We start from the raw sequence: 72089 nt of genomic DNA on the forward strand, positions 1-72089 counted from the left end.
GCCGAAACATAGAAATACCCAAATCATAGAAAAACAAACATAGACTGCCCACCCAACTCACGCCCTGACCATACTAAATAAATACAAAACAAAGGAAATAAAGGTCAGAACGTGACAATAAGTTAATGTTTCTGTTCTATACGGTACCAGGGAGACATGGCTCCAGATAGGAGTTGGGGGGCCTGACACTGGTCTCTACACAATGAAAACTGTTGACACAGCAGACACAAATCTTATTCTTGTGACCCATTCCATACATCTGTTGTGTGTTATGTAGACTGAAGGAGGATGGACTGTGCTATAAAATGCTGTGGCTCAAACCAGCTCTTTGAGTTGTCAGTGATCACCTCCAGGGGTGATTACCAACCAGCTCCATTACTGCAGTAATTAAATAATATGTCTCTCCTTTTGATTACAATAATTCCACCACATGGGCCACTCAAGGACATTCAGAGACTTGTCCCGAAGCCACTCCTGCGTTGTCTTGGCCGTGTGCTTAGGGTCCTTGTCCTGTTGGAAGGTGAACCTTCGCCCCAGTCTGAGGTCCTGAGCTCTCTTGAGCAGGTTTTTAACATGTTAATCTTTCCTTCGATCTTGACTAGTCTCCCAGTTCTTACCTCTGAAAACATCCCCACAGCATGATGCTGCCACCACCATGCTTCACCGTAGGGATGGTGCCACCACCATGCTTCACCGTAGGGATGGTGCCAGGTTTCCTCCAAATGTCACGCTTGGCATTCAGGCCAAAAAGTTCAATCTTGGATTCATCTGATCAGAAAATCTTGTTTCTCATGGTCGGAGAGACCTCTGTGACTTTTACTGAGTAGTAGCTTCTGTCTAGCCTCTCTACCATAAAGGTCTGATTGGTGGAGTGCTGCAGAGATGGTTGTCCTTCTGGAAGGTTCTCCCATCTCCACAGAAGGACACTAGAGCTCTGTCAGAGTGATCATCGGTTTCTTGACCAAGGCCCTTCTCCCCCTATTGCTCAATTTGGCCAGGCGCGGCCAGCTCTAGGAAGAGTCTTGGTGGTCGCAAACTTCTTCAATTTATGAATGATGGAGGCCACTGTGTTCTTGGGAACCTTCAATGCAGCATAAATGTTTTGGTACCCTTCCCCAGATCTGTGCCACGACACAATTCTATCTTGGAGCTCTACAGACAATTCCTTTCTCCTCGTGGCATAGTTTTTGCTCTGACATGCACTGTGAACTGTGGGACCTTATACAGACAGGTGTGTGCCTTTCCAAATCATGTCCAATCAATTGATTTTAACAAAGGTGGACTCCAATCAAGTTGTAGAAACAGGATGCACCTGAGCTCAATGTCCAGTCTAATAGCAAAGGGTCTAAATACTTGTGTAAATAATGTATCTGTTCTGTTCTGTTTTTTATTTGTAATACATTTGCAAACATTTCTAAACACCTGTTTTCGCTTTCTCATTATAGGGTATTGTGTGTAGGCTGATGAGGAAAAACATTTTTTAAAACAATTTTAGAGTATGGCTGGGGGTCTGAATACTTTCTGAATGCACTATATGTTAATGTAGTCTATATTTAGCACCTTTCCGAGATGGTTTATTGTTTTCATTGCTTTACTGGGAAGCTTAGCAGAAGTAGATATGCTAATTATGTTAGTGCAGGGTGAGCTGCACACAGTGGACTTCCTACTAGGGCACACAGCCTCAGTGCTAGCAGTATAACTCTGGTTCATAGGCACATGATTACTGCAGACAATAGCTGTAGGATCAGTAGAGGCATTCAGGTCAGTTAGAGGGACATAAATTAGGTTACTTACATTGTGTGTTCCAACGCCCCTGGGATAATGTACATTTGCTGAAGCATTATGACAACTCAGTGACACAGTGGTAGGGATTAACTGAGCTGGGCATGGGTCATTAATAAGTCATTGTTTCAACGCAGCCTGATAATGCTATGAAAGGATCCAGGAACCCAAATGATTTGGATAGAATGATCCAGGAACTCAAATCATTTGGGTGGATCCCATCCTCCTCACACAACAAACTTTGTTGTATATTTGAAGTTACCAAAATGGCCAATAAATGTTACACCCACAGAGCTGCAACAGTTGGGGCGGCAGGTAGCCTAGTGGTTAGTGTTGGACTAGTGACTGAAAGGTTGCAAGATCGAGTCCCCGAGCTGACAAGGTAAAAATCTGAACAAGGCCGTTGTTATGGCTGACTTGCTTAAACAAATGTGGTTTCTACTGACAATTGAGATGTACAAACTATGGCATAAGGGAATGATGAGCGGATAAGAGGCAATCCTTCATTTTGAGTGAGCTAAGAAGGACATAGTCAATATAACTATTTATTCAACACTTTTGAAATGTACAGCTTCAGAATTCAGAACATGGGCCGTTTTCCCTGTACACCAAGTCAGAACCGTATGATAAATAAAGGGGGCATATAAGCAGACAATGAAAGCTCTTATAATATTCAATGATGACATTTCTCTAAAACAGGCTATAGGCTACATGTGCTCCACCAATTCAGAAAAGTAGGCTGTTATGAGGTGAAAAGGGACCAAATTATTAGGGTGAGGCACATGGGCTACTAACAGCTTACTACACAACATACACTTAGTATTACTATATTAGCTACAGTATACATATCTCCCGAGCATATAACATAATTTATGCAGCAGCATACAAGTCATTTTTTTGATTCACCTTGTTGTGCTGTGGTCACTTGAACAGGAAGGTGGCGCAGCCATCCTTCTTGTGGGCAAATTTTGTCATCAAACTTGATCAAAGTCTGGCATTCTCTGGATTTATGGTGCTTTCAAGACAATAGGGAACTAAAAAGGTTGAATCATGATGTCAGTGATCTTCAGATCGGAGCTCTAGAAAGAGGCCAGAGTTTCCGACTTGGAATTCCGAGTTGGATGAACGTTCAAAATGTATTTTCACAGTCAGAGCTCGTTTTTTCCCCAAATTCCCAGTTGCCTTGAACTCACTGAAGCTAGAAGATTGTCACCTTGATTCATGATGATGACTGCTTATCTTATCAAAACTCAGGATAAGACTCAGATGCGGACAGTTCAAATCACAGATGTTTATTAACAAAACAGGGGGCAGGCAGACAACAGGTCAGGGGCAGGGAGAGATCATGAAATCCAGGGCAGAGTCAGTAAGGTACAGAATGGCAGGCAGGGTCAGGGCAGGCAGAGTAATCAAAACCAGAAAAACAGGTGCAAGAGAGAAACAGAAGTACGGGAAAAACACGGTGGTAGGCTTGAATAGACAACACAAACTGGCAACAGACAAACAGAAAACACAGGTATAAATGCACAGGAGATAATGTGGAAAATGGGCAACACCTGTAGGGAGGTGGAGACAAGCACAAGACAGGTGAAACAGATCAGGGTGTGACATATCTAGCTTGCTAGCAAAGATTTTGAAAGTATGATGTTGACATGTTCAGTCCAATCAAAGCTGCCTGTTATACTTAGGCCCAGAAGCCAGGATATGCATATAATTGGTGGCATTGGATAGAGAAAACTTTGAAGTTTGTAGAAATGTTCAAATAATGTATGAGACTATAACAATTGATATGGTAGGAGAAAATCCAAAGACAAACTAACCAGAATCTAACTAACGAAAATAAAAATAAAATGTAGGTCCCAGGCTTATAATGGAAGGCTATGGGTCCTATGCATTTGGGGCGGCAGGGTAGCCTAGTGGTTAGAGCGTTGGACTAGTAACTGGAAGGTTTCAAGTTCAAATCCCTGAGCTGACAAGGTACAAATCTGTTGTTCTGCCCCTGAATAGGCAGTTAACCCACTGTTCCTAGGCCATCATTGAAAATAAGAATTTGTTCTTAACTGACTTGCCTAGTTAAATAAATATATTTTTAAATGATAGTTCCCAGATTGCAATTCCTATGGCTTCCACTATATGTCAACAGTCTTTTTTCAAGGTTTCAGGCTTGTTTCTTTCAAAACGAGGAAGAGTTTTGAGTTTTAGTACAAAGAGTCGCATCGGAAAATCATTTTGTTCACACGCCTGCTAATTTTACTTTTCTATTGAACATACTTCTTTCCGTATTAAATATTAGAGCTTATTTTCATTTTAGGATACCTGAGGATTAAATAGAAATGTAGTTTGACTTGTTTGAACAAAGTTTAGTGGTAACTTTTTGGGATTTATTTTGTCTGCATGTTGAACGAGTGGATTACTGAAATCGATGGCACCAACTAAACTGACTTTTTGGGATATAAAGAAGGATTTCATCTACCAAAACGACCATTCATGTTGTAGCTGGGCCCTTGGGATTACAAACAGAGGAATAATTTCAAAAGTAAGTGATTTATTTAATCGCTATTTGGGATTTTATGAAGCCTGTGTTGGTTGAAAAATATGTTGATGTGGGGCGCCGTCCTCAAACAAACGAATGGTATGCTTTCGCTGTAAAGCCTATTGTAAAATCGGACAATGCAGTTAGATTAACAAGAATTTAAGCTTTAAACGATATAAGATACTTGTTCATAAATGTTTCATATTACGATTATTTAGTTGAATTGCGCCCTCCAATTTCACCAAATGTTGTCGATAGGTGTCCCACTGACGGGATTTGGTGATTTAGTGGGTAAGTATTAGAATAAGCCGCCTTATTATTACATCAATACATCAATATTACATCTTCCGCTGTTGTAGGAAAGATGCATCATTAATACACTCATAAGCCTAAGTTCCATCGCTATCAGGAAAACCGGGTCCAAATGTTTCATATTTTCACAATATTTACAAATGCTTTGTGCTTTCATACAAATCTGACCGTTATTATACAATAGAAAAGGCAAATCACAGAAACAGAATACTGTACAGAAAACCAAATATACAGTTGAAGTCGGAAGTTTACATACACCTTAGCCAAATATATTTAAACTCAGTTTTTCACAATTCCTGAAATGTAATCCTAGTAAAAATTCCCTGTCTTAGGTCAGTTAGGATCACCACTTAATTTTAAGAATGTGAAATGATTTATTTTAGCTTTTATTTATTTCATCATATTCCCAGTGGGTCAGAAGTTTACATACACTCAATTAGTATTTGGTAGCATTGCCTTTAAATCGTTTAACTTGGGTCAAACATTTCGGGTAGCCTTCCACAAGCTTCCCACAATAAGTTGGGTGAATTTTGGCCCATTCCTCCTGACAGAGCAGGTGTAACCAAGTCAGGTTTGTAGGCCTCCTTGCTCGCACACGCTTTTTCAGTTCTGCCCACACATTTTCTATAGGATTGAGGTCAGGGCTTTGTGATGGCCACTCCAATACCTTGACTTTGTTCTTAAGCCATTTTGCCACAACTTTGGAAGTATGCTTCGGGTCATTGTCCATTTGGAAGACCCACTTGCGACCAAGCTTTAACTGATGTCTTGAGATGTCGCTTCAATATATCCATGTACATTTGCATCCTCATGACGCCATCCATTTTGTGAATTGCACCAGTCCCTCCTGCAGCAAAGCACCCCCACAACAAGATGCTGCCACCCCCGTGCTTCACGGTTGGGATGGTGTACTTCGGCTTGCAAACGTCCCCATTTTTCCTCCAAACATAACGATGGTCATTATGGCCAAACAGTTATATTTTTGTTTCATCAGACCAGAGAACATTTCTTCAAAAAGTACAATCTTTGTCCCCATGTGCAGTTGCAAACCGTAGTCTGGCTTTTTAATGGCGTTTTTGGAGCAGTGGCTTCTTCCTTGCTGAGCGGCATTTCAGGTTATGTCGATATAGGACTCGTTTTACAGATACTTTTGTACCTGTTTCCGCCAGCATCTTCACAAGGTCCTTTGTTGTTGTTCTGGGATTGATTTGCACTTTTCGCACCAAGGTACGTTCATCTCTAGGACAGAAAGCGTCTCCTTCCTGAGCGGTATGACAGCTGCGTGGTCCCATGGTGTTTATACTTGCATACTATTCTTAGTACAGATGAACGTGGTACCTTCAGGCGTTTGGAAGTTGCTCCCAAGGATGAACCAGACTTGAGGGCTACAATTTTTTTCTGAGGTCTTGGCTGATTTCTTTTGATATGCCCATGATGTCAAGCAAATAGGCACTACGTTTGAAGGTAGGCCTTGAAATACATCCACAGGTGAACCTCCAATGGACTCAAAATATGTCAATTAGCCTATCAGTAGCTTCTAAAGCCATGACATCATTTTTGGGAATTTTCCAAGCTGTTTAAAGGCACAGTCAACTTAGTATATGTAAACTTCTGACCCACTGGAATTGTGATACAGTGAAATAATCTGTCTGTAAACAATTTTTGGAAAAATGTCTTGTGTCATGCAGAAAGTATATGTCCTAACCGACTTGCCAAAACTATAGTTTGTTAACAAGAAATTTGTGGAGTGGTGGAAAACGAGTTTTAATGACTCCAAACAAAGTGTATGTAAACTTCTGACTTCAACGGTAAGATGTGACAAGACAATCAGGCAAAATAACAGGTGAATCAGATCACAGTCCCCATTAACTTTGGTTTAATACAGTGAACTTCTGTTCTGACAAGTGCACAATTGATTAGTCAAAATTAAAGTGTTAGTGCATTTGCAGTGCATTTTATCAACGGTGGTGAGGATATCTGCACGCTCCAGTTCTGGTGGGTAACATGCATCCATGGTATTTCATCTGAGTGCAGTGGATGTTGAACATACAGTAGCTCCCAGATCAGTGCATCTTCAGTAACTTTGCAGTGTTCTCGTGACAGATCTCATAAAATGTACAAAATAAAAAATAACAATTGAGTAGCTGACTTTGGTTCTGACAAAACAAAGGAGATGATCGTTGTTATGGGATTGTTTTATGAATAATGACTAAATGAGGTATACGGCACTATAACTGGCAAGAATTCTACCCTGTCTTTCTTGTAGTGTTAAATAATGTTTGATCATTAGGAAGGGGTTATATGGCATGGACCTAGGAAGAAAGGAATATATGTGGGGGTAGAAAGAGAACGGAGAGGGGCATTAACCTATGTTGGAACCGACCTGGATGTATATCTGTGGAGATAAGAGAGGACAGGGAGAGCTTCTACAGAGCTCTAGCATCTGGGGGAGCCTGGAACTGTCAGCTGAGTGGTTATAAACTGTGGTGAGACTCATGAGAAAATCCCTATGTTGGTGTGTATGTAGGTTAGGATGGTATAAAAGGAATGTATTTGTGAAAACTTGAGAGCTCTCGCAAATAAATCGGGATCTGATCAGTTGTGTGCTGGGAATTCTGTCTGTTTTATTTAAGACCAGAACTTTACAACCTCTGGGTATCAGACAGATAAAGATAATTGGAATCTATGAACATTGATTACAAAATTACTTAACAATCGTGGACTTCAGGAAACAGCGGAGGGAGCACCCCCATATCCACATCGACGGGACCGCAGTGTTGAAGGTGGACAGCTTCAAGTTCCTCAGTGTGCACATCACTGACAAATTGAAATGGTACACCCACACAGACTGTGGTGAAGAAGGCGCAACAGCACCTCTTCAACCTCGGGAGGCTGAAGAAATTTGGCTTGGCATCTAAAACCCTCAGACTTTTACGGGATGCACAATTGAGAGCATCCTGTCGGACTGTAACACCGCCTGGTATGGCAACTGCTCTGCCCACAACTGCAGGGCTCTCCAGAGGGTGGTGCGGTCTGCACAACGCTTCACCGGGTGCAAACTATCTGGCCTCCAGGACGCCTACAGCACCCGATGTCACAGGAAGGCCAAAAAGATCATCAAGAACAAATACCACCTGAGCCACTGCCTGTTCACCCTGCTATCATCCAGAAGGCGAGGTCAGTACAGGTGCATCAAAGCTGGAACCGAGAGACTGAAAAAACAGCTTTATCTCAAGGCCATCGGACTGTTAAATAACCATCACTAGCACATTAGAGGCTGCTGTGTATATACATAGACTTGAAATCACTGGCCACTTTAATAAATGGAACACTAATCAACTTAATAATGTCTACATATCCTGCATTACCCATCTCATCTATACATATTGTATCCTATACTATTATACTGTATATTTTTATGTTCTTAATTCCATTCCTTTCTAGATTTGAAAATACGTCAACGTAGGTGACATATACAAAATACTTCAACATCGTTAAATAACCATCACTAGCACATTAGAGGCTGCTGTGTATATACATAGACTTGAAATCACTGGCCACTTTAATAAATGGAACACTAATCACTTGAATAATGCAAAACATTTCAACATTATTAATCTCATATGTATATACTGTATTCTATTCTACTGTGTCTTAGTCTATGCGGCTCTGACATTGCTTGTCCATATATTTATATATTCTTAATACCATTCCTTTACTTAGATTTGTGTGTATTGAGTATATGTTGTGAAATTGTTTGATATTACTGTAATAGAGACACTGAGTCGAGAAGCAGGCGCAGATGAAATGTTTAATAAAATAACAAACATGGAATGAGACAACATAACAGTAGTGTCTACGTATAAACACAGGAACAATACTGACTGGGGAAAGAACCTAAGGTTGTGCCAGATATAGGGGAGGTAATAAGTGAGGTAATGGAGTCCAGGTGTGCTTCATGACGACGTGTAAGTGCGTGCAATGATAAATGCCAGGTGTGCGTAATGATGAATGCAGGTGTGCATAATGGTGGACCCCAGGACCGGTGGTTGGTATACCGGCAACGTCAAACGCCAGAGGGGAGGAGCGGGAGTGGACTTGACAATTACTTGTTAGATATTACTGCACTGTCGGAGCTAGAAACACAAGCATTTTGCTACACCCGCAATGACATCTGCTAAACACGTACAGTGGGGCAAAAAAGTATTTAGTCAGCCACCAATTGTGCAAGTTCTCCAACTTAAATAGATGAGAGAGGCCTGTAATTTTCATCATAGGTACACTTCAACTATGACAGACAAAACGAGAAAAAAATCCAGAAAATCACATTGTAGGATTTTTAATGAATTTATTTGCAAATTATGGTGGAAAATAAGTATTTGGTCAATAACAAAAGTTTATCTCAATACTTTGTTATATACCCTTTGTTGGCAATGACAGAGGTCAAACGTTTTCTGTAAGTCTTCACAAGGTTTTCACGCACTGTTGCTGGTATTTTGGCCCATTCCTCCATGCAGATCTCCTCTAGAGCAGTGATGTTTTGGGGCTGTTGCTGGTCAACACGGACTTTCAACTCCCTCCAAAGATTTTCTATGGGGTTGAGATCTGAAGACTGGCTTGGCCACTCCAGGACCTTGAAATGCTTCTTACGAAGCCACTCCTTCATTGCCCGGGCGGTGTGTTTGGGATCATTGTCATGCTGAAAGACCCAGCCACGTTTCATCTTCAATGCCCTTGCTGATGGAAGGAGGTTTTCACTCAAAATCTCACGATACATAGCCCCATTCATTCTTTCCTTTACACGGATCAGTCGTCCTGGTCCCTTTGCAGAAAAACAGCCCCAAAGCGTGATGTTTCCACCCCCATGCTTCACAGTAGGTATGGTGTTCTTTGGATGCAACTCAGCATTCTTTGTCCTCCAAACACGACGAGTTGAGTTTTTACCAAAAAGTTACATTTTGGTTTCATCTGACCATATGACATTCTCCCAATCTTCTTCTGGATCATCCAAATGCTCTCTAGCAAACTTTAGACGGGCCTGGACATGTACTGGCTTAAGCAGGGGGACACGTCTGGCACTTCAGGATTTGAGTCCCTGGCGGCGTAGTGTGTTACTGATGGTAGGCTTTGTTACTTTGGTCCCAGTTCTCTGCAGGTCATTCTCTAGGTCCCCCTGTGTGGTTCTGGGATTTTTGCTCACCGTTCTTGTGATCATTTTGACCCCACGGGGTGAGATCTTGCGTGGAGCCCCAGATCGAGGGAGATTATCAGTGGTCTTGTATGTCTTCCATTTCCTAATAATTGCTCCCACAGTTGATTTCTTCAAACCAAGCTGCTTACCTATTGCAGATTCAGTCTTCCCAGCCTGGTGCAGGTCTACAATTTTGTTTCTGGTGTCCTTTGACAGCTCTTTGGTCTTGGCCATAGTGGAGTTTGACTGTTTGAGGTTGTGGACAGGTGTCTTTTATACTGATAACAAGTTCAAACAGGTGCCATTAATAATATGACTTTATCGACCTTTATATGACCTTTATCGAACAAAACATACATGTATTGTGTAACACGAAGTCGTATGAGTGCCATCTGATGAAGATCATCAAAGGTTAGTGATTCATTTTATCTCTATTTCTGCTTTTTGTGACTCCTCTCTTTGGCTGGAAAATGGCTGTATGTTCTTTTGTGACTAGGCGCTGACCTAACATATTCATATGGTGTGCTTTCATTGTAAAGCCTTTTTGAAATCGGACACGATGGCTAGATTAACAAGAAGTTATGCTTCAATTTGGTGTATTGCACTTGTGAATGTATGAAAGTTAAATATTTCCCCAAAATATTTTTGAATTTCGCGCGCTGCCGTTTCAGCGGATGTTGTCGAGGGGTTCCCCTATCCTTAAGAAGTTTTAACAGCTTAGGAAGAATTTTTACACTTCTCTCATTGATTTCTTGAACCATAAACCCCATCCTGGGATTCATTGGCTAGTTTCACCACCATGGCGCCAACCGGCGAGTGAGAGAGGAAATAGCAACTGAGCTTGAATCTGAAGGTGCAGTGTGACAATTAATGCAAAATAGGTCAATCAAAGAATGGCACAAAATGAGGAAAAGTTAGAATTAGAAAACAAGGACCGCTCCAATAATGCATTTCTTATTGGACTTATCGAAGTTAATTGTATTGATGAAGAACAGAAGAAGCATGCACTGGATCTGACAACAACAACAAAAAGAAGTAACATGTATTGATCTTCGGAGCAGGGCGCCTGCCAAAGGAGTTACAGCTGGAGTCTCGTTGGATACAGATGATGAGTACCTTAGTCACAAATCCCAGGAGTGGTCAGTGTGCGTCACCTGACCCGTATGAAATGGGAGAAAGGAGAAAAGTTTGAGGAGACTCTACCTGAATATGTGAAGCTTAGATATGTGAGGTAGGCTGTGAGAGCATTTGAGTCCAAACCATTACAATATGGGAATTGTAAAGGATATGGTCACGTGTCAAATGTTTGTAGATGGGAGAAGTATAGTAATGAAGAATCTGTCAATGGAAAATGTTGCAACTGTGGTGAGGTTCATACTCCGAACTTGAGTGCCCTATTAGGATGAAGGCGGTCGAGGTGTGAAGGATCAGGGCTGTGCAGCAGATCTCCTATGTGGATGCGGTGAAGAGAGTCGAAGGGGGAAGAGGCAGCAGTGTTGAAGATATGGCGGTGGATACATTTCAACCAGCTGCTAGTGTTTTTTAAAGGAGTCTTTTGATCCCAACACAGGCTCCTGATTAGAATTGTTTTTATACCGAAAAGCCGGTTTATTTTGTTTAGTTCATTTGTTTTTTCCTTATTATTCACCCGCACAGTAGGTGGCGGAATGCACATCAAATTGCTGCGAATGCCATTATACCTATCAAGGTACAAGGCGAGACCCAGATGGTTGGAGTCTTACAATGTTTATTAATCCAAAGGGGTAGGCAAGAGAATGGTTGTGGACAGGCAAAAAGGTCAAAACCAGATCAGAGTCCAGGAGGTACAGAGTGGCAGACAGGGGTAAATACACTGGGGAAAATAAGCGACACCAGGAGGAGGTGGAGTCAATCACAAGGACAGATGAAATTGATCAAGGCGTGACAATACAGAATCAAGACCTCTACAAATACTCAGTCCTGCCACTTCCATGCGGCCAGATGGTAACCTCTGCTCAGGCAGTCTGCGGTTTTAGCCATTTGTTCCTGCATAGACCCTCTTTTCGTGTTGTGCCTGTTTTCCCTTGCCTGACACTGCCTACCCTTACCCACATTGTAAGTGTAGGCAACAACACATCTGCCACGCTGATCCTCAACACGGGGATCCCTCAGGGGTGTGTGCTTAATCCCCTGATGTATTCCTTGTTCACCCATGCATGGCCAAGCATGACTGCAACACCATCATTAAGTTTGCTGACGACACAATGGTGGTAGGCCTGATCACCGACAATGATGAGACAGCCTATAGGGAGGTCAGAGACCTGGAAGTGTGGTGCCAGAAAAACAACCTCTCCCTCAATGTGATCAAGACAAAGGAGATGAATGTGGACTACAGGAAAAGGAGGGCCCGAGCACACCCCCATTCTCATCGACGGGGCTGTAGTAGAGCAGGTTGAGAGCTTAAAGTTCCTTAGAGTCCACATCACCGACAAACTATTATGGTCCAAACCTACCAAGACAGTCCTGAAGAGGGCACGACAACGCCTAATCCCCCTTAGTGAGACTGAAAAGATTTCGCATGGGTCCTCAGATCCTCAAAAAGTTCTACAGCTGCACCATCGACAGCATCCTGACTGGTTGCATCACTACTTGGTATGGCAACTACTCTGCCTCCGACCGCAAGGTGCTACAGAAGGTAGTGCGTACGGCCCAGTACTTCCTGCCAAGCTTCCTGCCATCCTGAACCTCTATACCAGGCGGTGTCAGAGGAAGGCCCTAAAAATGTTCTCTGCTACCTCACGGCAAGCGATACCGAGTGCAAGCGCCAAGTCCGTCACTTTACCCCTATCTACTAATCTGTATCCCCGCACATTGACTAGGTACTGGTATCCCCTGTATATAGCCTCGCCATTGTTATTTTATTGTTGCTCTTTTAATTTTTACTTTAGTTTATTCAGTAATTTATTTGTTTAGAGAATGCCAAGAGTGTGCAAAGCTGTCATCAAGTCAAAGGGTGGCTACTTTGAAGAATCTCATATATAAAATATATTTTGATTGATTTAATACCTTTTTGGTTACTACATGATTCCATATGTGTTTTTTCATAGTTTTGATGTCTTCACTATTATTCTACAATGTAAAAAATGGTCAAACTAAAGATAACCCCTGGAATGAGTAGGTGTGTCCAAACCTTTGACTGGTACTGAGGATGATATTGATTTTAGTGCAAATTCGGCCACGAAATCTGAACCTATAGGGGAGAGTCTGGGTGGGCATTTACCGCGGTGGACCCCACTCCACCATAGTCTTGGCCCACTTATGTGGCACCTTAGGAGTGGCGACCCTCGCCACCGACCCCGGATTGGGGACCCTAGCAATGGGTCCCGAATGGATGGGAGATCCGGCAGCACTGGACAGGCGGGAGACTCCGGCAGTTCCGGAGTGAAAGGCGATTCCGGCAGCGCCGGAGTGACGGGAGATTCCGGAAGCTCCGGAGTAACGGGCGACTCCGGCAGCTCAGGACAGACGGGCGACTCCGGCAGGTCAGGACAGACGGGCGACTCCGGCAGATCAGGACAGACGGGAGACTCCGGCAGCTCAAGGGCGGACGGGAGAATCCGGCAGCTCAGGACAAACGGGAGACTCCGGCAGCTCAGGACAGACGGGAGACTCCGGCAGCTCAGGACAGACGGGAGACTCCGGCAGCGCTGGACAGGAGGGAGACTCTGGCAGCGCTGGACAGGAGGGAGACTCCGGCAGCGCTGGACAGGAGGGAGACTCTGGCAGCGCTGGACAGGAGGGAGACTCCGGCAGCACTGGACAGGAGGGAGACTCTGGCAGCGCTGGACAGGCGGGAGCACCTGTAGGGAGGAGTGTGAGAGACAGCCTGGTGCGGGGGGCTGCCACCGGAGGGCTGGTGCGTGGAGGAGGCACCAGATCGACCGGTGGTTGGTTCTGTAACGGATTTCCTCTTCTTCATAGGAGGAGGAGTAGCAAAGATCAGACCAATGTGCAGCGTGGTAAGTGTCCATAATGATATATTTAATAAATCAACAGAACACTGAACAAAATAACAAAAGTACAAACAAACAACCGAAACAGTCCCGTATGGTGAAAACACTAAAACAGGATACAACCACCCACAAAACACAATGGAAAACAGGCTACCTACATTTACATTTACATTTAAGTCATTTAGCAGACGCTCTTATCCAGAGCGACTTACAAATTGGTGCTTTCACCTTATGACATCCAGTGGAACAGCCACTTTACAATAGTGCATCTAGGTCTTTTAAGGGGGGGAGGGGGAGAAGGATTACTTTATCCTATCCTAGGTATTCCTTAAAGAGGTGGGGTTTCAGGTGTCTCCGGAAGGTGGTGATTGACTCCGCTGTCCTGGCGTCGTGAGGGAGTTTGTTCCACCATTGGGGGGCCAGAGCAGCGAACAGTTTTGACTGGGCTGAGCGGGAACTGTACTTCCTCAGTGGTAGGGAGGCGAGCAGGCCAGAGGTGGATGAACGCAGTGCCCTTGTTTGGGTGTAGGGCCTGATCAGAGCCTGGAGGTAGTGAGGTGCCGTTCCCCTCACAGCTCCGTAGGCAAGCACCATGGTCTTGTAGCGGATGCGAGCTTCAACTGGAAGCCAGTGGAGAGAGCGGAGGAGCGGGGTGACGTGAGAGAACTTGGGAAGGTTGAACACCAGACGGGCTGCGGCGTTCTGGATGAGTTGTAGGGGTTTAATGGCACAGGCAGGGAGCCCAGCCAACAGCGAGTTGCAGTAATCCAGACGGGAGATGACAAGTGCCTGGATTAGGACCTGCGCCGCTTCCTGTGTGAGGCAGGGTCGTACTCTGCGGATGTTGTAGAGCATGAACCTACAGGAACGGGCCACCGCCTTGATGTTATTTGAGAACGACAGGGTGTTGTCCAGGATCACGCCAAGGTTCTTAGCGCTCTGGGACGAGGACACAATGGAGTTGTCAACCGTGATGGCGAGATCATGGAACGGGCAGTCCTTCCCGGGAGGAAGAGCAGCTCCGTCTTGCCGAGGTTCAGCTTGAGGTGATGATCCGTCATCCACACTGATATGTCTGCCAGACATGCAGAGATGCGATTCGCCACCTGGTCGTCAGAAGGGGGAAAGGAGAAGATTAATTGTGTGTCGTCTGCATAGCAATGATAGGAGAGACCATGTGAGGTTATGACAGAGCCAAGTGACTTGGTGTATAGCGAGAATAGGAGAGGGCCTAGAACAGAGCCCTGGGGACACCAGTGGTGAGAGCACGTGGTGAGGAGACGGTTCTCGCCACGCCACCTGGTAGGAGCGACCTGTCAGGTAGGACGCAATCCAAGCGTGGGCCGCGCCGGAGATGCCCAACTCGGAGAGGGTGGAGAGGAGGATCTGATGGTTCACAGTATCGAAGGCAGCCGATAGGTCTAGAAGGATGAGAGCAGAGGAGAGAGAGTTAGCTTTAGCAGTGCGGAGCGCCTCCGTGATACAGAGAAGAGCAGTCTCAGTTGAATGACTAGTCTTGAAACCTGACTGATTTGGATCAAGAAGGTCATTCTGAGAGAGATAGCGGGAGAGCTGGCCAAGGACGGCACGTTCAAGAGTTTTGGAGAGAAAAGAAAGAAGGGATACTGGTCTGTAGTTGTTGACATCGGAGGGATCGAGTGTAGGTTTTTTCAGAAGGGGTGCAACTCTCGCTCTCTTGAAGACGGAAGGGACGTAGCCAGCGGTCAGGGATGAGTTGATGAGCGAGGTGAGGTAAGGGAGAAGGTCTCCGGAAATGGTCTGGAGAAGAGAGGAGGGGATAGGGTCAAGCGGGCAGGTTGTTGGGCGGCCGGCCGTCACAAGACGCGAGATTTCATCTGGAGAGAGAGGGGAGAAAGAGGTCAGAGCACAGGGTAGGGCAGTGTGAGCAGAACCAGCGGTGTCGTTTGACTTAGCAAACGAGGATCGGATGTCGTCGACCTTCTTTTCAAAATGGTTGACGAAGTCATCTGCAGAGAGGGAGGAGGGGGAGGGGGAGGAGGATTCAAGAGGGAGGAGAAGGTGGCAAAGAGCTTCCTAGGGTTAGAGGCAGATGCTTGGAATTTAGAGTGGTAGAAAGTGGCTTTAGCAGCAGAGACAGAGGAGGAAAATGTAGAGAGGAGGGAGTGAAAGGATGCCAGGTCTGCAGGGAGGCGAGTTTTCCTCCATTTCCGCTCGGCTGCCCGGAGCCCTGTTCTGTGAGCTCGCAATGAGTCGTCGAGCCACGGAGCGGGAGGGGAGGACCGAGCCAGCCTGGAGGATAGGGGACATAGAGAGTCAAAGGATGCAGAAAGGGAGGAGAGGAGGGTTGAGGAGGCAGCATCAGGAGATAGGTTGGAGAAGGTTTGAGCAGAGGGAAGAGATGATAGGATGGAAGAGGAGAGAGTAGCGGGGGAGAGAGAGCGAAGGTTGGGACGGCGCGATACCATCCGAGTAGGGGCAGTGTGGGAAGTGTTGGATGAGAGCGAGAGGGAAAAGGATACAAGGTAGTGGTCGGAGACTTGGAGGGGAGTTGCAATGAGGTTAGTGGAGGAACAGCATCTAGTAAAGATGAGGTCGAGCGTATTGCCTGCCTTGTGAGTAGGGGGGGAGGGTGAGGTCAAAAGAGGAGAGGAGTGGAAAGAAGGAGGCAGAGAGGAATGAGTCAAAGGTAGACGTGGGGAGGTTAAAGTCGCCCAGAACTGTGAGAGGTGAGCCGTCCTCAGGAAAGGAGCTTATCAAGGCATCAAGCTCATTGATGAACTCTCCGAGGGAACCTGGAGGGCGATAAATGATAAGGATGTTAAGCTTGAAAGGGCTGGTAACTGTGACAGCATGGAATTCAAAGGAGGCGATAGACAGATGGGTAAGGGGAGAAAGAGAGAATGACCACTTGGGAGAGATGAGGATCCCGGTGCCACCACCCCGCTGACCAGAAGCTCTCGGGGTGTGCGAGAGCACGTGGGCGGACGAAGAGAGAGCAGTAGGAGTAGCGGTGTTGTCTGTGGTGATCCATGTTTCCGTCAGAGCCAAGAAGTCGAGGGACTGGAGGGAGACATAGGCTGAGATGAACTCTGCCTTGTTGGCCGCAGATCGGCAGTTCCAGAGGCTACCGGAGACCTGGAACTCCACGTGGGTCGTGCGCGCTGGGACCACCAGATTAGGGTGGCTGCGGCCATGCGGTGTGGAGCGTTTGTATGGCTCCCAATCAGAGACAGCAACTGACACCTGGCTCTGATTGAGAACCATAACAAAACATAGAAAAACAACAGAATGCCCACCCCAACTCACGCCCTGACCAACTAAAATAAAGACATAAAAACGGAACTAAGGTCAGAATGTGACACGGTAATTATAAACACATCTTCTGTGAATCAGCCATACGATATGTCCACCCTGTTACGGACATGCACTTAACTGTCTTTAATTACTTTCATTGGACTATTTTAGTAACATTCACATTTTCATAATGCTATTGTGTCCCCTTGTCAACCCTGTCCACTTGGTCTGGTCAAATTATAAAGAAATAACAGATGTTGTATACAATGTGTGGTTTGATACAGAACTTCATCTAATTTGCACATTATCTTTCTAAATTCAGACAGGTATTAATTATATTTTATCCAGGTTTATAATTGTGTGGTGTTGGCCATGTCTTACTCTTTAAAATACATGACACAATTGCTTGATATTTGACAAGGTAACTGAATTCATTTGAAAAAGATGCCAAGATAACATGGTGGACCAAGGTATAATGGGACAGAACATAAATTAAACCCTGAACACTGAATAGACATCTACATAGTAATAACATTGGAACTGCTATTTAGTTACATATTCAAAACAACAACACAAAAAATACATTGCTGCTACAAAATAATTGGAATTAGCATTAAAACACATTCCTGTCCCTCTCTTCCTCTCCCCCTCTCTCGCTCCCCCTCTTTCCATCTCTCCCCCCTTTCACCCCAAATGCCCTTCCACATACTTCCAGGTGGATTTTTCCATCTGTACAGATCGTTTATTAACAGCCTGTGGCTCTGGCATCAGACAAATGATCTGTCCAGTACCAACAAATATCTTCCTTTGGCCAGAATAATTTGTTGATGCCATTCCGGCATGCGCTTCACCTTAATGTGATGTTCCTCTACATCCATGATGATGCCAGGGTATCCTTCATGGTCATAATTGACAACACACCACTCCCCTATGTGATTAAGGTCAATGGTGCCAGGTCACCATGTGGTGTCAGCCTTGTTATGAGATGCAGGGAGCTGGTTAGATAATGCAGGGTCACCCAGAGTTGCCTCTTTGAGCTGGAAACAAGGACTGTTCAACATGCCACTATCCTTCTTGCAAAGACAAGTAATGTCCCTGTATTTTTTCTGGCCTGGTGAGACACTGTTAACCTGATGAATCTTCATCGTTCCTTTAATGGCATCTAAGGCAAGCATCTGAGGTGAGAAGAGATAGCATATGATAAGATATAAAGAGTAACAAACACATTATACATTTCAATACTCAACCAACTACTGTACAAGAGAAATGTATGTTCTGTATGTGTGTACGGGGAGGAAGGAGGGTTGCCTCTGCTCTTGCCTCCACATCACTCTCAGTAACGAAGAACATCTCCACAGAGGAGTTAAGACCCTTTAGAACATTTTACAGGGCCTGTATGTCTGGGATATCCTTTCCATGGTGCACTGCTGTGTCTGCAGATCTCTTGAGGGCCCCTCCAACACCATTTGGTGCCCCTTGTCGTGGCTGGCCTCAAAGAAATTCCAGTTGACCTCTTGAAAGCCTTGTTTGTGTGCTTCTGTGGGAAGTAGGTAGAAGTTCCCTTTTTGCTTGTATTGTGTAGCCGGCCCGTCAGTAAAGAAATGAAGCTGACTTCAGGGTACTTCTGCTTCAACATAGCAAGAACCGGATCAAGGTGTTCCCAAATGGCAGGTGGATCATGTCTCTGTGATGGTGAGATGGAGCAAAAAGTAATTGGTGGTTGGTCTGCAGCAGTGTAGAGCACTCCCGTGTGGAGAGTGGCTTGCTGGTGAGATCCCCCAAAGTGCACGGACTGGATCTCTTGACTGTATTTGCATAAATAGTTTTTGCTGAAGTCAATGTGCAGCAAGCACTCATTGTTCTTCAGACTCTCCCTAAGCTCCCTATAGGCCCTTTTTGCCACTTGATATTAAAGATGTTGCCTAAACTTAGCGAGCCTATCTTGAAACTGACAGTTCAGTTTCTGTTATAGTGACCTCCCTCTTCACGGTTATCATTGCGCACTTCTCAACATCTTTTTGGATCTTCTCCAAGGTCCATTGTGTCAGAGGAACTTCTACATTCCCAGGAGGTTTCAGAGTTGGATGACTGGTGAGGAAGGAATCCTTACATTCACCATAAGCACATAGCTTCGATTTCGGGTCACACATACTTGATTTGACCATGTCCTCAAGGTTTTCGGTGGACAAAAGCCCAAGGCTGTGAAGAGAATTTACCATGAACTGTAAATTCTCTTGGGTTCTGCACTGACAAGTTTCACTATCAGTGTTATTGGGCGTAACAACCCCAAATGGCCTGAGGTGGCAGAAGGAGGTATAGGACAACTGACCTAGTTTCTCAGACAGGAATTTCCTGTGCAGATTTTTCATTGTGTCAGTAAGAAGCCTCTTCTGCATTTTGTTCTTTAGTCGTGGGATGGTTTGTTTGCGGCTGGTCGTTATATGACTTACATCATCACGGAGAAAGAAATCCTTCACTTTCCTTTTGATTTCTGTTTCTGTTCTGCTTCCCTTCCTCGTCAAAAAAGAGCAAAGATCCCCTTCAAACTCTCTTATTTGAAAAGCCCAAGATGCCTGTTCTCCTCTAATCCTTGCATACCTCTTCCTGTGTTTTTTTCTTTTTTTTCCTCTCTTTTGCCACTTCTGAATTGAAATGCTCTCTCTCTTTTTGGAGTCTTCTATTTGTTGTTTCTTCGAAAGTGTTCCCCTTGCTGGCGTTGCCTAAAACACAAATGCATGGTTAGGATTCTCGGGGTAGAGTCAGAGATAAAGTTAAGGATAAGGGTTGGTAGATAGGGAATAGGGTTATGAGTTATGGTTGGGGGGGGAGGCACTAGCCTTGGCCCTGGCTCTGAGTATCCCTTTGTAGTCTCTCCATTTCTTCCTTTCTGCACGCTGCACTGTCACTGAATTCAGCTATTGCCTTCTTCCATGTCTCTTAATCTTTCCTCCACTCTTTCTGTAGATACTCTCTCCTTTCTGGGTCAGCATTACTTCAATCTCTGTATTGCCGCTGTCTTTCAGCTTGACTAAGAGGAGGTGCCATTCCTTCAGAAAGACCAGATTCAATTGATATTGAATCAATTGAAGCCTCTCCTTCCAGTTCTCTGCTGCCAATGACTGGAACGAACGACAAAAATCTCTGAAACTGGAAACACATCAACCCCACTAGCTTTAAGCACCAGCTGCCAGAGCAGCTCACAGATTACTGCACCTGTACATAGCCCATCTATAATTTAGCCCAAACAACTACCGTTTCCCCTACTGTATTTATTTATTTTGCTCCTTTACACCCCATTATTTTTATTTCTACTTCACACATTGTTCCACTGCAAATCTACCATTCCAGTGTTTTACTTACTATATTGTATTTACTTCACCACCATGGCCTTTTTTTTTGCCTTTACCTCCCACACTCTTCGTGTGTGTCCCCCTCCCAAGAATATTTTGGGGCTGCCTCTCATCCCAGCCTCGCTGCCGTGCAGCCTCGTCATTCCACCGCAGCTTTAGCTGCCTCCAGCTCTGCCCAGGGGTGGCGATATTCCCCAGCCTGTGCCCAGGGTCCCTTGCCTTCCAAAATCTTCTCCCATGTCCACGAGTCTTGAGATTTCTGCTGCCCGTTGCCACGCTGCTTGGTCCTTTTTTGGTGGGTGGTTCTGTAACGGAATTCCTCTTCTTCAGAGGAGGAGTAGCAAAGATCAGACCAATGTGTAGCGTGGTAAGTGTCCATAATGATATATTTAATAAATCAACAGAACACTGAACAAAATAACAAAAGTACAAACAAACAACCGAAACAGTCCCGTATGGTGAAAACACTAACACAGGATACAACCACCCACAAAACACAATAGAAAACAGGCTACCTAAATATGGCTCCCAATCAGAGACAGCGATTGACACCTGCCTCCGATTGAGAACCATACTAGGCCAAACACATAAAAATATAACAACAGAACAAAACATAGAAAAACAACATAGAATGCCCACCCCAACACACGCCATTACCAACTAAAATAAAGACATAAAAAAGGAAGTAAGGTCAGAATGTGACACGGTAATTATAAACACATCTTCTGTGAATCAGCCATATGATATGTCCACCCTGTTACGGACGTGCACTTAACTGTCTTTAATTACTTTCATTGGAATATTTTAGTAACATTCACATTTTCATAAAGCTATTTGGTCCCCTTGTCAACCCTGTCCAATAACAGATGTTGTATACAGAACTTAATCTAATTTGCCCATTATCTTTCTAAATTGAGACAGGTATTAATTATATTTTATACAGGTTTATAATTGTGTGGTGTTGGCCATGTCTTACTCTTTAAAATACATGACACAAATTCTTGATATTTGACAATATAACTGAATTCATTTGAAAAAGATGCCAAGATAACAGGGTGGACCAAGGTATAATGGGACAGAACATAAATTAAACCCTGAACACTGAATAGACATCTACATAGTAATAACATTGGAACTGCTATTTAGTTACATATTCATTGTGGAAAAACAACAACACAAAAATACATTGCCGGTACAAAATCATTGGAATTAGCATTAAAACACATTCCTGTCCCCCTCTCTCACTCCCCCTCTTTCCATCTCTCCCCCCTTTAACCCCAAATGCTCTTCCACATACTTCCAGGTGGATTTCCCCATCTGTACAGATCGTTAATTAACAGCCTGTGGCTCTGGCATCAGACAAATTATCTGTCCAGTACCAACAAATATCTTCCTTTGGCCAGAAGAATTTGTTGATGCCATTCTGGTGCATGCACTTCACCTTAATGTGATGTTCCTCTACATCCATGATGATGCCAGGGTATCCTTCATGGTCATAATTGACAACACACCACTCCCCTACATGATTAAGTTCAATGGTGCCAGGTCGCCATGTGGTGTCAGTCTTGTCATGAGATGTAGGGAGCTGGTTAGATGCTGCAGGGTCACCCAGAGTTGCCTCTTTGAGCTGAAAACAAGAACAGTCCAACATGCCACTATCCTTCTTGCAAAGACAAGTAATGTCCCTGGATTTTATCTGGCCTGGTGAGTCACTGATAACCTGATGAATCTTAATCGTTCCTTTAATGGCATCTAAGGCAGGCATCTGAGGTGAGAAGAGATAGCATATGATAAGACATAAAGAGTAACAAACACATTATACATTTCAAGACTCAACCAACTACTGCACAAGATAAATGTATGTATGTGTGTATGGGGAGGAAGGAGGGTTGCCTCTGTTCTTGCCTCAACATCACTCTCAGTAACGAAGAACATCTCCACAGAGGAGTTAAGACCCTTTAGGACATTTTACAGGGCCTGTGTGTCTGGGATATCCTTTCCATGGTGCACTGCTGTGTCTGCAGATCTCTTGAGGGCCCCTCCAACACCATTTGGTGCCCCTTGTCGTGGCTGGCCTCAAAGAAATTCCAGTTGACCTCTTGAAAGCCTTGTTTGTGTGCTTCTGTGGGAAGTAGGTAGAGGTTCCCTTTTTGCTTGTATTGTGTAGCCGGCCCGTCAGTAAAGAAATGAAGCTGACTTCAGGGTACTTCTGCTTCAACATAGCAAGAACCGGATCAAGGTGTTCCCAAATGGCAGGTGGATCATGTCTCTGTGATGGTGAAATGGAGCAAAAAGTTGTTAATTGGTGGTTGGTCTGCAGCAGTGTAGAGCAGTGTAGAGCACTCCCGTGTGGAGAGTGCACGGACTGGATCTCTTGACTGTATTTGCATGAATAGTTTTTGCTGAAGTCAATGTGCAGCAAGCACTCATTGTTCTTCAGACTCTCCCTAAGCTCCCTATAGGCCCTTTTTGCCACTTGATATTAAAGATGTTGTCTAAACTTAGCGGGCCTATCTTGAAACTGACAGTTCAGTTTCTGTTATAGTGACCTCCCTCTTCACCGTTATCATGGAGCACTTCTCGACATCTTTTTGGATCTTCTCCAAGGTCCATTGTGTCAGAGGAACTTCTACATTCCCAGGAGGTTTCAGAGTTGGATGAGTGGTGAGGAAGCAATCCTTACATTCACCATAAGCACATAGCTTCGATTTCGGGTCACACATACTTGATTTGACCATGTCCTCAAGGTTTTCGGTGGACAAAAGCCCAAGGCTGTGAAGAGAATTTACCATGAACTGTAAATTCTCATGGGTTTTGCACTGACAAGTTTCACTATCAGTGTTATTGGGCGTAACAACCCCAAATGGCCTGAGGTGGCAGAAGGAGGTATAGGACAACTGACCTAGTTCCTCAGACAGGAATTTCCTGTGCATATTTTTCATTGTGTCAGTAAGAAGCCTCTTCTGCATTTTGTTCTTTAGTCGTGGGATGGTTTGTTTGCGGCTGGTCGTTATATGACTTACATCATCACGGAGAAAGAAATCCTTCACTTTCCTTTTGATTTCTGTTTCTGTTCTGCTTCCCTTCCTCGTCAAAAAAGAGCAAAGATCCCCTTCAAACTCTCTTCTTTGAAAAGCCCAACACTGTATGGGCATACTTCTGAAGTTTATACTTCTACAGTAGTTTCACAGAGGTCACTTTCGCAATGATTTGCTTGTTCTTCTGTTTCCATGCATTTCTGTATTTTGTTTTGATATCTTTAATGAGAGATGTGTGAAAGAGAAGAGCCCTGTTAATAGGTGATGTCACATTCTGACGTCTCTGCAATGCTTTGACTGTTGAACGAGGCGATACAGATGCCCGTTCTCCTCTAATCCTTGCATACCTCTTCCTGTGTTTTTTTTTCCCTCTCCTTTGCCACTTCTGATTTGAAATGCTCTCTCTCTTTTTGGAGTCTTCTATTTGTTGTTTCTTCGAAAGTGTTCCCCTTGCTGGCGTTGCCTAAAACACAAATGCATGGTTAGGATTCTCGGGGTAGAGTCAGAGATAAAGTTAAGGATAAGGGTTAGTAGATAGGGCATAGGGTTATGAGTTATGGTTGGGAGGGGGAGGCACTAGCCTTGGCCCTGGCTCTGAGTATCCCTTTGTAGTCTCTACATTTCTTCCTTTCTGCACGCTGCACTGTCACCGAATTCAGCTATTGCCTTCTTCCATGTCTCTTAATCTTTCCTCCACTCTTTCTGTAGATACTCTCTCCTTTCTGGGTCAGCATTGCTTCGATCTCTGTATTGCCGCTGTCTTTCAGCTTGACTAAGAGGAGGTGCCATTCCTTCAGAAAGACCGGATTCAATTGATATTGAATCAATTAAAGCCTCTCATTCCAGTTCTCTGCTGCCAATGACTGGAACGAATGACAAAAATCTCTGAAACTGGAAACACATCAACCCCACTAGCTTTAAGCACCAGCTGCCAGAGCAGCTCACAGGTTACTGCACATAGCCCATCTATAATTTAGCCCAAACAACTACCTCTTCCCCTACTGTATTTATTTATTTTGCACTCCATTATTTTTATTTCTACTTTGCACATTGTTCCACTGCAAATCTACCATTCCAGTGTTTTACTTGCTACATTGTATTTACTTCACCACCATGGCCTTTGAGTACTTTTTAAATAAGCTACTACTTACTTTAGCTTGTAGTTTTTTACACAAGTCATTTTACTTCTACTTGAATTTCATTAAAGCTCAGTAAGTCCCAAATAAAATATCACATTTTATTTTATTGTTTATTACAGTATTTCTTGAAATGGATAAAGGAAAGCTTAATTTGCCATATGTGTCAATTTAAAGTGATAAAAATATATATTTTTACGAGTTATAAATACAGCAGCTTTGTTTACAAATTTGTAGGTCAGATATCTCCAGGCAATTATGATGCGTAGGCCAATTGATAATTTTTATTACAAATGTTGTATCTGTTGCGCTGATGCATCCATGACTACAACAACACCAAAAATACAAATAGGCCTATCTATATCCCTATCATCATAAACACGACTCATTATAAATGAGAGTTGAGTGATACAGAGTAAAAGTGTAATTTAGCTGAGAAATGGGTGTGGTAACAGTTCAAATTGGCTCCTAGATGTCTACACTTTTTTGGGATGTAGTCCACTATAAATCCCACAGAAGAATGATAATAATGAAAGCCTGTGCTAGCTGTCTACTGGTAAGTTAAAACCAGTGTAAACTGGAGGGAGGAGCTATAGGAGGATGGGCTCAATGTAATGGCTGGAACGGAGTCAAACGTGGTTTCCATATGTTTAATGTGTTTGATACTGTTCCATTTATTCCATCCAGCCAATACAATGAGCCCTTCCTCATATAGCTCCTCCCACCAACTAGTTAGTTAGCTAGCTAATTTCGCTGGCTATCAAACAGCTGTCAACAGATTATCACATGCAAAATGTATCAGACTGTAACGAGTGCGCTGGGAGTCGGGAAGCAAGTACAGGGAGTGAGTGCTTTAATAAATAAACGCAACATAATACAAAATAAGAAACACGAACAACGCACAGACATGACACAGGAACAGAAACAATAACGCCTGGGGAAGGAACCAAAGGGAGTGACATATATAGGGAAGGTAATCAGGGAAGTGATGGAGTCCAGGTGAGTCTGATGACATGCAGCTGCACATAACGATGGTGACAGGTGTGCGCCATAACGAGCAGCCTGGTGACCTAGAGGCCGGAGAGGGAGCACAGGTGACACAGACCCAGATGCAGACAGTTCGAATCACGGATGTTTATTACAAAACGGAGCTGGCAAATGACAGGTCAACGGCAGGCAAAGGTCAGTAATCCAGGGCAGTGTCAGTAAAGGTACAGAATGGCAGACAGCCTCAGGGTCAGGGCAGGCAGAATGGTCAGAAATCCAGAAAACAGGAGACAAAGGGCTGTGAGACAGGTTTAATTCTAGATACATGGAAAGTGGGATATATACGGAGAGTGCGGGCAACAGAAGGCGTACAGCAGAGGGGCTAAGGACCTTAGAGATGGGGAAAGGGCTGTTAAAACGGGGTGGAGAGTTTGCAGGACTTCACCCAGAGGAGCAGATCACGAGTGGACAGTCATACCCTCTGCCCGAGACTATAGCGGGGAGCAGGGGTACGGTGGCAGTCCCCCTGTCGCCGATACCTGGAGGTGTTCTTGAGGGTGGACCGGGCTCTCTTCCAGGTACGGCGACAGTGACAGACGAACATCTGGGTAGAGGGTATGCGGACCTCTTCCTCTTGCTCAGGGAAGGGCGGAGGCTGATAACCCATGGAACACTCGAACAGTGAGAGACCAGTGGCCGAGCAGGGAAGGGTGTTGTGCGTGTATTCCACCCACACAAGTTGCTGGCTCCAGGTGGTGGGCTTGGCGAGGATGAGGCAACAAAAACTCGTCTCTAGGTCCTGATTGGCTCGCTCTGACTGGCCGTTAGATTGGGGGTGAAAACCGGAGGACAGGCTGGCCGATGCCCCAATGAGAGTGCAAAACACCTCCCAGAACCGGGATGAGAACTGAGAACCGCGGTTGGAGACCATGTCGATCAGAAGTCCATGGATCCGGAAGACTTGCTGCGCCATGAGCTGGGCTGTCTCCTTGGCTGAGGGTAACTTGGGAAGGGGAATGAAATGGGCGGCTTTGGAAAACCTTATCCACCACTGTAAGGAGAGTGATATTGCCATCTGATGGAGGGAGACCAGTGACGAAGTCCAGGGATATATGGGACCAGGGGCGGTGAGGAACAGGGAGTGGTTGAAGGAGGCCAGCTTGAGCTTGCCGCAGAGTCTTTTTCTGGGAACACACAGTTCAGGCAATGACAAATCCAGAGACGTTGGGAACCAAGGTGGGCCAGCAAAAACGTTGTAGAACAAGGCCCAGGATCCGGCGGGATCCAGGATGGCAGGCCAGTCGGGAGGAATGAGCCCATTCCAGCACCAGGGAATGGGCTGAGTCCAGGAAAAACATCCGGTCGATCATCCCCCAATCGAGTGAATAGCAAGGCCCATCGAGCTTGCCTGGAGTTGAGGCGCTTGGCGGTGCAGAGATATTCCAGGTTCGTGTGATCTGTCCATACTATGAATGGGTGTTCTGCCCCCTCTAATCAGTGCCTCCACTCCTCCAAATCTTCACCATGAGTAGTTCTCAGTTACCCGCGTCGTAATTCCTTTCCGTGATGTTGAGAGAGGACGGCGCAGGGATGCAGCTTTTGGGCAATTGGAGGTGTCCAGACTTGTGACAGCGAGGCAGTCTTGTGTGCCTCTTGCATATGCAATGTCCACAGGAAATGTAACATTGCCCATGCAATGCAAGTATGGGAGGTATGAATACCATGGACTACATCACCTATTAGCTCACCAGACAACAACCTCTGTCATACAACCTCTGATTATTGTTCAGCCATATGGTCAAGTGCTACAAAGGAAGTTAAGTTGCAGCTGGCCCAGAACAGAGCCACACTTCATTGTAATCAGAGGGCTAATATTAATACTATGCATGCGTGTCTCTCTTGGCTAAGAGTTGAGGAATGACTTGACTGCTCACTTCTTGTTTTTATAAGAAACAATGTATTGGAAATTCCAAATAGTTTGCATAGTCATCTTACACACAGCACTGACACACACACCTACTCCACCAGACATGCCACAAGGGGTATTTTCACAGTCCCCTGGTCCAGAACAAATTCAAGGAAACTTGCAGTATCCATCTCATATTGCTCAAGTGAACAGCAAACATGTTTTTAAAAAACAAATAAAGCAACACCTCCTGAGACAACGCCTCTCCCCCATGTGACCTACTTGTTGTGTGTATGTACTGACATGTGACCTACTTGTTGTGTGTATGTGCTGACATGTGACCTACTGGTTGTGTGTATGTACTGACATGTGACCTACTGGTTGTGTGTATGTACTGACATGTGACCTACTTGTTGTGTGTATGTACTGACATGTATGTGTAACTGATAGATGCACACACACACCACATGTTAATGTTTAAAATGTATTTTTTTGGTCTGTAATGTATTTTTTGTTATGTGTCAGATCCCAATAAGACTAATAAGACAATAAGACTATTGTCATTGGCAAATGGGGATCATAATCAATTAAATACAGTTGTTCTTGACATGTTATTTATGTTTTCCCCATCTAGGCTGATGGATTTATGCAGAAACTGCCGAATGGGTTCAGGTGGGTGTTGACAGTTATCCGGACCTTGCCTTTCTGCCAAATAAACCTGTCTGTTCCCCCAGCCTCCTCTACCATAGCAAAGAGAAGACAACATGTTAAGCTTGTATTAATTAGGATGTCACAATGTGAAAGGTCATATACTTGACCAGAAAAAAAAGGTTGGGAATTTCATCTCCCAGTTGAATGTGGGTCTTTCCACAGTACTTACCATTAGTAAAAATAAAAATAAAAATCTCCCCATCACAACAAACAGATAGCATGGTACATATCATGGTACATTTTATAGATGTGTTTCATTTTCTCTAAAGGTGCATGAACAGATTATACAAAACACACATTTGTACTTTTCACAATGTTTTTCTTCTGGTAATGTAATATAAATTTGACATTGACTATGTCAAACTATGATGGTTTGTCATGGTCATAAATATATATAAAATTATATTTAATTATTGTTGTTCAAATAAACACTACATCAGGAGGCTTATTTAAGCATACTGTATTTCTTGTTGAAGAGGTCCTGGAACAGCTTTATCAGGTATTTTATATCCTGGTGGAGCTTTTTTCTTTGTCTTGAGCTGATAAACCACAATCTGTTTTAAACAACAACGTTAATTCAGGTAAATAATAAATGAAATGATCATTTTATGTAATAAAATGTTCATTACCATTGAAACGGTCAACAAATTCTCTCATTAAATTTTCATGCCCCTCTATGTAATTATTCCCTTCTGTAATGAACACTGCAATACGTCTGTCATTTGTGTTATGGACTATAATAATGACCTCCACTCCCATCTTTTCCAGCTTGCGCTCCTAGATTAATTACAGAAAACTATTGTGTTGTATGAATCTAAGATGCTAAAATCCCTGCTAAAATGCCTGAACAAGATAAATGTAAGTGTGTATTCCCTGACTATTCACTTTCATGATGCTTACTTCCATGGTTGGTGATTGAATACATGTATTATTATGTCCATGGCTGGATTCCCAATAGAATAAGATATAATTAATCGAAATGAAACATGAAACACACCCAATTTAAGGCCAGCATCCCGGAGTCACCTCTTTACAGTAGTCGTTGAGACTGTTTTTTTGCGGGTACTATTAAATGAAGCTGCCAGTTGAGGACTTGTAAGGCGTCTGTTTCTCAAACTAGACACTCTAATGTACTTGTCCTGTTGCTCAGTTGTGCACCAGGGCCTCCCACTCCTCTTTCTATTCTGGTTAGAGCCCGTTTGCGCTATTCTATTCTGGTCAGAGCCAGTTTGCTATATTCTGGTTAGAGCCAGATTGAGTAGTACACAGTGTTATACGAGATCTTCAGTTTCTTGGCAATAGCCTTCCTTTCTCAGAACATGAATAGACTGACGAGTTTCAGAAGAAAGTTCTTTGTTTCTGGCCATTTTGAGCCTGTAATCAAACCCACAAATGCTGATGCTCCAGATACTCAACTAGTCTAAAGAAGGCCAGTTGTATTGCTTCTTTAATCAGAACAACAGTTTTCAGCTGTACTAACATAATTGCAAAAATGGTTTTCTAATGATCAGTTAGCCTTTTAAAATTATAAACTTGGATTAGCTAACACAACGTGCCATTGGAACACAGGAGTGATGGTTGCTGATAATGGGCCTCTGTACGACTATGTAGATATTCCATTTTTTAAAATCTGCCGTTTCCAGCTACAGTAGTCATTTACAACATTAACAATGTCTACACTGTATTTCTGATCAATTTTATGTTATTTTAATGGACAAAAAAAAAGCTTTTCTTTCAAACACACTGACATTTCTAAGTGACCCCAAACTTTTAAATGGTAGTGTATATACACACAATACTCCATAATGAAAAGCAAAAACAGGTTTTTAGAAATGTTTGCAAATGTATTAAAATTAACAGGACAATAACCCTAAGCAGACAGCCAAGACAATGCAAGAGTGGCATTGGGACAAGTCTCTGAATGCCCTTGAGTGGCCCAACCAGAGCCCGGTCTAAACTTATCACAAACATCTCTGGAAAGACCTGAAAATAGGCTGTAATCACTGCCAAAGGTGCTTCAACAAAGTACTGAGTTAAAGGGTCTAAATTCTTAAGTAAATGTGATATTTAATTTTTGTTATTTTTTATAAATTAGCAAAACATTCAAAAATACAGTTTTTGCTTTGTCATTATGGGGTATTGTGTGTAATTGATGAGGGAACATTTTAGAATGAGGCTATAACTTAACAACGTGTCAAAAAAGTCAAGGGTTCTGAATACCTTCCGAATGCACTGGATATTATTCAGCTTGTACAATCTGTGTGTCTCTTCATTGGCCTGGGCTAATCTTTATTTGAATTCAAGACCAGACTGATCTCAATTTGTCAGTGTCAGAGAAGCCACTCATTTTGGTAATTTGTGTCATATTAAAAAAGATTCAGCTAATGCCTTCTCTCGTGTAATAGTATTTTTTCATTATTTTTTATTTGTTTTCATCAATAATTTATTGCCTTTTCTTGTTGGTACAATACAATTGCCCATTGATAAAAATTATATAGCTTTTGAATGAGTTATCCACATTGCAATGTTTCGTACTGCAGGCTTTTATTTTGAAGGTTTTGTCATTACCATACGATGTGACGTCATCATTCGGGCTTCTTGCAGAATACAACTAGTCCGGTTAAATCATTGCAGTTGAGGAAGCTTAGTGTCAGCATGGTGCTCGATTTGGACCAATTTAGAGCCGATAAAGGCGGTGATCCTGAAGTAATCAGAGAGACGCAAAGGAAAAGGTTTAAAGACGTGTCACTTGTGGATAAACTGGTACACGCAGACACAGAATGGAGAAAATGTAAGTTCCGCCTTTTAGCATTCATTTAATGGGATGCCTGTTGGTGTCCAAATTGCTTGCTAGCATCGTGCATTAATAAACTGTACTCAAAAGTCGACCTTGTAGTCACCCAAACAGAAATGGACAAATTCAAGCATGATACGCCAGTTCACGTTTTTAGATCTAGCTAGTTCACTATTAAATTCTCAGCTAAAGCCTAACTAGTTGGTAACCTGCGCTACCTAGGTAGATAACTAGTTAGCCACCGGGAGTTAGTAAATGGCTACGTAGCTAGCCAGTTTAGCTAGCTGTGCTAGCCACCTGGGATACAACCAACAATCTCCTGTCCCATGGCTTTAACTAGGCATATCTGACATGTAGTTGATTCGTGTTTAACATAGCTAGCTAACTAACAATGTATGGTTTAGTAGTTGAACTAGCGAGAAACTCAATCGATACATCCTCCTATTCACACTGACCGTACAATCTGACGCAATCCCCACCCAGTATGTGTAAAACCGATAGGCATCTACATCTCCCACAGATGTTATTGGGACGAGATGTAATTTGATGCAGATTTGACTGAGTTTTAATGGTATGGTGGTCGCTTTAAGGCCAGGCACCACAGGCTAATAGGGATCTGTTTTTCTTTACTCTCATCAGACTCTAACTTTACCAGTTGAAAGTATACAATATATTGTATTTATGTATTACAAGTTATAGTTTAAAATTAAAATATGCAAATGAGGCAACCCCCTCCTTCAAATATGCGCTCATTTGCATATTACGAGAGTTTGTTTTAACACATTGCTAAGGCAGAATGTTTTTGTTTGTGATAAGACACTCAGTTGTCAGACTTTCACAGATCAGTTTATAAAAATATTGTAATTTTATGGAATTATTTTTAAAAAACTGACGGATGCATATTTTGCAAATATTTACACAAAATTACACTTAAAATCAAAACGACAAGGTGTATATGTGTATTAGAGGTCGACCGATTATGATTTTAACGCTGATACCGATTATTGGCGGACCAAAAAAGCCGCTACCGATCGGACGATTTAAAAAATATATATATTTTGCATTATTATTTTTTGTGATAATAACAATTTCAACAATACTGAATGAACTTATTTTAACTTAATATAATACATCAATAAAATCAATTTAGCCTCAAATAATGAATTCAATGTTCAATTTGTTCAATTTGGTTTAAATATTGCACATTTACTTCTCCAACACTTTGTTTTTGCACTATGTTCCATGTAAAAAAGCTAACATTTGAGTTCCTTGCTCAGAACATGAGAACATATGAAAGTTGGTGGTTCCTTTTAACATGAAACTTCTATATTCCAAGGTAAGAGGTTTTAGGTTTTAGTTAATATAGTATTTATAGGACTATTTCTCTCTATACCATTTGTATTTCATATACCTTTGACTATTGGATGTTCTTATAGGCACTATAGTATTGCCAGTGTAACAGTATAGCTTCCGCCCCTCTCCTCGCCCCTACCTGGGCTCGAACCAGGAACACATCGACAACAGCCACACTCGAAGCAGCGTTACCCATCGCTCCACAAATGCCGCGGCCCTTGCAGAGCAAGGGGAATAACTACTAAGTCTCAGAGCGAGTGACGTTTGAAACGCTATTAGCGCACACCCAGCTAACTAGCTAGCCATTTCACATCGGTTACACCAGCCATTAGGCTGATAGGCTTGAAGTCATAAACGGCGCTGTGCTTGCGAAGAGCTGCTGGCAAAACGCACGAAAGTGCTGTTTGAATAAATGCTTATGAGCCTGCTGCTGCCTACCATCGTTCAGTGAGACTGCTCTATCAAATCAGACTTAATTATAACATAATAACACACAGAAATACGAGCCTTTGGTCATTAATTTGGTCGAATCCGGAAACTATCATTTTGAAAACAAAACGTTTATTATTTTAGTGAAATACGTAACCGTTCGGTATTTTATCTAACAGGTGGCATCCCTAAGTCTAAATATTGTTGTTAGATTGCACAACCTTCAATGTTATGTCATAATTATGTAAAATTCTGGCAAATTAGTTCGCAATGAGCAAGGCGGTCCGAACTGTTGCATATACCCTGACTCTGCGTGCAATGAACGCAAGGGAAATGACAAAATTTCACCTGGTAAATATTGCCTGCTAACCTGGATTTATTTTAGCTAAATATGCATGTTTAAAAATATATACTCCTGTGTTTATGGTTAGGTACAGTCGTCCAACGATTGTGCTTTTTTTTCGCAAATGTGCTGTTGTTAAATCATCCCCCAGCATTGCATCGATTATATGCAACGCAGGACACGCTAGATAAACTAGTAATATCATCAACCATGTGTAGTTATAACTAGTGATTATGATTGATTGATTGTTTTTTATAAGATAAGTTTAATGGTAGCTAGTAACTTACCTTGGCTTCTACTGCATTCGCGTAACAGGCAGGCTCCTCGTGGAGTGCAATGAGAGTCAGGTGGTTAGAGCATTGGACTAGTTAACTGTAAGGTTGCAAGATTGGATCCCCCGAGCTGACAAGGTGAAAATCTGTCGTTCTGCCCCCGAACAAGGCAGTTAACCCACCGTTCCTAGGCCGTCTCGTTGTATAGTTATGTTTTCCTGTCGCTCAGTTTTATACACTTTGAATACATTTTGCTGGAGCAAGGAAATGCATATTATTTATAGGGTAGCCTAGTGGTTAGAACGTTGGACTAGTAACCCGAAGGTTGCAAGTTCAAACCCCCGAGCTGACACGGTACAAATCTGCTGTTCTGCCCCTGAACAGGCAGTTAACCCACTGTTCCTAGGCCGTCATTGAAAATAAGAATTTGTTCTTAACCGACTTATCTAGTTAAATAAAGGTAAAATAAAAACAAATATAAAAAAATACACAGCAAGTCACCTGACAATGGCTACTCTGCCTTTTTATTTACCTGTCATTCTCCTGTCATGTCTCTTGATATGAACTGAGACGCAAGGAAGGAATCCCTAGGACTTTGCTTATTTTCTAAAGAGCGGCATGTCCAAGTTCGTGGGCTAGATGAACCATCCTTGCATTTTTATCAAATGCCACGTCTCCCCTGGAGCACTCCTGCAGCCTGGACAGAATTACAGAATCCCTGGTTGGTGGGGTCTATGGTGATTTCCAGTCCAGTATTTAGACACTTAGGGCAGATCAAATCATGTACACATTGCTTTGTTTGTGACGTGGAATAAAAGCCACTGTTGGCTGGCTGCTGTCTGGTTGTCATCTTCATCTCAACTAATTTGCGCCTGGACGCGCTGTTGCCGGTTACCTCCTTTTCCTCTACATGTATTACCACTGCCTCTATGAGGCACATATTTTTTTTTTTATTCACAGCTTTTCTCGCATTGGCTAACGGATCGCCTATTTTTATTCGCACACTGTAGGTATATTCTTCAAGATTGTATTTTTTTTTTCTCTCTCTACGTGGATTCTTCACGGGAGATATTTTCAAACAAGGAAGTGCTGCGCGGCACATGTGGCATTTTAACCAGTCAGGTTGTCGTAAAGGGCCTTAACGCCAGTCACTGATCAGATGTCAGGATATTACTCCTCTTTCAGTACAAAGCACTGCGACTACAAAGGATATTGCCATGTATGGACTAGCTAACGATATGTCCCGGAAAACAAGCGTTTAAATGATCTGAATGAATGAAATATTCTTATTAAATACTTTTTTCTTTACATAGTTGAATGTGCTGACAACAAAATCACACATTATCAATGGAAATCAAATTTATCAACCCATGGAGGTCTGGATTTGGAGTCACACTCAAAATTAAAGTGGAAAACCACACTACAGGCTGATCCAACTTTGATGTAATGTCCTTAAAACAAGTCAAAATGAGGCTCAGTAGTGTGTGTGTGTGTGTGTGTGTGTCCTCCACGTGCCTGTATGACCTCCCTACAACGCCTGGGCATGCTCCTGATGAGGTGGCGGATGGTCTCCTGAGGGATATCCTCCCAGACCTGGACTAAAGCATCCTCCAACTCCTGGACAGTCTGTGGTGCAACGTGGCATTGGTGGATGGAGCGAGACATGATGTCCCAGATGTGATCAATTGGATTCAGGTCTGGGGAACGGGCGGGCCAGTCCATAGCATCAATGCCTTCCTCTTGCAGGAACTGCTGACACACTCCAGTCACATGAGGTCTAGCATTGTCTTGCATTAGGAGGAACCCAGGGCCAACCGCACCAGCATATGGTCTCACAAGGAGTCTGAGGATCTCATCTCGGTACCTAATGGCAGTCAGGCTACCTCTGGCGAGCACATGGAGGGCTGTGCGGCCCCCCACACCATGACTGACCCACCGCCAAACCGGTCCTGCTGGAGGATGTTGCAGGCAGCAGGAAGGTCCCCCCGGCGTCTCCAGACTCTCACGTCTGTCACATGTGCTCAGTGTGAACCTGCTTTCATCTGTGAAGAGCACAGGGCGCCAGTGGCGAATTTGCCAATCTTTGTGTTCTCTGGCAAATGCCAAACGTCCTGCACGGTGTTGGGCTGTAAGCACAACCCCCACCTGTGGACGTCGGGCCCTCATACCACCCTCATGGAGTCTGTTTCTGACCGTTTGAGCAGACACTTGCACATTTGTGGCCTGCTGGGGGTCATTTTGCAGGGCTCTGGCAGTGCTCCTCCTGCTCCTCCTTGCACAAAGGCGGAGGTAGCGGTCCTGCTGCTGGGTTGTTGCCCTCCTACGGCCTCCTCCACGTCTCCTGATGTACTGGCCTGTCTCCTTGTAGCGTCTCCATGCTCTGGACACTACACTGACAGACACAGCAAACCTTCTTGCCACAGCTCGCATTCATGTGTCATCCTGGATGAGCTGCACTACCTGAGCCACTTGTGTGGGTTGTAGACTCCGTCTCATGCTACCGCTAGAGTGAAGCACCGCCAGCATTCAAAAGTGACCAAAACATCAGCCAGGAAGCATAGGAACTGAGAAGTGGTCTGCAGAACCACCTGCAGAACCACTCCTTTATTGGGGGCGTCTTGCTATTTGCCTATAATTTCCACCTGTTGTCTATTCCATTTGCACAACAGCATGTGAAATTTATTGTCAATCAGTGTTGCTTCCTAAGTGGACAGTTTGATTTCACAGAAGTGTGATTGACTTGGAGTTACATTGTGTTGTTTAAGTGTTCCCTTTATTTTTTTGAGCAGTGTATATACAGTGGGGCAAAAAAGTATTTAGTCAGCCACCAATTGCAAGTTCTCCCACTTAAAAATATGAGAGAGGCCTGTAATTTTCATCATAGGTACACTTCAACTATGACAGACAAAATGAGGGGGAAAAATCCAGAAAATCACATTGTAGGATTTTTAATGATTTATTTGCAAATTATGGTGGAAAATAAGTATTTGGTCACCTACAAACAAGCAAGATTTCTGGCTCTCACAGACCTGCAACTTCTTTAAGAGGCTTCTCTTGTCCTCCACTCGTTACCTGTGTTAATGGCACCCGTTTGAAATTGTTATCAGTATAAAAGACACCGATCCACAACCTCAAACAGTCACACTCCAAACTCTACTATGGCCAAGAAAAAAGAGCTGTCAAAGGACACCAGAAACAAAATTGTAGACCTGCACCAGGCTGGGAAGACTGAATCTGCAATAGGTAAGCAGCTTGGTTTGAATAAATCAACTGTGGGAGCAATTATTAGGAAATGGAAGACATACAAGACCACTGATAATCTCCCTCGATCTGGGGCTCCACACAAGATCTCACCCCGTGGGGTCAAAATGATCATAACCACACGGGGGGACCTAGTGAATGACCTGCAGAGAGCTGGAACCAAAGTAACAAAGCCTACCATCAGTAACACACTACGCCGCCAGGGACTCAAATCCTGCAGTGCCAGACTTGTCCCCCTGCTTAAGCCAGTACATGTCCAGGCCCATCTGAAGTTTGCTAGAGAGCATTTGGATGATCCAGAAGAAGATTGGGAGAATGTCATATGGTCAGGTGAAAACCTTGTGAAGACTTACAGAAAACGTTTGACCTCTGTCATTGGCAACAAAGGGTATATAACAAAGTATTGAGAAACTTTTGTTATTGACCGAATATTGACCAAATACTTATTTTCCACCATAATTTGCAAATAAATAAATAAAATCTTTTTATTTTTTATAGTTTGTCTGTCATAGGTACACTTCAACTATTTTTATTTTTTTATTTGACCTTTTATTTAACTAGGCAAGTCAGTTAAGAACAAATTCTTATTTTCAATGACGGCCTAGGAACAGTGGGTTAACTGCCTGTTCAGGGGCAGAACGACAGATTTGTACCTTGTCAGCTCGGGGGTTTGAACTTGCAACCTTCCGGTTACTAGTCCAACGCTCTAACCACTAGGCTACCCTGCCGCCCTATGATAAAAAGATGAGAGGCTTGTAATTTTCAAGTGGGAGAACTTGCACAATTGGTGGCCGACTAAATAATTTTTTTGCCCCACTGTATATATATATATATATTTCAACATGGAGTTTTAAAAATAGCGTTTGAAGTTCTACATGAAACATGCTATCAAGAACGACATTCGTGGCACGTGTTGTTGACGAAGTTGGGATACAATGATACAAATAAAGTGTTTATATACATTATTGACGAATTTATTTGTACATTTTATTACAGTATGGTAGTTATAGTTACAAAATATCCCAAAATGTTCAAATGGAAGCAAAATCCCCTTCTTTTTTTTGCCTGTAGTGTCTGGCCTTAATGTCTCCTGTCAGTGTCACTAACGTCATAATGTTAGCTACCTGCCATGACACACACCATTATTGATGCATGTAATGTTGACCCTTGTCTTTTCCATGCTCACCAGGTCGTTTTACTGCCGACAACCTCAACAAGGCGAAGAATTTATGCAGCAAAACCGTTGGCGAGAAAATGAAGGTATAGGGGACATCTTGTGATGCTGGTGAACAATCCAGCCACCCCTCAGTCTTTACATAACCTAATGTTACATGGCTACCTGTTTCCCCCCTTCATTCTGACAGCATGTCGTGTTCTATTCTATGTGCAGATAGAATGAAACACTAACTGTTCACCCTGTTCTGGGGCTTTTCTGTTTACAGAAGAAAGAGCCAATTGGGGAGGATGATTCTCTCCCAGACGACACCCAGAACTTGGAGGCCCTAACAGCAGACACACTAGCGGTAGGTCAACTCGCTAGCTAGCACTTCATCTATATGCTGATTGACGTCTTTATGGAAGATTCTATTGGACTTGTGGGTCCCATACCATGAGTATTTTTAATTTCTCTTTCCTAGCCCCTCACGGTCACCCAGATCAAGAAGGTCCGTCTGCTTGTGGATGAGGCAGTGCAGAAATCTGACAGTGAGAGGGTAAAGCTGGAGGAGGAGCGCTTTCAATACCTGAGAGAGATCGGAAACCTCTTGCATCCATCTGTGCCCATAAGTAATGATGAGGTGGGTGTCAAGGAATTGTAATTCCCATCACCAGCAATAAGGAGGTGGATGGAAGTAAACATTGCTTCTGGAAGAAAACACAAAATCCGGTGTCTTGTCTCTGTCTCATGCATTTTGTTTTGCCTCTTTTTGTTTACTTTTCTACTCTCTAATTTCCCTCCGCTATCTCCCTGGCAGGATGCTGATAACAAAGTGGAGCGCACTTGGGGAGACTGTACTGTGCAGAAGAAGTATTCCCACGTGGACCTGGTAGTCATGATCGATGGCTACGACGGAGAGAAAGGAGCTATAGTGGCAGGGAGCCGTGGCTACTTCCTCAAGGCAAGTTCTTAGTCACACACTGTCACATGTAGCCAATACTCACAGGCCGATTCAAACCAGGTGTAATTCCATTCAACTATGATCGTTATCCTTACTGACTCTTCCCCTTTTCTGTTTTTAGGGGCCACTAGTTTTCCTAGAGCAGGCATTGATCAACTATGCTCTGCGGATGCTCCACAGCAAGAACTACCAAATGCTGTACACCCCCTTCTTCATGAGGAAAGAGGTCATGCAGGAGGTGGCCCAGCTCAGCCAGTTTGATGATGAACTTTACAAGGTGTGATGGATTTCAAATTAACCTTCGATTTCTATTGCAGGACAGGGCTGATGTACAACTCTTTCATGGCTCTTAGCTTTAATGTTTACACAAAGATGTAGATTTGATGTTCATTTTGTCAGAGAGCTTCTAGACATGGCAGCAGTGGGTGGCGCTTTTCTCTCTCACCTCATCTCCTCATTTGAGTTCCATACTTGTCCACTCAAGCTTAACATTGTTGCCGTTTATTGCCCACCAGGTGCCCTTGGGGAGTTCCTCAATGAGCTAATTTCCTGACGATGGCTCACCATTTGTCGTACTTGGCAACTTCAACCTCTCGGAGTGTGCCTTAGATTCACTTCTTTCCAGCTGTATTTCCCCTCTGCCTCTTTTGACCTCACCCTTTCCCAAAAAGGAGGATTAATGAACTTCCCGGAAGACCGATCATCCTTCCATTCTCTACCTTCTCCTGTATGTGCTGCTAAAGCCACTTTCTATCATTCTAAATTTCAAGCATCTGCGTCTAACCCTAGGAAAATCTTTTCCACTTTCTCCTCCCTCCATAATCCTCCCCCCCTCCCTCTCTGCGGACAACTTTGTCAACCACTTTGAAAAGAAGGTTGGTGACATCCGCTCCTCATTCACTCAGCCTATTAAGTCCATTGGTCCAACTCAGACAGAATTACGCTATGCCTTGACTTCTTTCTTCCCTCTCTCTCCATATGAAACCCTGCGACTTGAGGTCTGGTCGCGCGACCCCATCCCCTCCTCCCTTCGCCAGACGGTCTCTTGAGACCTTCTCACTTCACTCATCAACTCATCTTTGACCACTGACTGTGTCCCCTCTGACTTCAAAATGGTCCGAGTCGCTCCCCTCCCCTCCTCAAGAAACCAACACTCAACTCTTCTGACGTCAACTATAGAACTTTTTTATTTTCTTTCCAAAACACTTGAGCGTGCGGCCTCTGACCAGCTCTGTCGCTGTCTTTCTCAGAATGATCTTCTTGACCCTAACCAGTCAGGCTTAAAGACAGGTCCCTCAAGCAAGACTGCTCTTCTTTGTGTCACGGAGGCTCTTCGCACTGCCAAAGCTGACTCTCTCCTCTGTTCTCATCTCCTAGATCTATACACTGCCTTCGATGCCGTGAACCATCAGATCCTCCTCTCCACCCTCTCAGGGCTGAGCGTCTCAGGCTCTGCACACTCTTGGATTGCATTCTACCTGACAGCCCGCTCTTACCAGGTGACGTGGTGAAGACGTTCGTATCTGCACCACACTCTCACGACGGGTGTCCCCCTGGGCTCCGTTCTAGGCCCTCTATACACCAAGTCAGTCACTCGGCTCAATCATATCAGCACATGGTCTCCTATCATTACTATGTGGATGACACTCGGCTACTTTTCTCCTTCCGTCCTCCTGACACCCAGCTGGCAACATGCATCTCTGTGTGCCTGGCAGATATCTCAGCTTGAATGTCGGTGCAAAACCTCAAGCTCAACATCGAGAAGATGGCTCTGCTCATCTTCTAGGAAGGCCTGCCCGCTCAAAGACCTTTCCATCACGGTTGACAACTCCACGCCCCCCCCCCCCCTCCCAGAATGCAAAGAACCTTGACGTGACCCTGGACTACACCTGACATTCTCGGCAAACGTCAAAGCAGTGACTCGCTCCTGCATGCTCTAAAACATCCGAGGAGTACGACCCTACCTAGCATCTGGACTACTACAACTCACTGTTGGCTGGGCGCCCTGCTTGTACCATGAAACCCTTGCAAATCCAGAACGCTGCAGCCCACCTTGTTCATCCCTTGTGAGTTTTCCCATGTTAACCCAGTCCTCCACTGGCTTCCAGTCGTAGCTCACATCCACTACAAGACCATGTACTTGTCTACAGAGCTGCAAGAGGAACTGCCCCTCCTTACCTTCAGGCTATGCTCAAACCCTACACTCCAACCCGAGGACTCCAGCTCTCACCCCTACGGGAGGGCAGCACCAGCTCAGCCCAGTCAAAGCTTTTCTCTGTCCTGGCACTTTAATGGTGGAACCAGATTCCCCTCGAAGCTAAGAAAGTCTCTGACCATCTTCTGAAAACATCTGGAACCCTACCTCTTCAAAGAGTATCTTAAATATACTTAAATCCCACCGCCTCATCCCCACCCCCTTTTATTTAGGATGATTTTATTTACTGTGATATGTGGTTGGCCCACTTAGCGCAGGAATCTTAAGATAGCTAACTGTAAGTCGCTCTGAATAAGTCTGTTAAATGACAAAAATGTAAAATATGCTGATGTGGGTTTTTCCCCCCTGAAATGATTCACTCTGTGCCCTCCCTGCTTGTTGTCTCTCAGGTGATTGGGAAGAGCAGTGAGAAGTCTGAGGACACAGCCATTGATGAGAAGTATCTGATTGCTACCTCGGAGCAGCCTATTGCAGCCTTCCTGAGAGACGAGTGGCTGAAGCCAGAGGAGCTGCCCATTCGCTACGCCGGCCTCTCCACCTGCTTCAGACAGGAAGTGGGCTCCCACGGCCGTGACACCCGAGGCATCTTCAGGGTGCACCAGTTTGAGAAGGTCAGTGGACATTTTCTCGAAGTAGATATGGGTGAGTCATGGTCCATGTTAAAAGGCCACAGCTTTGTTGGAGTACATTGTATTTTATAGGCCTAATTGAAGAAGGATGAAGTCCTGTTATTGATCATTTACAGATCATGTCAAGCGATGCACATTTTTCAGAGGAGAACATTGCTTTTTTTAATAGGGCCTCAGCTAATGATTGCCAAATACTAATCAACACTCTCTCCATTCAGATTGAGCAATTTGTATTTGCTTCTCCTCATGACAACAAGTCCTGGGAGATGATGGATGAGATGATTGAAACTGCTGAGGAGTTCTACCAGACACTAGGGATCCCCTACCGCATCGTCAACATAGTCTCAGGTAGGTGCTGCAGATAGTTCTACTCAACACGCCTCTTTCCTCTCTGGGACGGAGATGTAATTATCACTGGCCAATTGCATAGGAGATTGGCCAAAAGATATGATGTTTTGGCCAATTCCATAGGAGATTGGCCAAAAGATATGTTTTAAATCATTCTGAGATTACATCCATAGAAGGATGCCTAGCAGATCTTTTGAAAGTCTGTATCCAAAATGATTATAGAGAAATAATTTATTAAAGTTTGGAAATGTGAGGTTTTGACCATTCCCAGGGCTTCTGTGAGACACTACAACAATGTTTCAAATGACTGGCTTTGTATCCTTACCGTCTCCACTGAAATATACAATGAGTCTGTAGATGCTACAAAGCCAGTCATTTGAAACCTTAGCGTCTCCACTGAAATATACAATGAGTCTGTAGATGCTACAAAGCCAGTCATTTGCATCCTTACGTCTCCACTGAAATATACAATGAGTCTGTAGATGCTACAAAGCCAGTCATTTGAAACCTTAGCGTCTCCACTGAAATATACAGTGCCTTCGGAAAGAATTCAGACCCCTTAACTTTTTCCACACGGTCATAAAATTGATTCAATATTTTTTCCTCATTTTTCCCTCATCAATCTACACACAATACCCCATAATGACAAAGTGAAGACCGGTTTTTAGAAAATGTTTTTTTTTTTTTTTTAACACACCTTATTCAGAGCCTTTGCTATGAGACTGGAAATTGAGCTCATGTGCATCCTGTTTCCATTGATCATATTTGAGATGTTTCTACAACTTGATTGGAGTTCCTCTGGGGAGATGGTTGTCCTTCTTGAAGGTTATCCCATCTCTGCAGCATTCCACCAATCAGGCCTTTATGGTAGAGGGGTCAGATGGATGCCACTCCTCAGTGAAAGGCACATGACGGCCCGCTTGAATTTTGCCAAAAAGCACCTAAAGGACTATCAGACAATGAGAAACAAGTTTCTCTGGTTTGATGAAACCAAGATTGAACTCTTTGGCCTGAATGCCAAGTGTCACGTCTGGAGGAAACCTGGCACCATCCCTACGGTGAAGCATGGTGGTGGCAGCTTCATGCTGTGGGGATGTTTTTCAGCGGCAGGGATTCTAGTCAGGATTGAGGGAAAGATTAACTGTACAAAGTATACAGATCCTTCATATAAAACCTGCTCAGGACCTCGGACTGGGGCAAAGGTTCACCTTCCATCAGGACAACTCGAAGCACACAGCCAAGACAACGCAGGAGTAGCTTCGGGGGAAGTCTCTGAATGTCCTTGAGTGGCCCAGCCAGAGCCCGGTTTTAACCCGATCGAACATCTCTGGAGAGACCTGAAAATATCTGTGCAGTGTCGCTCCCCATCCAGCCTGACAGAGCTTGAGAGGATCTGCAGATAAGAATGGGAGAAACTCTCCAAAATACAGGTGTGCCAAGCCTGTAGCTTCATATCCAAGAAGACTCAGGGCTGTAATCAATGCCAAAGGTATTTCAACTAAGTAAAGGGTCTGAATAGTTATGTATATTTTATATTTAAGTTTTTTTGCTTTGTCATTATGGGGTATTTGTGTGTAGACTAGGGGGGGACTGTTTAATCCATTTTAGAATAAGGCTAAACTAACAGAGTGGAAAAGGTCAAGGGGTCTGAATTATTTCCGAACGCGCTGTAAGTAATGTTTGATCAATAATACCATTTCTTTACCCACTCAGGACAAGAACCATAACTTGTATGAGTTAACTTGATGTTTAATAACAACCTTCACATTTATCCTGCGTGATTTACATTTGACACAATAGACATTTCCCATGGGAGCAGTTTTGGAGTGTCTTACTAGCCACGTTTTCTAGCTGGTCTGTCCGAGCCTCAGTGTCTGTCTGCTCCCACCCAGGTGCTCTGAACCATGCAGCCAGTAAGAAGCTGGACTTGGAGGCCTGGTTCCCAGGGTCCGCAGCCTTCAGAGAGCTGGTCTCCTGCTCCAACTGTTTAGACTACCAGGCTCGTCGGCTGCGTATCCGCTACGGACAGACCAAAAAGATGATGGACAAGGTGAGAGTAGCCAGTCTTTCCATAGAAAACCCTCCCATTATAAAATTGATAGTTCTGGATTTGCTTCCATAATCAAAAAGTCCAATTTTGAGTGGAATATTTGAACCAGTTCACATGACTCTTCCTGTGTTCTTTAGGCCGACTATGTGCATATGCTCAACGCGACCATGTGTGCCACCACACGTGTAATGTGTGCTATCCTGGAGACGTACCAGACAGAAGAAGGTATCATTATTCCAGAGGTACTCCGGAACTTCATGCCTCCAGGTGAGCCACAGTGTTTGTATTGCACGAACCTTCACAAAACCTGTAACAAACGTGTGCCATATGCATGGAAGGTAGTGAGAAAAAACCTTTCATGATCGCAGAGTACTTAAAAATATATAGATTTGCTTCTATGCGTATTTGATGACTAGTATTGCCATGAAAGCAGTTTGTGTTTGTACTGAATGTGTACACTTTCATTCCTATTCTATACATTTTCTTAGGTATGACAGAGATGCTGAAGTTTGTAAAGCCTGCCCCTATTGATGTGGAGATGTCCAAGAAGCAGAAGAAACAGCAGGATGGAGGGAAGAAGAAGCAGGGAAGTGGAGACCAGCTCCAGAACCAAGTGGAGAACATGTCTGTCCACGATTCCTAGACCCCCATCATCCCCATTCTTACACTCCCTTCACTCTCACCACATCTGAAAATGGACTGCTCCATCCTATCACCAATGCATCTCATTGTGCTCTGGGTCTAGTGACCAGTCTGTCGCTCTCCTCTCCCAGAGATAAGGTTCAACCCCTTTTCTACTGTATGAACAGAATACATACTGAAAGGTTAATTATGAAAGGGAAAAGCTGAAGGTGTTGCTAGTTAGTGGGAAAGGGGCTGTTAACAGCTTTGGGGCAATAGTAATGTTAGGTCTGCTGCATGCCATTATCTTAACTGTAACATCCAAAAATAAAGTCTGAACTCTGGAATTCTGTGAAATTTCGTTTGACGCTTATTATTGCAAAATGTTTTCAAATTAAGGTGACGTGAACATTCAATCAACATCTTGAGTCGGGCACAGCCGTGTGTGTGTGTGTGGGTTGCTTTTAGTAATACAGTTGCTTTGAAGTTCTTAACTACATTTTAATTGTCTGAATGAATGTCACCATAAATCACACTAAACTATCCTGTGTAAATTCAGAAGGGCTGGGGTCATGAGACATCTGGACTCTGTCTTGTTTGGGCTTTTTGTGACACACCGCTCTCTCCAAACTCAGGAGTTTTCCTACATTGTTGCTTGAGGTCATTTGCTTCTAGTGCTTGTCAGGATAATACGATGTCTGTATGTACTTGCGTAAGACGAGGCGTTGATAAAGAAGCACCACTGTAACAATAAATAATATGAAAAGTGACTTTCCTTGTGTATTTTTCCCAATGATATGAGATGTCAGTAACTGTAACTGTTTGCGATTGATACAGATAGATGCTATCTGATAGCAATGACTGAACTGAAGGATATCAGCTGAAGAGCAATAAGGAAGAATTAAATTTTGGTTAGTCATTAACCCCACTAGACTTTACACCCAAAGCAAACTCACCACCTGAAGTCCTATAACTACAATCGTGTGGATTGTTACTGAAAAAAGGTAAGACCACAAATTTACCACAGTTTTGAAATTGAGTTAAGGGGCCTTACACGGGTAATTTACACCCAGGCATCATGAGAACCAGTTGATTTAGTGGTGTAATATCCTGAAATGTTATACTTGGATCATTTGTTTTTCCAGGAGCACATCCCTGTCATAGCCGGATTCATTTTTTGAGTGTAAAGATGAGTGATATCTCTGACGATGATAATGAGATCTGTTTCGCAGTTAAAGTAAGTGGAGACATCGAGACTGCATGAATAGTGTCATGTTAATCAATATATTTCCTAATATAATACATTAGGGACCATATTGTTATGGCTTGGGGTGACAATTTGATTTTGTGAATGTTATTGCCCTCTGTGACGGTCTCTCTTGGTCTTCATAAGTTTCTGGGGCGTGTTGAGGTGGTCCGTTCTGAGGGCATGCAGGTCCTGAATGAGGCCATTCAGAGCCTGAAGGTAAATATCCATAACAGCTCTGTCCCAACCATTTCTCTGCTGAATATTAGACAGTTGACAAGGGGTGCGTTCAGCAGGACTCAATGTTTTGGCATGTTCAGATAGAAATATGCTACGTAGAACAATCACTTTGGCTCTATTTGTAGCATTTCTATATAAACTCAACAAAAAAAGAAACATCCCTTTTTCAGGAACCTGTCAAAGATCATTTGTAAAAATCCAAATAACTCATAGCTCTTCATTGTAAAGGTTTTAAACACTGTTTCCCATTCTTGTTCAATGAACCATGAACAAATAATTAACATGCACCTGTGGAATGGTCGTTAAGATAATTGCCTACCGTCTGTAAACTAAGGTCACAATTGTGAAAACTTAGGACACTAAAGAGGCCTTTCTACTGACTAAAAAAACACCAAAAGAAAGATGCCCAGGGTCCCTGCTCATCTGTGTGAACATGCCTTAGGCATGCTGCAAGGAGGCATTAGGACTGTAGATGTGGCCAGTGCAATAAAATTGCAATGTCCATACTGTGAGACACCTAAGACAGCGCAACAGGGAGACAGGACGGACAGTTGATCGTCCTCGCAGTGGCAGACCGCGTGTAACAACACCTGCACAGGATCGGTACATCCGAACATCACACCTGCGGGACAGGTACAGTATGGCAACAACAACTGCCCGAGTTACACCAGGAATGCACAATCCCTCCATCAGTGCTCAGACTCAGAGAGTCTGGACTGAGGGCTTGTAGGCCTGTTGTAAGGCAGGTCCTCACCAGACATCACCGGCAACAACGTCACCTATGGGCACAAACCCACCGTCGCTGGAGCAGACAGGACTGGCAAAAAGTGCTCTTCATTGACGAGTCGCGGTTTTGTCTCACCAAGGGTGATGGTCGGAGTCGCGTTTATTGTCGAAGGAATGAGCGTGACATCGAGGCCTGTACTCTGGGGCGGGATCGATTTGGAGGTGGAGGGTCCGTCATGGTCTGGGGCGGTGTGTCACAGCATCATCGGACTGAGCTGGTTGTCATGGCAATCTCAATGCTGTGCGTTATAGGGAAGACGGGCTCATCCTGACATGACCCTCCACAGCATGCCACCAGTCATACTACTCGTTCTGTGGTGTGATTTCCTGCAAGACAGGAAAGTCAGTGTTCTGCCATGGCCAGCGAAGAGCCCGGATCTCAACCCCATTGAGCACGTCTGGGATCTGTTGGATCGGAGGGTGAGGGCTAGGGCCATTCCCCCCCAGAAATGTCTTGCAGGTGCCTTGGTGGAAGAGTGGGGTAACATCTCACAGCAAGAACTGGCAAATCTGGTGCAGTCCAATGAGGAGGAGATGCACTGCAGTACTTAATGCAGCTGGTGGCCATACCAGATACTGACTGTTACTTTTGATTTTGACCCCCCCTTTGTTGAGGGAAACATTATTCAATTTCTGTTAGTCACATGTCTGTGGAACTTGTTCAGTTTATGTCTCAGTTGTTGAATCTTATGTTCATACAAATATTTACACATGTTACGTTTGCTGAAAATAAATGCAGTTGACAGTGAGAGGACGTTTCTTTTTTTGCTGAGTTGACAAGTTTCAACAATGTTTGACTACTGAACGTAGACTAGGTGTGCCCTTGAAGTATGACTACAAAGTGTGATTGATTGGTTTTGGTAGGTAGATGCAACATTTTCAAGGCACATAACACATTTCAATCATATCAGCATTTGTAACCAACATGGGTTCAATGAACAGTTTTTGTTTTAAAGATCATATTGATTGAAATATTCAAAATCAATGGTTGCTCACGTCCCTGTCCTTTGCCCTCCATTAGATGCCTGACAAAGAGTCATCAGAAAAGGTGCAGAAGAAGAACAAGGTGTCTTTGTTTTTGTCCATGAGCGGGATTGACATTTTGGAGCATAAAACCAAGGTGAGAGCCTAAGGTCCAACTCCAACGGAAGATGTGGGAGGGAACTGCTTCAGTATGACGAAGTCTAAAAAGGTTAACAGAAATAAATGGGCCTCTTACATGTTTATGGGTTTCTATACTGTTGTGTAATGCACCTGCACACTCCTCTCCTTCCTCGTCCAATAATCGTTCTTTCTCTTATTATCATGTATTCTCACTTCCCTCTTGTCTTTTCCAGTTCATGCTGTACACATGCCCCCTCTCCTCCGTGTCCTTCTGTGCAGTCATCCCGAGCACACCCAAAGTCTTTGGCTTTGTGGCCAAACACCCAGCTGCAGACATGTACCACTGTTATCTCTTCCAGAGCAAGAAATTTGTGAGTACAGTGCAATCATACAATCTTGATTTTAGGGTACATCGCTAAAAACACATCTAAGGGTTTTAAGTTGCCAATCTCTACCTTCTCTATTTTCTTGCTCCTCTCCTCAGTCTCATCTGCTGGTGTCCATTATCGGAGATGCATTTCGGGCCACAAAGAGAGAGGAAAGCCTCAGAGGAGGCGGACGGGATCTGATTGTGGAGGCACTGAGGCACAAGGTTGGATTAAATGGATTTACAGTGTGTTTGGAAAGTATTCAGACCCCTTCACTTTTTGCTTGGTTTTTGCTCTGACATGCACTGTCAACTGTGGGACCTTATCGACAGGTGTGTGTCTTTCCAAATCATGTCCAATCAATTGAATTTACTACAGGTGGACTTCAGTAATGTTGTAGAAACATCTCAAGGATGATCAATGGAAACATGATGAACCTGAGCTCAATTTCTAGTCTCATAGCAGAGGGTCTGAATACTTATGTAAATAAGGTATTTTTATTTTTATACATTTGCAAAATTTCTAAAATCCTGTTTTGGCTTTGTCATTATGGGGTATTGTGTGTACATTGATGAGTAAAAAAAAAAAAGTGAAAATCTATTTTAGAATAAGGCTGTAACTTAACGAAATGTGGAAAAAGTCAAGGGGTCTGAATACTTTCCAAATGCACTGTAGTTGGTTAAAAACTGTTTTGAGGTTGTGTCGACTGATTATGGGTTCTTGTGTTTTGCATTGTACGGTGTAATTCACAATTTAATAGTTCTAACTACCTTTCTGCCCTTTTTCTTTTAGAACAAAGTCCTGCAGAGGGAGAATGCCGAGCTGAGGATGAGACTTAGTGCATCAGGAGATGTGAGTGAGGAAACAGTAGCCCCCATCACACACACCTTCCATTGTTTATTGTAAATGAGGTCTGTGTAACCAGGGTTCGCTAGGTTCTAAATGTAATCCTTTACTAGTTACCTGACCAAAATTGTCATCAGCAACGTCATTTATGGATTACCAAAACTCAGTAAAGTAATCTGATTACTTTCCCCTTAAGAGGCCATATAAGAACACAACAATTATGTTGCATTTTACTTTATAGGTTATGTAGGCTTCTAGCCCATAGATTTCAATTTCATACAAATAATAATACGATTAGGTTATATATTTGCATGAGAAACCAACGTCTGTCAGATTTCCACTCATTCCAATGAATTAAATACCCCCTGATCTTCAAGAATAGGACTTTGAAATATCGATGAGTCAAATTGTTTTACCTGAGCATAACCCAAAAACGAAGGACTTCTTAGCCTACTCTATTGTTTATGTATGTTTTTGTCATGGAGGACTGATTGGGCTCATTGTTTTGATTTGAAAAAGAAATGCTGCTCTCATTGAATGGTATGCTTTGAGCACTATCGAAAGTGCTATTTGCGTGTGAAAAAATGAATGCCGTATGTCACCTTTGCTAAAGGCCTATTGTTTACATTTTTGTTGGTGACACTGATATCTTGAACATTTGCAGCTGTTTACATGGCCACAGGAAGATGTTTTGGTTGGGTTTTTCTCTGCTTTCTCCCCAAAAATAAATATAGAATATACAGTGCATTTGGAAAGTATTCAGACCACTTGACTTTTCCATATTTTGTTACGTTACAGCCTTATTCTAAAATTGATCAAACAAATTTTACTCATCAATATACACACTATGTCATTATGACAAAGCAAAAACAGGTTTTTAAATTGTTTCGCCAAAAAAAAAGAAATACCTTATGTACAGCAATAGCTGTTTAGCTCTATCAAAAGTTTGAGAGTTTGAGCATATGTCTAATCATACAGTTGAAGTCGTAAGTTTACATACACCTTAGCCAAATACATTTAAACTAAATTTTTCACAATTCCTGACATTTAATCCTAGTAAAAAATCCCTGTTGTATGTCAGTTAGGATCCCCACTTTATTTTAAGAATATGTCATGTCAGAATAATAATAGAGAGGATTTATTTAAGCTTTTATTCCTTTCATCACATTCCAGTGGGTCAGAAGTTTGCATTCAGTCAATTAGTATTTGGTAGCATTGCCTTTGTTTAACTTGGGTCAGATGTTTCGGGTAGCCTTCCACTTTGGCACATTCCTCCTGACAGAGCTGGTGTAACTGAGTAGGGTTTGTAGACCTCCTTGCTCGCACACACTTTTTCAGTTCTGCCCACAAATTTTCTATGGGATTGAGGTCAGGTCTTTGTGATGGACACTCCAATACCTTGACTTTGTTGTCCTTAAACCATTTTGCCACAACTTTGGAAGTATGCTTGGGGTCATTGTCCATTTGGAAGACCCATTTGATACCAAGCTTTTTGAGACCAAGCTTTAACTTCCTGACTGATGTCTTGAGATGTTGCTTCAATATATCCACATAATTTTTCAACCTCTTGATGCCATCTATTTTGTCAAGTGCACCAGTCCTCCTGCAGCAAAGCATCCCCACAACAAGATGCTGCCACCTCCATGCTTCACGGTTGGGATGGTGGTATTCCGCTTGCAAGCTCCCCCTTTCTTCTCCAAACATAACGATGGTCATTATGGCCAAACAGTTCTATTTCTGTTTCATCAGACCAGAGGACATTTCTCCAAAAAGTACGATCTTTGTCCCCATGTGCAGTTGCAAACCGTAGTCTGGCTTTTTTTAATGGCGGTTTTGGAGCGGAGGCTTCTTCCTTCCTGAGCGGCCTTTCAGGTTATGTCGATGGAGGACTCGTTTTACTGTGGATATAGATACTTTTGGTTCTGTTTCTTCCAGCATCTTCACAAGGTCCTTTGCTGTTGTTCTGGGATTGATTTGCACTTTTCGCACCAAAGTACGTTCTTCTCTAGGAGACAGAACGCATCTCCTTCCTTAGCGGTATGGCGACTGCATGGCCCCATGGTGTTTATACTTGTGTACTATTGTTTGTACAGATGAACGTGGTACCTTCAGGCATTTGGAAATTGCTCCCAAGGATGAACCAGACTTGTGTAGGTCTACAATTTTTTTTCTGAGGTCTTGGCTGATTTTATTTTGATTTTCCCATGATGTCAAGCAAAGAGGCACCAAGTTTGAAGGTAGGCCTTGAAATACATCCACAGGTACATCTCCAATTGACTCAAATGATGTCAATTAGCCTATTAGAAGCTTCTAAAGCCATGACATCATTTTCTGGAATTTTCCAAGTTGTTTAAAGGCACAGTCAACTTAGTGTATGTAAACTTCTGACCCACTGGAATTGTGATACAGTGAATTATAAGTGAAATAATCGGTCTGTAAACAATTGTTGGAAAACTGACTTGTGTCATGCACAAAGTAGATGTCCTAACCGACTTGCCAAAACTGTAGTTTGTTAACAAGACATTTTTGGTGTGGTTGAAAAACGAGTTTTGATGACTCCAACCTACGTGTATGTAAACTTCTGACTTCAACTGTATGTCCTTTAGGCCTATGGACTTTTTTGTGAATCAGCACAAATTAGATTGAGCAATAAAATCCCCACTCGTGGTCTTCTTAATTTAAACTGGTTTTTGACATGTTTGGAGCGTAATACCACAGAGGAGTTTAGAGGGGAGGAACTCCCTCAAACATTTATTCCAAAGGCTGGGTTCCACACTATGCAGCTGTTGCAAGAGCATGTTTTTCACTGGTTGCAAAACTGGTTGCAAAAACAATGATTGATCGGCAGCTTAAACCATTATTTGGTTCAAATACACCTCGACATTTGTGAACAGCCATCTACAATAACCACAATCCATTAGGTGCAAATAAATGAGAGAGCAGCACGATTCACATTCCGCTATATGAGTATACCAAATATTAGGAACACCTTTGTAATTTTGAGTTACATTTACATTTAACATTTAAGTCATTTAGCAGACGCTCTTATCCAGAGCGACTTACAAATTGGTGCGTTCACCTTAAGACATCCAGTGGAACAGCCACTTTACAATAGTGCATCTAAATCAGTTGCAGAGTTGCACCCCTAGCCTCAGTTCGTCAGGACATGGACTCTACAAGGTGTTGAAAGCATTCCACAGGGATGCTGGCCCCATGTTGACTCCAATGCTTCCCACAGTTGTGTCAAGTTGGCTGGATGTCCTTTGGGTTCTGGACCATTCTTGATACACAGGAAACTGTTCAGTGTGAAAAACCCAGCAGTGTTGCAGTTGTTGACACAAACCGGTGCACCTGACACCTACTACCATACCCCATTCAAAGGCACTTAAATATTTTGTCTTGCCCATTCATCCTCTGAATGGTACACATACACAAAAACTGTTTCCTCCCCTTTATCTACACTGATTGAAGTGGATTTAACAAGTGACATCAATAAGGGATCATAGCTTTCACCTGGATTCACCTGGTCCGTCTGTCATGGAAAGAGTAAGTGTTCTTAATGTTTTGTACACTTGTGTGTAAATATCAAGTGATATCCTTGTCGCCTGCAGAGTACACCACTGCTGTCGTCCTTACTTCCAAGCAGTTATTCAGGTTGGATGTATAGGCTAATCTTTGGATGCCAACAGCATTCGCACCACATTGGAGTAGCTTGAACTGTAGCCTACAAAAGCCTATACCTGCTCTTTTCCCGTGATCCATCAAACGCTCACTCAGGCGGAACAAACTTAAACTTGTATATTTTTTTATGCGGACTTCAATGTCATAAAGATTTTTTTCACAAACATCCCTTCTGAATGTAAAAGTAATCGGATTACAATACTTTTGCTGGTAATGTATTACAGTTATTATTTTTGTAATCAGTTACATGTAACTAACTCCCCAACCCTGTGTGTAACATGGCATGATGGAGAAGAAGTCTCCTATGCCATGCCAACTCTGCTCTCTGTGCTTTTTATCACAGGGGACAGACAGGGCTGCTAGAACCACAAACAGACATCAAATTGACCTCAGAAGGTCCCAAAAAAAGCAAACAGAAGCACAGAAACTCTCACACTTAGACATGTATCCTCACAAAAGTGAGTACTTTTACTTATAGCAGCAATGCTGTCATCACACCCAAACTGAATTCTGTTTCAAATCTAATAATAACAATGATGTATTTTTCATCATTTCCAGTAACGTTTCACTGCAGTGATGACACCGCGCCTCTACTGAGAACACAGGAACTGAACATGACAGATGTTTGAAGAGGAGTGGCCATGTCAAATATACTGTAATGCATGTTCATGATACATGACTCTAACTTAACTATAATGTCTGGATAAAACAATGATTTAACAGCTAGATATGTTCGAGTCTTTCTTTAGTATACTTTTATATTTCAAGGATCATGTAGTTTATCTGTACATTTAATGGGTATATATTACATTATTTTTGTTATGCAGGCATGCGCAAAACTGAAACATAAAGAAAAAATACTTGCAAGCTGGCACATTTTCCTCAGGAAATGTACCTTTAAGAACTGTTTCAAGCGCCCATTGGAATGAATCCAGAGCACAACACAATTGTTTGTGGTAAGGTGAAAGCAACCGACTATAGACGAAAGTCAAGGAGTGAAGTTGGGGAGGTGCATCTGCGACAAGCGAAAGTCGTACACTAATGTGTTTTCAACAGCAAGACTCAGTGCAACATTGCAGTGTTGTCATTGTTTATTAAATGTGTTCTTTATAATGTCGAAATGAACGTCTCAAACCCCCCCACATCACGCATTCACAAACTGAAAATATGTGTGTACACTGTACAATCAATCGGTGAGAGAGCACCTCACATCACGTGAATTTGAACATATCCACCTTATACATGTATTGTGCAAAGTTGGTTCCTCTTTCAGTCATGTCTTTGGTCACGTTCGGGTAGGTCAAACAAAAACACCCTAATGATTGTGTGACAATAGAGCCACCCACAATGCAGGATGAAGTTGCTGAAGAGAGACTGCAGAAACTTGCAGTTGACTGCAGTGAAAACTCCATGATCTTTGATCAGTTGATTTTTTGTCAAATTCATGTAGGCACAAGTCGGACAATGTTTTTACCCATAATCAGAGTTTTGTTCTGTGGGTGTCACTAGTCTGATACCACATTGCATAGCTCACAATCCATAGGTTATGCTGTACAGTTCAAATAAGTATGCCTCCCAATGCAATTCTGAAGTCTGAACAGTGCGGTTTCAACTGAGTTTCACTTATTTTTTAAAATCGAATGAACTGATTTGTCTTTTGTTGAATTTACATAACATTCCAAAGTTGTTTAGTATGATCTAACCCAATTATGGAATGATAACACTATTTGTATCCGTTTTGGGTCAGTTTCACAGTTTCAATGTGGTACTTTTATTTTGAAGTCGAACCGATTCAGCTATTGTTGAATACTCTGTTAACTACACACTGGTACGAGAACGGCAACGTGTTAATGTCACAAACTTCAACACTATCAATAACTTGATAATCTGGCTTTAATGTTCTCAGAAATATCGTCAACCAAATAACTTGTAAACTCACTTTTGAGAAAATGGCCTTTGAATGATTTGGTACCTACTGGAGAGCTCTCCTTTGTCTCCACCCATTCAGCATTGTTCACCCTCTTAAGCCAGCCCCACCAATCTCTTTAAGGATTCACATGTGAGTTCATGTGCTAAACAGTGAGTAGTGTAGTAAAGATGAAGACTAAAAGTGGTAAAAGAAGTAGCCTACAATAAGGAAAAATTCAGGGTAAACAAAGTGTCCAGACTGACGCTTACCCAGACACACTTGTCTAAATTGATGGGTCATGTGAAAGAAATTCTATAACCAATCCCCAGCCACATCTTGCGAAGTGGATGGGTCTCTACAGAAGGTGTAAATGGTACAGCCAAATGGTTACTTGCATAGTAGCAATATCAGAAATAGATGGTGTCAATATAAATAAAATAATATACAGTAAGAACAATATCAATATCAGTGATAGATGAGGTAGTCTTATATGCATACAGTCAGGGGTTAAGTGGCTGAGCAGCAGGATAAAAAAAGAAGTAGTATCAGCAACGTATTAGGAGAGAGTTATTTGAATAGGAGAGAGTTATTTGAATAGAGGCACTGCAGATAGTGCTGATGACTGGTCCATCCGAACAACGCATGAACAAGGGAATCTATGTTTGGAAATCCTGTTTCTGTCCTGCCTTTTGACTTTGGGGCAGGTCATGTGACGTCCATAGCCTCTTCATTGCAAAACTCCCTGATCTTCTCAAAACCACAAGTTTGTCTAGCTGTTTCCAGTCCAGGTGGTGCTTGTACAGGCAGACCATCTATGGAGGAAGGATGTCAGCATTGGGCAGCAGCTGAAACCTGGTCCCGACTGAGTTTGAACGCTCCTTGGTGACAACAACACCAGGCTCCAGAGCACCGAAGCTGTAAAACAGGAAATAATAAAAGAACATAGAAGACATTACAACCTTGCACAACATCAATTCACCTCCCAAGTTTAGATAAGAATAATAACCTCATACAATGCAATGAAAATTATATTCACCTGAAGTGCTGGTACTGCTTGAACTGTAAGTCGCTCTGGATAAGAGCGTCTGCTAAATGACTTAAATGTAAATGTAAACTGTGTCAGCGGCCTGAAGTACGGAGTCAGGTGTTGTTGCCAGCCATAGCTTTCCACCAGCACCGTACCATCCTCCAGTCCAACCAGCTGTGGGATGTCGACCCCTGTCACAGTGCTGTCCTTCACAACACCAGCTGCTTGATGCGACTGAAGCACCAGTCAGGGGCAAACTTGGTGTGGCCTGTGTTCAGGAAGTGATGGTCCAGACTGTGGTGGAGCTTGTGCATGGTCTGCACATGCTTGTTGTTGTTTTGACCTCTGCAGTTGCGAGGAGTTCAAAAGTAGATGGGACCTGGCTGCATAGGTTCAGAAGGATAGTGCACCTACAAACAACAAAATACCATTAAGATAAGTTAATGAAAAGAAAATGTAATGTAAAACACTTTTTTTATGCATCATTGTCAGGTAAGTTTCACTTACCTACAAATGTCCAGAACAGCAGCATTTTTAAGATAAAAAAAAAAAATCTCTCCATAATTTAGGGTGGAAATGTATGAGTGGGATATACAGACCAAAAACACGAAGAAAGATTTTTTAAATTGTATTATTTTATGGCTTATAGTTCTTGTGGAAGTTGATAAATAACACCTGGGGGCTAAAAAAGTTTATTTCATTTGGTGTATTGCACTTGTTAATGTGTGAAAGTTACATATTTCTGAAAAATATTTTTGAATTTCACGCACTGCCTTTTCAGAGGAATGTTGTCGAGGGGTGCCGCTAGCGGAACCCCTAGCCATAATTATAACACAAAGAAAATATGGCTGCTTTGGTGTTAACTCTACTTGCAATATTATCTCAGCTCCTGAGTAATGCAGGTTACTGGTAATCTGACTGTCGATTTAGGTTTGAAAGCATATCTAAACAAACCTGACACATTTTGGTCTTCCCGTATGCTGCAGCTCGTTTTTGTGTAATGTTACGAAACAAACACTAAGAAGAAACATCAGAATAACTCACATTTAACACCAGGTTAAGTCATATTTCATCTATCTGTATTCTTTAATTATTTATTTTTAGTAGTTAATTACAGACATTTATTTTCTACAAATGTGCGGCAAGCCAACTCAGTTGAACTAACAATTCACCTGTGGAGGGCACTGAAACACTAGCACTGCCTTGTCTCTGTAACACTCAATGAGTGAATGGGTGTGGAGTCCGGCGCAGAGAGCAAAGGATGCAGGAAAAAACATGCTTTAATGTCCAAAATCAAAAATAACAAAATAGTATTACCCTACACAGGCGTAACTATTACTACAATAAGTACCCTTAGGTAAAATACCAGGACAGCGAGAAAACCCAACAAAACACTAACACCTCTCACAAATACAGAAGAACAAGACCGCACAAACAGAAGCGGGCTAAACTAACTTAAATAACACCACCCTAACAACCAAACAATGAACAGGTGAAACCAATTAGACAAAACCAAACGAACACGGAACAAAGAAACGGTAGCAGCTAGTAGACCGGCGACGACGAGCGCCACCCGAACAAGAAGGGGAGCCACCTTCGGTAATATTCGTGACAGTCTCAGAACCACCTGAAGCACAAATGCTATTGTCTGTTTGAATAAAACCTAGTGATAATGTACTATTGTAATGCCAAAATGTACTCAAATAAGATGAGTAAATTGGATGTTTTCATATCTTTATAATAAGAGGAAGTCTCCAAGTGCTGTTACCACTAGCCACAGGAAGTAAAAGTGAAATTGTGTTAGTTTGATAGCACCTGCACCGTGTCAAGTAGATCAAACATTTCCCCTCCCTTCCTGTCATATGATGTTTATTAACAGGGAATTGTGAGATGCAAAAGTATTTGAAATATGCCTCTTACACAAATTGAGATGATGCTGAAGAAATGTACATTTACATTTAAGTCATTTAGCAGACGCTCTTATCCAGAGCGACTTACTCTGCTATTGCAAAAATTATCCAAGGGCTTCATAAAAAACCTGAATACACAATTGACTCGCTCTAATCCTCCAGACTGTGCAATACACATGTAGTGATTTGTCCATTTTTTTTGTTCTCTCTCTATTCTCGTCTTTACACCTATCCGGTATATACCTTACACTTTAAATGTATTTACCAATATCCATTTTTTTGTGCTTTGCATAGTGAATAAAGATATCTCCAAACATAGGCCTAAGCTAAGTAACACAGGTAATGCTGCGTAGTGCAAAATTGAACTCGACACTGTCATGACGTTGGCCTGGGGGGTAGGTTTATGACAGTCATAAATACCTCTTCCCCCCTTTTTCCTCTCTCTACCCTACTGAGGTTACATTTGCAAAACCCTTGGTTAACATAGAGATTCGGGGAACATCAGAAGGTGGGGGGAAATTAACTATATTCTGGTAATCCGAACAATTGAACATATGCGGTGGTACTTAATGAATATGATGTCAGTTCGGTTGTCATCTGAGACATTCTCATCAATGATAAGATGACGAACTCTACAGTGGAAAGTCTACACATCAGAGTTTTCGGATTCGCATGGAATTGTTGTTCAATGTAAATGTTAAAAATTATTTGTGATGGGATGAAATGTGATTTTAGCTTCTAAAATGTGAGATTTGGGTCTTCATAAGATATGGCTCTGCTCAATCATTGGCCCTCCCCTGTGAAGGGAAATGGGCTATAAAACTTTTCAAACACGCCCTCTTCTCCCTACCTATATAAGCCCTTGACGACAATATAACTTAAGCAATTACCTCGTCAAACCTACATTTTCCATTAACTAAACATACTAAAGGATATACATTGCAACATGTTTTTAAACAATATCACCACATAACATTTACAACATTACATCACTACTGACAGTGTCTTTCAATATGTCCAAGTCGCTCTGGATAAGAGCGTCTGCTAAATGACTTAAATGTAAATGTAATGTACATGAACAAACCATTCGGGACAGGCACTACAAAGTCATCCCATTCCCTTAGCTTGGGTCCTTATCCAGCATACCCAGAAGCTACAGAGAGAGAGAGAGGAAGAGAACAAACAAACAATGCGCTCATCCACAACATACGTAAGTATAATACATATTACTTATATTAAATATGAACATTGACATAAGTGTGCAATGTATGTACTAAGAGAAGTTAACTTGTGTGTCGACCCACATTGTTACCTTATCTGATAATGGAGCAGGGAGGAGTGATGAATGTATGCATGCGTTAAAGTACCAAATGCTGCCCCCGGCCAGTGACGGACTTCTACGTCACAGTATCCAATTGACCACCAGAGACATTCTTCAAAGGACTCGGTTGGGCAACACGGCCTTCCATCTACCACCAACCTACCGCAGCTCAGAGTAAATATTTATTGCATTTTCCTTTTCCAAATGGGCGGTAATTTAGAATGCATAAGATACTGTATTTACGATAGCACAGCTTCGGCCTTTGTTCCTCAGCCTTCCCGCCCCTTTTCTTTTGTGTAACAAGCTATCATATCTGTTTTGCCCGCTAGGGACGTTTTCCTTTATGACGTCATTTGTAATCAAGTTATGATTTAATTATGTGTATGTGTAATTCTGTGTGATTAGTTAGGTATTTAGTAAATAAATAATTAAACCCAATTTTGTATTGCTGATTCAAATTGTTAGCCAGGGTTCGTGCAGATAACCAAGAATGTACAACTTTCAGATGAGACTGAATTCAGATGACGATTGATATTGACTGCTATTGATGTAAAATATTACTAGGTCTTTAAGAGTTTATTCGGAAGATAACAGCTCTATAAATATTATTTTGTGGTGCCCGACTCTCTAGTTAATTACATTTACATGATTAGCTCAATCAGGTGATATTAATAACAGAGAAATGATTTTATAGAATAGCATGTCATATCACTTAATCCGGCATAGCCAAAGAATCAAAATCAAATCAAATCAAATTTTATTTGTCACATACACATGGTTAGCAGATGTTAATGCGAGTGTAGCGAAATGCTTGTGCTTCTAGTTCCGACAATGCAGTGATAACCAACAAGTAATCTAACTAACAATTCCAAAACTACTGTCTTATACACAGTGTAAGGGGATAAGGAATATGTACATAAGGATATATGAATGAGTGATGGTACAGAGCAGCATACAGTAGATGGTATCGAGTACAGTATATACATATGAGATGAGTATGTAGACAAAGTAAACAAAGTGGCATAGTTAAAGTGGCTAGTGACATAAGAATGCAGTCGATGATCTAGAGTACAGTATATACATATGCATATGAGATGAATAATGTAGGGTAAGTAACATTATATAAGGTAGCATTGTTTAAAGTGGCTAGTGATATATTTACATCATTTCCCATCAATTCCCATTATTAAAGTGGCTGGAGTTGGGTCAGTGTCAATGACAGTGTGTTGGCAGCAGCCACTCAGTGTTAGTGGTGGCTGTTTAACAGTCTGATGGCCTTGAGATAGAAGCTGTTTTTCAGTCTCTCGGTCCCAGCTTTGATGCACCTGTACTGACCTCGCCTTCTGGATGATAGCGGGGTGAACAGGCAGTGGTTCGGGTGGTTGATGTCCTTGATGATCTTTATGGCCTTCCTGTAACATCGGGTGGTGTAGGTGTCCTGGAGGGCAGGTAGTTTTCCCCCGGTGATGCGTTGTGCAGACCTCACTACCCTCTGGAGAGCCTTACGGTTGAGGGCGGAGCAGTTGCCGTACCAGGCGGTGATACAGCCCGCCAGGATGCTCTCGATTGTGCATCTGTAGAAGTTTGTGAGTGCTTTTGGTGACAAGCCGAATTTCTTCAGCCTCCTCTGAGGTTGAAGAGGCGCTGCTGCGCCTTCTTCACGACGCTTTCAGTGTGAGTGGACCAATTCAGTTTGTCTGTGATGTGTATGTGTGACAGGTTAAAGGACATATTCATAGCCTGTTATACATTGAAAAGTATTAGTAAGTTCATAGTATGTGAGGATCTTAAAACATCTAAGGTTAAAATATGCATTCAGTATTAGTTGATAGAGATTGATAACATTCATATAATTGTGTTAAAGTTCAAATCTGTCAAAGGGTACGAATTGTGTGAGTAATGTGTAAACGTTATATTGATTACTTTATTTTGTGGTGCCTAAAAGTGTTAATCTGTGATCTACGAAATGCTTTTAATCTATGAGCCGGAGATCGATTGCTCTGGTCTCCACCCATATTCCTGGGGAAATTCGCCTTTTTTCTCATTGAACTAAATGTTGACTTGAGAATACAACACCGTATCACTCTCGTGATTATTTCTCCCCTGTTTTCAGGTATTTTATTGATGATAAAAATAGTCATTTAAATGTTATAACTAGCGAACATGTCAAGAGTGTTTAAGGTGTGTTTTAGTAACGTCTTGAGGAAGTTAGAGTTAAGTTTGAAGAGAGTAATATTAGCCCTGCTCGGTTGAAGTGAAGGATAGCATCGTACTGAGAGTAGCTGCCATTTTATGTCGATTGTGAATGAACGTGCGTGTTGTTAATAAGATATTTTGCTGTGTTATTTGTATAATGAGTTTTCTGTTATGTAATGTGTTACTTTTGTGAAATGATTGAACTAAATGTTGACTTGAGAATACAACACCGTATCACTCTCGTGATTATTTCTCCCCTGTTTTCAGGGGCGTAACATTTTTGGAGGCTCCGCTGAGATTGCTGCTCAGATGTCCAGTTTCCACACCCTGGTCGCTGAATTCCGAGCCAGCTAAATCTCCACATAACAACTCAGGCAGGCTGCAGTGAGGAAAGTGTTGCTGTTCGAGGGAAGTTGGAAGTTAGGGGTTAAGTACGTGTCAACTGAGGCCATTGATCGACCATCAGAGACAGTAAGGACCATCTAATTCAGAGTCAACTCCTGCACAGTAAAAGTTCCTCCTGTTCTGTCAACATGACAAGCGCCTTGGAAGAACTACAGGAAGAGGTAGTAGGAGAATTACACACCCTGACTAAAGACAAATTACTAGAGATATGTGATTTCCTTGAAATATCAGGCGAACAGAGAAGAGATGTTAAAGACAAATCCCGCATAGCATTAATGACTCGCATTATGATGTTCCTTGGAAGAGAGGAAGTCACAGAGTTAGAAGATGGCGGCATGTCGGAATTGTTGCTACTTAAAGACGAAATGACAGAGATGATCAGTGGCAGAGATAACAAAACAGGGCAAATTGACCATGATATTGAACCAGCTGGAACACATCACAGAATAGAGGAACTGAGAACTGTAACCCCACAACAAGGGGCGGGAACTGAGCAGATTACTGCAGCCAAAGTCAGTGATTCTCTGAGTCCCAACACCATGCCAATCTTCAGGGAGCGTGCCGCTCTCACCCAATGCACAGCCCAGCTCATACTGGCGCAAAGAGTTTAAAATTTCTGGTCAGATAGGTGAACCGGGCCAAAAAGAAAAACAGATTTTTTCCAGCCTTGCCCATCAGATTAAAATGGACTTAACAGAGGATATCCTGAGGTAGAAATAGTAGACGCAGTAGTCAGGGCTATTTCTCCAGGCTCACAGCTACGCAGCTACTTGGAAGGTAAACCCCAGCTAACTCTTCCCACACTTAGATGTATCCTGCGTTCCCACTTCCAAGAGAAGAGTGCAACAGAGCTTTACAAACAGCTAGCTTCAGAAGCACAGCATAGCAAGGAGACCCCTCAAAGCTTCCTGATGCGCGTTTTAGATTTGAGGCAAAAGTACTGTTTGCATCCCAGGAGTCAGAATCAGGGCTTAAGTATGACCCTGCTCTAGTCCAGAGCATGTGTTTACACAGTCCTTACGGGTCTCCAGAGTGACAGTATCAGGATAGACATGCAGCCTCTCCTGCTAGAGAGCGAAACATCAGATGAGGTTTTGCTAGAGAAGCTTAACATTGCTTGTGCTAATGAGAGAGAAAGACGAAACAAAAGCGGTTTAATGCCCCACAGCCTGCTACAACTGTAAGTGTAGTCCAGTTAGAGGATATGCCATCTGCAAAGTGTCCTGTGAAGGAAGCCAAAGCTACGATACCCGCAGAACTGTTAACAGAGTTAGCTGAACTTAAGATAGGTATAGCTTCTCTAAAAGGTCTCAGTGCAGAGATTGCTCAGATTAAGGAGACATTACAGCAGCCTATGTTTCAGTCACAGCCTTGTGCCTATGCCCCACCCCCAGTTAGGAGGCCAGATAGCCCCCAGCCACCTGTTTCCCAGCAGCAGTATTACAGCAACTACAGTCGGTCCCAAGCACTTGACCCTGCACAGCATCAATATGCACCTAACCGGTATACCAACCACTCTGCTCAAGCTCCAAGGAGGTGTTTTGTCTGCCAGCAGGCCAGAACAGATGCACGCTGCACACACTGTTCCGATGTGGGAGTGGAGAACATTTTCAAGCTGGATGTAAAATCCGGGAGCCAGACCATCAAGGGAGGCCCCTTTAAACGGAAACGGGTTACCGCTGAGGACGAGTGTTAACCGTAGCTACCAAAAAGTCCCAGAAATGTGCAAATTGTGCCAGAGAAGAGTCATTTGAGAACCTGAAACAATGTTCATCATGTAAAGAGACACTGTACTGTTCAAAGTATGTCAAAACCAACATTGGAAAACATAAGGAAAAATGCACTCACCTGAAAAGTGACTCTACCAGTGAAAGGTTTTCCTGCACAGAGGAAAATGCCCACTCCTTACCATCCCTAGCTCAAGGTTGCCACCCCGTAAGGTCACCTCGCTAGTCGGCAGACAGTGCCTTATTGAGTGTCACCTGAATCGCCACCACCTCCAAGCTTTATGGGACACAGGCTCTCAGGTATCGGTCATTGATGAACGATGGAAAGAGGAATCTCTCCCAAACGCAAGGCTGAGAGATGTTTCAGAAATCCTGGACTCACCTGATGATCAAGGTTGACTGCAGCAAATGGGACTGAAATGCCGTACCTGGGATGGATTGAAACAACTTTTCGTCTAGCCTCTGAAACTGACCAAACAAAGGAACTGATCATCCCAGTGCTGGTAATGAAAGGCTGTCACCTATCTCATCCCATCATAGGTTTCAATGTTATCGAGCACATCTTGACAATGACCGAAAAGACTAAACGATACAGTACAGTAAAAACAGCTAAGCCTCAAAAGAAACAAGGTGAGAGCTTTTATACAGGCTGTTAGCGCAGAACAGACAGATGAATACGCAGTGAAAACCAAGAAAGAGAAGGTTGCTGTACCAAAACACAGTAGCATTCAGATTGAGTGCCGTGTAGCTTCCCAGCCTTTCAAAGATGACATGACAATGCTTTTCCAGCCAGACCTGAAACCCGCAGTGGCCAGATGACCTTGAGTTCTTTGACACACTAGTCAGAGTCAGTAAAGGTGTTTTTCCAGTTATCCTGCTTGATGTCTCTAACCCCACTGACCACGACATTGCCCTGCTAGGGACGCACAATCATCGGTACAGTACAAACCATTATGACTGTGTTACCTGCCCAAGTCTTTGAAAAAACTGTCACCTCAGCCACAGTGAATCACACCAGCGTTAACCCCATGTACTGCTACTGAACAGTGGGATCCACCAGTAGATTTAACTCACCTAACCGGAACAGAGAGAGGTTGTTAGGCAAATGCTTAGAGAAGAGTGTCACTCCTTCTCCAGATCAGACAATGACATTGGCTGCATTGAACGATTGAAAATGACTATTTCTCTAAAGGACTCTGAACCAGTAAAGCGCACATACATGTCAGTGCCCAGGCCACTGTATCAGGAGATGAAGGGTTACATTTATGACCTCATAGTCCAGGGCTGGGTTAGGAAGTCAAACTCTTCATATTCCTCACCTGTCGTGTGCGTTCGTAAGAAGGACGGGACCCTCCGGTTGTGTATAGATTACAGAGATCTGAACAGAAAGACACATCCCGACCGCCAGCCCATCCCTCGGGTCCAAGACATCATGGACAGTTTAGGTGGTAATTCCTGGTTCTCCTCTTAGATCAGGGGAAAGCGTATCACCAGGGTTCATCTCTGAAGAAAGCAGACCACTGACAGCATTTGTGACACCGTGGGGACTCTATGAGTGGATACGTACCATTCCGGCCTCATGAACGCTCCTGCAGCTTTTCAGCGGTGTATGGAGGAGTGTTTGGAAGGGCTCCGGGGATAACATCTGCATTCCTTATCTGGACTGACACGCTAGTTTTCAGTAAAACATTCAACAGCCATGTGAATGATGTGCGAAAAGTTTTGCAGCGTCTCAGAGAGTATGGCATTAAACTCAAACCAAGTAAGTGTGATCTCTTTAAACCCCAGGTCCGTTATTTGGGCAGAATAGTGTCTGCAGAGGGCAGCCGAGTTGACCCAGCCAATTTTGAAGCAGTAAGAGCATTGAAAGAAATCAGACCAGAGACTGTGGGCCAGCTCAGAAAATGCTTGGTTTACTCACTTACTACAGACAGTACATCAAAGACTTTTCTAGGAGTGCCAGCTGCCTGTATGACCTCCTGAAAGCAGATTCAGAGAAATTACCTGACCACCCACGGAAAACAAAAACAAAGAAAGTAAGTCATGTGGTGCCCTCAAACAAGCCAATCCTGTGGACTGACCAGCATCAACAGGCACTTGAACAGCTGATTGAGTGTTTGCTTCACCCACCAGTTTTAGGTTTCCCTGATTTCACTCAGCCATTTGTTGTACACACTGATGCGTCACACCAAGGCTTGGGAGCAGTTCTTTATCAAAAGCAAGAGGGGAAGCTTAGGGTCATTGCTTATGGCTCTCGAACCTTAACAGCAGCTGAGAAGAACTATCACTACCACTCCAGCAAGCTAGAATTTCTAGCTCTAAAATGGGCAATCACTGATAAGTTCCATGACTATTTGTACTATGCTCCGACCTTCACTGTATACAGCGATAACAACCCGCTCTGCTACATTCTGTCTACTGCAAAACTGAACGCAACCACTTCCAGGTGGGTTGCAGACTTGGCTGATTTCCACTTTACAATAAAGTACAGGCCAGGCAGAGAGAACGGTGATGCAGATGCTTTGTCAAGGATGCCACTGGATGTAGAGTCACTGATGAGAGAATGTTCTGAGGAGCTTCCACCAGACACCATCGCCGCCACGATACAAGCAGTTGAGGTACAGAAAGAGGCTGTTGTACCTTGGTCATTTTCAGCTGCATCTATGTCAGTATCAGCTGAAGGTGAGACAACCACTGCAACAACCAGCTCGATCCCAAAAGATGGGATTAGAGAAGCACAAGAATCTGATCCAGTCATCCGTCCTGTGCTCAATTTCAAACTGTCGGGTTCCAAACCGCCAGTTAAAGAGCAAAAGAAATTCAGTCCAAAGACAAAATGCCTATTCAGAGAATGGGACAAATTGACAATAGACAGTGATGGCATTTTGTACAGAATCACTACAGCCCGCAAGCAGTTAGTTCTACCAGAGCAGTACAAAGGTAAAGTGATGGAAGAGTTGCAATCTGGGACACCAAGGTACTGACCGCACTGTATCACTAGTACGTGACCGCTTCTTCTGGCCATATATGCAATCTGACATCGAGCACTATGTGACTAAAACTTGTAGCTGTGTCAAGCAGAAAAAGCCAGCCCATGCAACAAGAGCTCCTCTGACAAACATTGTGACAACACAGCCATTTGAACTGGTATGTATAGACTTCCTTCATCTCGACAGATGCAAAGGAGGATATGAGTACATCCTCGTGATTGTTGATCATTTTACACGTTTCACTCAAGCCTACGCCACCACATCAAAGTCAGGTAAAACTGCTGCAAATCTCATCTTCAATGATTTTGCCCTGAAGTTTGGGTTCCCTGGCCCCGCATCCACCATGACCAAGGGGAGAATTTGAAAATCAGTTGTTCCATCAGTTAAAGAAACTCAGTGGCATGGTGTGGGTCCAGGACAACACCCTATCACCCGATGGGAAACGGTCAAGCGGAACGCATGAACAGAACATTGAAATGTTAAAGACACTAACTGAGACACAAAAGTCAAATTGGAAGGAGTCTCTGAACAAACTGGTTTATGCCTATAACTGCACCCGTTGCGAAGTGACTGGCTATTCACCATTTTATCTTCTGTTTGGGAGATCACCCAGGCTTCCAGTTGATATGCTCTTTGGATTGTGCACAGAGGCAGGTTCCAGTAACCAGCGAGAATACGTGGAGAACTGGAAACGAGGGATGGAAGAAGCATACGCCATTGCAAATGAAAATGCTCAGAAAGCCGCTGAAAGAAGTAAGAAGTACTATGACACTAAAGTTAGGAGTTCAGTGCTACAGCCTGGCGAGCGAGTTCTGATTAAAAACCTGACACCAAGAGGAGGACCAGGAAAACTCCGTAACTATTGGGAAGATACAATTCACACAGTGGTGAGACAAATGGGTTCAGACCTGCCGATTTATGAATTGAGACCAGAAAAGGGTAGGGGACGCTCCAGGGTCCTGCACAGAAATCTGCTCATGTCCTGTGACCACTTACCTTTGAGACACAACCAGAAATGACCAAAGTGGACAAAAGTCAGAAAACGAGGAGACACCAGCCTGCATCACAGACTCTAGATTCTGATGAAGACAGTGGGGATGAATATGACCTTCATCATGATCCGCTACAGGTTCCCACATCTCCTACAGTACCTGAGGAGAGGAATGCTGAACCAGCGAGAGAGTGAACACAGACCCCCAACAGTGAAACAGACAGTTGCAGTGCCAGTCCCTTATACACTACCAGCACAGCCTCTTGTTGAAAAGCGGCTGGAGGAGACAACAGTTAAAGACCTACCTGCTGAGGAGATTAACTTGCCTGCTGAAAATTTGCCTGATGATCGTCCACCAAGTGCCTTTCCTTCATATACTGATGCTGCTGAACCTGAGGAACCAGCCTACCAGCTGCCACAAAGAGAGAGACACCCTCCAAGACGTATCACCTATGATCAGCTTGTATCCCTTCCTGCTACAGTATACAGCCACAGTTGTTCCCTGTCTACTCTGCACCAGGACTGGTTCCATGGCTGCCATCACTACAGCAATGTTACTTTCAGCCACCTTACATGTATGGGCTTCAGCAAACATGAGGCTACAGAGTTGACATGTTTGACCATGGACTACTGTCAGATTTCACAGACTGTCAAAAGAGACAATTTACAGACTATGCATATAGATCATTAAAATTGATGGACTGTTGATCAATAGTATGAGAAAATACTGCTTATGTTATATAGCTGGTCAACAGATATGGACTGTGAATATAACTTGTTAGTTATATTTGAACTGTGACCCGTGACTTCTGCTCAAGTACTACCTTACAGAAGAGGATTTTCTAGGTCCAGTGCATACGAACTGTTGAAGAAGACAATGTTGGTAATGTTGGGACAACATTTATTTTGTCGGGAGAGTGTGACAGGTTAAAGGACATATTCATAGCCTGTTATACATTGAAAAGTATTAGTAAGTTCATAGTATGTGAGGATCTTAAAACATCTAAGGTTAAAATATGCATTCAGTATTAGTTGATAGAGATTGATAACATTCATATAATTGTGTTAAAGTTCAAATCTGTCAAAGGGTACGAATTGTGTGAGTAATGTGTAAACGTTATATTGATTACTTTATTTTGTGGTGCCTAAAAGTGTTAATCTGTGATCTACGAAATGCTTTTAATCTATGAGCCGGAGATCGATTGCTCTGGTCTCCACCCATATTCCTGGGGAAATTCATTGAACTAAATGTTGACTTGAGAATACAACACCGTATCACTCTCGTGATTATTTCTCCCCTGTTTTCAGGTATTTTATTGATGATAAAAATAGTCATTTAAATGTTATAACTAGCGAACATGTCAAGAGTGTTTAAGGTGTGTTTTAGTAACGTCTTGAGGAAGTTAGAGTTAAGTTTGAAGAGAGTAATATTAGCCCTGCTCGGTTGAAGTGAAGGATAGCATCGTACTGAGAGTAGCTGCCATTTTATGTCGATTGTGAATGAACGTGCGTGTTGTTAATAAGATATTTTGCTGTGTTATTTGTATAATGAGTTTTCTGTTATGTAATGTGTTACTTTTGTGAAATGATTGAACTAAATGTTGACTTGAGAATACAACACCGTATCACTCTCGTGATTATTTCTCCCCTGTTTTCAGGGGCGTAACATATGCCGAGGAATTTAAAAGACACGACATAATTGGAGCCCCCTGATATGAATCTAAAATAGAATGACGCTTTCATTTTGATTCAGCCTGTATAAAATCGAAAAGCAGATTACATAATATACCAAATTTATTACACATTTTTGGAGTGGTAGACAAGCATTAATGGGTGTGTGCGTGCTGAAGATTCCCCCGCCTCCGTGTTCTCTGACGTGGTCAGTGGGTAACGTAAGCGAACACATTTCTGTGTGGGTTCAGAAAGCTAATTATAGAAATCTGAGAAATAGAGCGTTTGGCCAAACGCAGGGCTATTTCTGCCTGGCGCGTTTCAGACGGGGGTAGGCTCGGTCATTATTAATTTCTCGAGCGAGGACAAAGAGCCAGCCGATTGAAATTCAGAAGATATAAGCTTGACCAGCGATATATGTCTCTGTCTCTCTCGTGAGTAGACCAAGGCGCATTTCGTTGTTGCCGCGTGTTCCGGTTAAAACATCGTAAAAAAAACGCAGAATAGAGTTTGAACATAATACGTTGTAAGTAAAACCTTTCCCTTGCCAAGGGAATTCTATGGGCGGCATTTTCAGGCACAAATGAGGGTTTAGCTTGCATGCTAAAGCTAACAAGGGAAAATAGCCCATTTGCTACGTTGAAATTCCTCCGCCTTGCAGAACGGAAGTTCCGCTCCGGGTAGTTCCGTTTGATTTCAGTGTGTGAAATCCTTGACCGCTGGCGTGTGGCCTAATATATTCGTTCATGAAGAATTATTCCGGTCACACTCAAGTCATTACTTATGATATCCAGACGGATATCAACGTCTTATCCAATTGAACTTATAAGTGTAAATCTGGCAATTTACATTCTGAAATAGATATTTTAAATAATATCCAAATTGACGAGTTTTCTAAATAAGACATTATAAACTTTTAACAAACTAACCTAGATGAAGCAACTTCTCAGGTTAATTAGTGTAATTCCCAAATAGCCTATATAGGTCTGATTCATCATTAAATTGATAAATCAGTCAAATTTGTTTTTTGCAAAACCATTCAGTAATCCAGTACTGACAGCGGGAATCCCATGTGGTTTTGGCCTTAGGGAGAAGTGCCACAGTGTTGAATGTTCCCAACATTTGATCTACTGTTTACACTTATGATATCCAATCAATGCCGATTGTATGGATTATCGTCTCATTCAATTTAATAAGTTCAATTGTTGAACTTAACTTAATGTTCTTCCAATCAAATGAGAAACTTTTAAACTTCTCATATTAACCTAGATGAAGAAACTTCTCAGGTTAATTAAAGTTTATTACCCAGATAGCCTACCCAGGTAGGATTAATCATTGGCATTGATTAATTAATTCAATTTTGCAAATTAATTCACGTCCAACTTCCACATTACTGGTACAGTACTGATAGTTGGTCAACATCTATAAATAGATTAAACTTGTCTTTGCAGCTTCCAATGAATTCCAAACCCAAACTTTGAAAAAAAAATAGGAACATTTTTCCTCTAAATTTTTCTAATAATGTGCAAGCTAAGGTGGTCACCACTCCTCCGCTAATTAGTGAACCTCTGACCTCAGCAGCGATACCAACCCTAATTATGCCATTAGCAAAGAAACTGCCGAAATTACGAACGCTCAAATCAACCATCAGACACAGGCTTTGTGACGGTTCTCCCCACTTTTGCACTGATGTATCGCCATAAAAATGTGGCATCGGTCCAATACCACAGTGCACAGCTGAAGCACGTGCCAGACATGGCTAACATGAGGGAAGAGGTGGAGAGAACTGAGCAACTATTGACAAAAGCAGGAAATGAAAACATTCTGGTAGTCGAGGAACTGCGTTTGCAATCTGAACAATTAAAAGTAATTGCAAATACTTATGACAATGAACGAGCACAAACTCTTCAACAAAATCGTTGTCTCCAGGAACAACTCGATTTAGCCAAAACTAAATTCGATGTAGTCCACTCCAAACTAGATACATTTGTTATCTACAAACAGGAGCGCGCAATTTGATAACATGCAGGCCGTTTTGTTGAACGTTACTCAGAGTAACATGGTTCTACTCAAAATTCTGCAGTACAAAGACAATCAATTGATGAACACAATGACTAAGTTGGATGACAAATCAGCAGAACTCATTGAAGTCACTGACCAAATTAATGATGAGAGAACTCTGGTGATGAAGATGGAAATCCTGATTTCTAAGCAAGCGGAAAAAATCTCATCACTGAATCTCTCGCTCCGTACTCAAGACCTCTATCTGCAAACAATGACAGATAAGTTTGAGACCGAAAGGAGCAAGTGCGACACTCATGTGTCCAAAATCAGTACTCTAAGCGCTCACGTGGACTCTGCAATGAAGCAGAATACCACCCTTAGGTACCATCTGGAGGAAGTCCAGAATGGTCACGCTCTACAGAGTGACTATCCATCCAAGCAACCGGAGCCCGGTACTCAAAGGAGTGAAGACGATAGGTTTCAGACATTGCCTCCATTAAGTGTCCCTCAGTCTTCTCCTCTTGGCCATTCGGCACTGAGTAATATGGTGAGTTTTGGCCAACAAAGCCAAAGCTTGGCTTCTCCTTTCGGCCCCACTTTCCCCACAGGATGAAGCCGACCCTCTCCGCCCGCTTGACGCGGATTACGTTGACAAACTTGTCAAGAATTTCCCCACCTTTGACCCCGTTCCAGGTCAGCCAACGATACTGAAACGTTATTAGCTGACATAGAGGACGTGTTGGATGGCTACCCGAACGCTACGGGTTCTGACAGGGTTTACCTGTTGAAGCGAACATCGAATAGACACGTGACCAGGTTCATTCGCCTACAACAGCAACACGTGCTAAATGACTACGCTAAACTTGCAACAGCTTTGAAATTAGTAGTCAGCGGTTCTGCGACTCACAAACACAATAGCTCACTGGCTATCACGGTCAAACAAGCTCGGAATGAACACCCACAAGCTTACTATCATAGGCTTCGTTCAGCTTACTTTGGCCTACTCACTGAAACAGGCATG

At 42.9% G+C, this 72089-nt stretch overlaps 2 protein-coding genes and 1 long non-coding RNA gene across 4 annotated transcripts; 2 read left to right on the top strand and 1 right to left on the bottom strand.

The window, feature by feature from the left end:
• Positions 1–30813: 30813 nt before the first annotated feature.
• LOC115102596 (serine--tRNA ligase, cytoplasmic-like) lies at positions 30814–45416 on the top strand. The gene is made up of 11 exons (XM_029622705.2): positions 30814–31005; positions 37856–37926; positions 38109–38189; positions 38304–38462; positions 38640–38783; positions 38905–39060; positions 41388–41609; positions 41846–41975; positions 43868–44025; positions 44163–44292; positions 44514–45416. The coding sequence occupies exons 1-11, from the start codon at positions 30870–30872 to the stop codon at positions 44666–44668; spliced, it is 1542 nt and encodes a 513-aa protein (XP_029478565.1). The 5' UTR covers positions 30814–30869; the 3' UTR covers positions 44669–45416.
• Positions 45417–45546: 130 nt separating this feature from the next.
• LOC115102595 (PTB domain-containing engulfment adapter protein 1-like) lies at positions 45547–53643 on the top strand. Of its 2 annotated transcripts, XM_029622703.2 has the most exons (9): positions 45547–45650; positions 45792–45883; positions 46040–46111; positions 47940–48038; positions 48256–48393; positions 48507–48614; positions 49183–49242; positions 53261–53375; positions 53476–53643. In XM_029622703.2, the coding sequence occupies exons 2-9, from the start codon at positions 45836–45838 to the stop codon at positions 53544–53546; spliced, it is 711 nt and encodes a 236-aa protein (XP_029478563.1). In that variant the 5' UTR covers positions 45547–45650; positions 45792–45835; the 3' UTR covers positions 53547–53643. The 2 variants fall into 2 exon arrangements, with proteins under 2 accessions (XP_029478563.1, XP_029478564.1); XM_029622704.2 differs by lacking the exon at positions 53261–53375 and having other exon boundaries at positions 45548–45650.
• Positions 53644–53990: 347 nt separating this feature from the next.
• On the bottom strand, positions 53991–59109 carry LOC115102594 (uncharacterized). The gene is made up of 3 exons (XR_003859466.2): positions 58848–59109; positions 55863–56263; positions 53991–55741 (listed from the first exon to the last, which is right to left on the bottom strand). It is a non-coding gene; the product is annotated as an uncharacterized LOC115102594 (long non-coding RNA).
• Between the last annotated feature and the right edge of the window lie 12980 nt (positions 59110–72089).

This window comes from Oncorhynchus nerka, linkage group LG20 (assembly GCF_034236695.1).
Source record: "Oncorhynchus nerka isolate Pitt River linkage group LG20, Oner_Uvic_2.0, whole genome shotgun sequence".
NCBI lineage: Eukaryota > Metazoa > Chordata > Actinopteri > Salmoniformes > Salmonidae > Oncorhynchus > Oncorhynchus nerka.

Excerpts from the sequence above, each read along its gene's own strand:
- LOC115102596 (XM_029622705.2), top strand. The coding sequence starts at position 30,870 with ATGGTGCTCGATTTGGACCAATTTAGAGCCGATAAAGGCGGTGATCCT. Across the intron at positions 38,784-38,904 it reads GCCGTGGCTACTTCCTCAAG|GGGCCACTAGTTTTCCTAGA; the intron begins GCAAGTTCTTAG and ends TTCTGTTTTTAG. Across the intron at positions 39,061-41,387 it reads TTGATGATGAACTTTACAAG|GTGATTGGGAAGAGCAGTGA; the intron begins GTGTGATGGATT and ends GTTGTCTCTCAG.
- LOC115102595 (XM_029622703.2), top strand. The coding sequence starts at position 45,836 with ATGAGTGATATCTCTGACGATGATAATGAGATCTGTTTCGCAGTTAAA. Across the intron at positions 46,112-47,939 it reads AGGCCATTCAGAGCCTGAAG|ATGCCTGACAAAGAGTCATC; the intron begins GTAAATATCCAT and ends GCCCTCCATTAG. Across the intron at positions 48,039-48,255 it reads TTTTGGAGCATAAAACCAAG|TTCATGCTGTACACATGCCC; the intron begins GTGAGAGCCTAA and ends TGTCTTTTCCAG.